The sequence below is a fragment of the Chrysochloris asiatica genome, unplaced genomic scaffold, assembly GCF_000296735.1.
Source record: "Chrysochloris asiatica unplaced genomic scaffold, ChrAsi1.0 scaffold00246, whole genome shotgun sequence".
In the NCBI taxonomy this organism is placed as follows: Eukaryota; Metazoa; Chordata; class Mammalia; order Afrosoricida; family Chrysochloridae; genus Chrysochloris; species Chrysochloris asiatica.
Genome location: NW_006408764.1, coordinates 1,333,786 through 1,393,713, shown reverse-complemented (window position 1 = coordinate 1,393,713; position 59,928 = coordinate 1,333,786). Strand labels below are relative to the sequence as shown.

The 59,928-nt window shown below is 47.4% G+C and overlaps 2 protein-coding genes and 1 pseudogene across 2 annotated transcripts in view; 2 read left to right on the top strand and 1 right to left on the bottom strand.

The window, feature by feature from the left end:
* The first annotated feature begins 5,972 nt into the window (after positions 1–5,972).
* On the top strand, positions 5,973–6,474 carry LOC102837028 (annotated as a pseudogene).
* Positions 6,475–25,641: 19,167 nt separating this feature from the next.
* CISH (cytokine inducible SH2-containing protein) lies at positions 25,642–29,868 on the bottom strand. Its single transcript, XM_006873560.1, has 3 exons — positions 29,849–29,868; positions 26,434–26,657; positions 25,642–26,174 (listed from the first exon to the last, which is right to left on the bottom strand). Exons 1-3 carry the CDS (start codon positions 29,866–29,868, stop codon positions 25,642–25,644), a joined length of 777 nt encoding a protein of 258 aa, XP_006873622.1.
* A 15,697-nt stretch (positions 29,869–45,565) lies between these two features.
* Positions 45,566–59,928, top strand: part of MAPKAPK3 (mitogen-activated protein kinase-activated protein kinase 3) — a 37,223-nt gene continuing 22,860 nt past the window's right edge. The window contains exon 1 of the mRNA XM_006873559.1: positions 45,566–45,847. Within this exon, the coding sequence (XP_006873621.1) occupies positions 45,623–45,847 (225 nt within the window). The 5' untranslated portion in view covers positions 45,566–45,622. The remainder of the gene's footprint in view (positions 45,848–59,928) is intronic.

The following is a 59,928-nucleotide window of genomic DNA, read 5'->3' as shown; positions in this document are numbered from 1 at the left end:
CGGGTATTCTGTGTTGTTGTTGGCGGAGCTCTCTGCTATATGTCCACCCGATCCGCCATCTTGTTTGTTCCCTTCCATAGGGTTTTTGAGGTTGTAAATCTCCACAGAAGCAAACAGCCTCATCTTTCTCCCTTGGAACAACTGGTGAGTTTGAACTGCCAACCTTGTGGTTAGCAGCCTAACACTTAACCCACTATGCCACCAGAGCTCCTCTTGCCCACCACAGCCAATCCAAAAAGTTCTTCAGGTTCCAGCCATACACTATCTTCTCTGAAATGAGTGTCCTCACTTCTGTGTCCTCCATGTCTGCGTTCAACCTATGCTTCTGCCACCAGTAAGGTTCTGTCCCCTGCATTTGGAAAACATTCTGTTTCCCTCATCTCTCTGAGACCCCGTACAGTTCTGGAATAACCTAGACTCAGTAAATATCTACCAATAAAGCAGCATAGTATTTTCTAGACTGGAGCTAGAACTTGTCACATGGCGTATGTCTGACATGGCATCTGTCATATATCCTAGCCAGCAGGGAGGGAAGCCACGAGGCTCTGGCCTCCAGCCTGAGTCAGGCAGCTGTTTGAGTTGAGCCAACTTCAAGGACTCAAATGCACCTGATTTTTGCATGATGGCCACACCGGGAGAACAGGTTGTCCTTGGCAGTGGCTGGGGCAGACCATGTTTCCTGGAGCTCAGGGCCCCAGACAAGGTATTGGTCAGGACAGCAGTCTGATCCACTCTGTGACCCTTCGGCCCTGACCCAACCCCCGAGCTGAGCTTGGGACTGGCACTCATCCCTCCTTTCCAGTGGTAAGAAAAATAATAATGACTGCCAAAGATGTCCACATCCTTATTCTCAAAATCTGTAAGTATGCTGTGTTATATGAGGGGGCTTCAAAAAGTCTGAGAAATGGAAAGATACTGGATTTTTTCCACAAACTTTTTGAATTGCCTGTGTTTGGTAACAGACTGCAGATATATTTAAAGTGAGGTTCTTGAGATATCCTAGATTATCAGGCAGGCCAAGGACAATTACAAGAGGGAGACAAGAACGTCAGAGTGAGAGAGGAAGTGATGGAAGCAGAGGTTGAAGTGATGCAATTGCTGAAGGAAGAGGCCATGAGCCAAGAAATGTGGGCAGCCTCTAGAAGCTGAAAAAGGCAAGGAGACCCAGTTTTCTCCTAGGGCCTCCAGAGGGAATGCAGTCCTATACCAAGACTTTGATTTTAGTCCAATGAAACTGGTTTTGGATTTCTGGCCTCTAAAATCATAAAGTGATAAATTTGTATTGATTTATGTCATTCAATTTATGGTAATTTGTTACAGCAGCAATAGGATTTTGGTAGCCAAATTGGAGTGCTAATGTAACAAATACTAAATGTGGAAGCAGCTTTGAAATTAGAATTTGGAAATAGGCAGAGTCTGGAAGAATTTGTAGGATCCTGATAGAAAAATTTTAGATTGCCTTGATCATCTCTCCTCTAGGAGGCAATGTGGCCTAGGGGTGGAGGTCGGAAGACCCCTCAGCATGGAGCTCTGCACTGCCCAGTTTCCTGATCCACATAGCTCACTGTTTTTGGAGAGTGTTATGTCTCTTGAAAGGACCAGCAGACTGCCCAGTGTGGGTTCCAGACAAATTGACCCAGGCACTGGAGACTGGTGGAGAATGAGACTTGGATTTTAGAAGAGGAGAAGCAAGACTGGTCTCTATGGCCTATTTTCAGTGCATTGGGGCCACCCAAGCCTTTAGAAAGACTGGGTCCTCCATGGGGTCATGTTGCTCATTCAACTCCCAGCAGGCAGCCCCCAACTCCTGCCGCAGGCTCACTGGGCTGTGTCATGGCTCTGTTCCTACCGTGGAATCAGTTCACTCTTGGGACCCTCAGCCTTAAACTACCCAAAGCTGAAGTCACCGTCTGGCTTGTATCTAAGTCTGGTGCCCTCAACCCTGTCTCTGTGTAGGTTAGGACAAGGACTCCAGTCTGCATGAGGATTACCTAGGGACTCTGGAGGCTCCATCCACTTGGCCAGGGCCTGGAGCTTCTGAAGTCACTTCCCTAATTCAGGGACCACATTGAGAGCTGCTGGGAGGCCTGACATGGACTGATGTGCCTCATGCTAAGTCGGAGAGCTTAGCATGAACAGTTTGAGCAAGTGAGCTTGGTCCTGAACCCCCTGGATATGTTTTGGATGAAGCCAAGAGAGCCAGTTTATGCAGGAATGGGTAGATTGTAGTGAGACCTATGTCCACTTCCTTGTCTTCACTAAACAGGGAAGAGGTTTTAGTTGAGGTCGTACAGCCTCATCTCCTGACTCCTGGTCCAGTACTCTTCTTAGTCCCTATGGTTTCCAGGGGCTTATGCTCAGTTCATTGGTTGGTGTTCATATGGGTCTCCATGTAACCCATAAACTCAAGGTATTCTGGCCCATAAAGGCCTCCAAGCCAGGTTTCCAAGCTGACCTCAGCCCCTATGGCTGTGGATAGCAGTGTCCCTGCTGCAGAGTTTTATACCTTGCAGAATATGTGAGCACCTTCCCATTTGAGGGAACTGACTATATGCCCCTAGTCCCTGTTCCTAGGGGCCTCCTGAGGTATCTGGAAGGACCTTAGGGTATCTTTGGTCCCATAATCAAAAGTTCCAATTTATAGTAGCCCTCCCCTCTGACAAACACCCTCAGGAAAGTGGTGGGGGAAAGGCTAGTTTTACAGCTTCCTGTATGGAAGAGGCAAAGGAAGCCTACCTGTCAGTCTTGCAGGGAGCCCTAATGGGGCTTCATCTGGCCCCAGACTTAACAGGGCAGAGGGTGGACTGTAGTTCTGGGTTCATTTCCAGAAATCCAACCTTTCTCTTCAGAGTAGAGGATTACATCTCATCTCTCCCTACAGAGGCATGTGTCTAGGTAGACCCTTCTGAGTCCAGGGAGCAGATTGTTGGGCCTGGAAGCAGCCATAAATATCCCTGTGCTCAGATGAGTGCACTGAGGCTCAGCAGGGTGGAGTAGGGCAGGACTTAAATTAGGTCTCTGACTCCCCTGGCTGTAGACCCCACCCTGTTTTGTTTTCCAAGAACAGTCCTACCTACCTACCAGATAAGGCAGTCAAGTCTGTGCCATTTTCTGGAAGGCAATGCAAAGCTGAGCTACATGAGCAAACAGAGTGAACCATAAGTTGGTGGTGCCAGGGGCCTTCCTTTTTCTCCACATCTTCTCAACGCTGCCATTTCTTGAGTTCCTGCTGTGTGCTTAGCCCCAAGCAGCTGTTCTGCATCTATTAATACCCAGCTTTATACCAAAGTCCACAGCCGTTGCATTGATTCTGACTCAGCGATCCTATGGACAGAGTAGAACTTAGAACTGCCCTATGGATTTTCCAAAACTATAAATTTGTACTGAAACATACAGCATATCTTTCTTCCACAGAGTGGCTAGTGAATTAGACCTGCCCACCAACTTTTCTGTTTGCTTAGTTCCAGGTCTCCTCACAGCGCTGTAGAGGAAGATTTAAATCATGACTACTGAGGTTGAGGAGAAACCCAAGATTTGGTGGTGTGCAGTTTTGGGTCAGATTACACAGCTGGGCTGGAGGGGAAAGTGACGCTGCAGTTGTGCCTATTTTACTGTCAGACACAGGCCAGAGTAGTTGGGTCCTGGGCCATCTGCAGAGCTCCGGTAGAGGTTTACATAAGCCTATAGACCCTCAGAAGGAGCTCTGGTAGCATAGTGTTGATGAATTGGGCTGTGAGCCGCAAGGTCAGCAGTTCGAAACTACTAGCAGTTCCGCGGGAGAAAGATGAGGCAGTCTGCTCCCGTAAAGATTTACAGCCTCAGAAACCTTGTGTAGGGTCGCTATGAGTCGGAACCGACTCCACGGCACACAACAACAACAACATAGACCCTCAGGGAGTCCTGGTGTGGCACTGTGGGCTATTGCGTCAGACTGCAAAGTCATTTGAACTGCAAGGTCAGTGGTTCAAGCTCACCAGCTGCTCCTTGGAAACCCTATATAGGGTCACTGTGAGTCGGAATCGACTCGACAGCCTTTAACAACAACAACAACATAGACCTTCAGAGCTTAAGAGTAAGGAGTCATCAGGATTGCTCCAGAGGTCTTTCTGGAAGCCCAGCTATGCCCTGCTGACCCCATCCAGAGGTGTGTACAGCACAGAGCCAGGGGCTCAGTCTCCTAAGCCTGATGTGTCAGGCTGTGGGGAGACAATTTCAGGCAGAGGGATCTTTAAAATATGGAACTTGAATGGTACATGCTAAGCCAAGTACTTCTGGAATTATTTCACTCAAACCTCATGATGCCCCTTAAGGCAGAGACTGGGAATTTTAAAGACAAAGAAACAGAAATGCTAAGGAATTTCCTCAAATGCTTGCTGAGCTAGGACCCCAGGGCTGAGGCACACTCTTGGTTACCACACTAGGCTAGAGAAGAGTAGAGCGCAGGACAGGTATATTAGCAGAGGCAATCTAGGCAAAAGCCTGGAGGTCTGAAAGACACATGAGCAGGGATATGTGAGGCAGAGTGGTGGGTGGGACAATACCCACAACTAATCTCTGAATGCATTTCTGGAAACCAGGGGACTAATAAAACAGGATTTTAAGAAAAATTATAGGGTCAGGTGGACACTGAGGCTGTTCTCCCAGGCTGTCAAGAGGTTGGGCCTAGAGTGGTATGGGGCTCAGGGTCTGGAAGTGGTTGGGAACCAGAGTGGTAGTATTAGGTATCGTGGAATAGAACTGACTCATAACCATTGCTGAGGGGTTGGATGTAGGACGGGGAGGGGTGGGGGGGCAGGATCACAGTGGGGCCCAGGACTCTGACTGGAGAGGGACACCAGTCAGTGAACTTGAGAATGTGGGATGCCCTCAGTACACCTCAGAGGCAGTGCCAGGGGCAACGGGCAGAGAGGTTTCTCATATTTGACCATGTGGGGACACAGCCCAGAAGGAGCACTTGAGGTGGAGTTGGGAAGGTCACCCTCCCATGCCTAAGCATGGGCAACAACAGTAATCAGCATGCCGTGTGTAAGGCGGTACTGTAAGCCCCTCACTCCACCCCTGCTTTATCATTCATCCTCTTAGCACTGCAGGAGTGCCTTCCTTAGCTCACTGTACAGATGGGAAGACTGATGCTTAACTTGCCCAAGGTCACACAGCCAGCAATGACAGTACTGGTGTCTGATCTTAGCCCCCTAACATGTCAATGAGAGCATAGGATCTTGACTCCCACAAGGGCCCCCGATAGCCAGGTGGGTACTCACAGGAATGACAGGAAGAAGAGCTAAGGGTCAATTTAAACAAAACACCACAGGCCGAGCTAGTTAGTTTCCCTCTGGCCACTGCTGGGTATGTAATTTTCACAACCCACAGCAGGGAAGCCAGGCAGAGGTGGGTGTGGGGAATGGAACAGTGAAAGTGGCTGCTATTGAAATGAAACTCTGGTGTCCTCCGGATGTGGGTGGAACCTACAGACACCCAAGCTCCGATCCTGTGTCAGCTGACAAGTAGTTGAAGGGAGGGAGTCCCTATCTCCAAATGGAAGAAGTATACAGCCTTCCATGTGGGTTTCCAGACTTGGGAGGCTGTTGTGCCTAAAACCCTTTGTGAGAGCATTCCACAGCTCAAGAGCTGACCCTCTCTTTGCCCACATAGAAATCCACTCTCTTCTTCATTCTAACCAGACTGCCTGCCCCAGCTCCATTCCCCCAGAGCTGTGGGGCTCCTTTCAAAGAAGTTTGAGAGGTTTGCGCTGCGCTCCCCTGGATCTGTGTCTTGCTTCAACAGTGTTTGGACAGAACAGATCAGGGACTCCCCCACCTCCAGTCTCGGACCACCTCTAACAAATTCTTTAGGCTCAATCTCTTCTCTGGGACCATCTTCTTGAGTATTTCCTGTTATGGGGACCAGCTAAACACCATTTGTGTGTGTGTGTGTGTGTGTGTGTGTGGTTAGCTCCAAATCTTCGACCAATCATGAGCTCTCAGATCCGTCAGAATTATTCCACTGAAGGTTAATCTGCATCTGCGGGCCTCTTACACCTTACATCTGGGCTTCTGTTTCGATCCAGAAGATGTGGCTTTGGAAGGTATGGGACACTTCTTCCGTGAGTTGGCAAAGGAGAAGTGCAAGGGTGCTGAGCGTCTCTTGAAATTGCAAAACCAGTGTGGTGGTCATGTACTCTTCCAGGACGTGCAGAAGCCCTCCCAGGATGAGTGGGGAAGAACCTTGGACTCCATGGAAGCCACCCTGTTCCTGGAGAAGAACCTGAACCAGCCTCTTCTAGATCTGCACACTGTGGGTGCTACTCACACAGACCCCCACCTCTGTGACTTTCTGGAGAACAATTTTCTCGATGAAGAGGTGAAAATTATCAAGAAGATGGACGACCACTTGACTAACCTCCGTAGGATGGCCGGTCCCCAGGCAGGGCTGGGCGAATATCTCTTCGAGAGGCTCATTCTCAAGCATGACTAGGAAGAGCCTGTGGAGCCCCGTAACCTGTGAAGGGCCTTTCAGCCTTCCCCTGCTCTCTGCAGACCTTCTGCCTGAACCTTGCTCTCCAGTCAGAGGCAGCAGAGTCAACGCCCTGGAGCCCCTCTTCACCCAAGCCGTGGACCAAATGAAAACACTAAAGCTTCCTTTGACAGCAAAAAAAACCACAAACCAAGTTTGAAATATTAAAATCTAAATATGTATTTCTAAGAAAAGATTAAAGCAGGATCTTACTAGTACTTTATACTTTCAAATCCTCCATACTTAGCATCGAGTCCATCAGGACTAATAGCAAAACTTCCAATGAACAGAAACATTTGAACTGGGATGTGGGATGGAAGTTGCAGTTTTACATCAACTTTAGCATTCAATTCTTTCAGTGTTTGGTTTTGATGGCACAGGATCAAGTGACACCTAATTCTTACAGTAGTTACAAAGGGAAACCAGCTGGCAGTCTCAAACCCTGTTCTGTGGGCATACAGGGAGGGTTCTAATGTGTCATCATTTGGTGATGTACCCATTTGAGTCTTTGTATGAGTGTTTATTGGTTTCTTTTTTTAATAGTTAAGGAAGGGAAAAAATTGGAGGAACCCTGAGACTGTGACCTTTGTCACCCTTCCGGCCTGGAACTGAATTCATCCTCCCTCATGGCTCAGCTTTCAGTTGTGCAGTAGACAGGTATAAAGCAGGGTAGGGTATGCACATTAGTGAAGTATGCACACCTTGGGATTCAAAATCAAAAGGGCAGTGATTACCTAAGGACAAAATTCAGAAGTGTGTGGAAAAAAGGACAAATAAAACAATTTCAGCGAGCAAGTGGGATAAGGGGTTGTTACATTGAGGGAATTGCAGTCATTGAGATGAAATGAAGTGTATGATTTGTTGAATGTAAAACTAATGATCTGCTCAGTAAGCCTTCACTTAATTCACAATAAAAAGTTTAAAAAAAAAAAAAAAAAGGAAAGGAAGGAGAAAGAGAAGGATTTCATGTGGGGCTGCGCCTACAGAACCATTTGCTCTTGGGTTTTGGTAGAGGCAACCATTGCTCTCCCTGGGAAGCCCACACTGAATATACAGCATTGCCATGGCCTGGATGCGACCAGTGCTTCCTCTCATCCAGCACTCATCACACGTGACTCTGAGCCACTTGCTCCTGAAAGAGCCCTATAAGCCTGACTCAGGTGTGGAGACTCCAGGTACTGAAGACATGGTCTGGGGCAGGGAAGAATGCCCCAGGCAGAGGGGATGGACTATGGGCTTTCCCCAGCCCTTGGTGGTGCCTCCTAGGGTAAGGACTGGGAAACCTGGGGCCCCTGAAAACTCAGAGTTTCCTCCGGTTCTGGGTACCTACATTTCTGGGAACTGCCTGTGCTTTGGAAAGAGAGAAATGAGAAGCAAAACCCTAAGGCCCCAGCATCAACCCCTCCCCTCTCCTCTTCCTTCCGCTGAGTCACAGCCAAGAACCCAGCATCTCAGCCTTCCCTTGGGGCCTCCTGAGTGGGGTGGAATTCAGGGTCAGGTAAGGACACAGAATCTGGGTCAAGTCCTTTTTTCCTGCCAGCAGCTCCCATGAGGGGGTGCAATTTAGGGGTTGCTGAGGGCTGAGGCCACCTCCCCAAGCTTCCTATCCTCAGGTTCATCATTCATCCACAATCATTATTGAGCACTAACTATATGACAGGGCCAGGCAGGTGGGATGGATCAGATAGTGTCAAACCTGAGAAACTCATGAACATACAGACAGACACCTCTTGACAGGCTTTGAGTGAGCACCTGGGCCCTCAGATTTGCTCTGATCAGTGTTGGGAAGCCATGGGAGACTTAAGGCTCTAAGAAGTTCAGATCACATTACATATGCACATCACAGTGACCCACATACCCCTACACAGCAGAGGCATGTATGTACATGTGAATGGTTCATGATCACAGTAGCCACTTGGGTCCATGATCATAGTAACCACACAGGGCCTCCCTTACATGGGTGGCAGGGACCCTTCAGACTCTGGGGATTGGGTCATAGAGGGAAAGTCACTTGTCTAAAAGGCTCAAACATTGCCTCTGAATCACGAGCATCCATAGGAGCTTGAGCACCGTGTCCCCATTTCATGGAAAAGAAGGCTGTAGCCCTGAGAAGGCCAGTGACTTGCCCAGGGTCACACAGCAAGTTAGGGAAGGGCTGGGAGGACAATGATCCATGCCTGTGCACTTGGTCCACACCCTTGCCCTTTCTGGCCTGGTGCTTGGCCTGAGGCCTGAGCCTTCCTGAGCATCACACTCTGCCCACCTCTAGGAGGTAAAGCTGGAGATTCTCCCAGCAAGCCCACCTCAGGATCAACCACAGGATCTTCCCAAGCTTTACGACCATTCCTGAAGCTTCTTTCCTATACACCACACTTTGACAAGAGTTATCCTGGCCATTTTAGATGACTAGAGTTACCCTGGCCAGTTAGAATGCTCACTCTTTGATTTTTTAAAGAAAATTGCCTTCCAAATTCTGCTCAAATGCTTCCACTTTCTCTGCTCCCTGGAATTTTCTCCCATCTTTAGTCTCCTTGAAGCCTCTGTCCCCACACTCCCACCCCCTGCTCACCTACCTACTAAGGCTTAAAGTAACTCTTGAATTCTATGCTGGGGATGGAGGGTTCTGGGGCAACTGGAACCATATCCAGGCCAGGCCAGTCGTTCAGACTCTGGCAGTCACACTAGGATGAGCCCTGAAGTTGGGAGAGGAAGCAGAACTTCTGCTGGAGTTATCAACTGTCCCCAGTCCTGCTCCTATATTTAGTGCTATGCTCCCGCCAAGGGCAAAGGGGAGCCTGCTGGGCTGGCACGGAAGGCTTGAAGCACTGCACTCTAGGCAAATGTGATGCCATGGAGTTTGCCATTCCCCGTTTGTTTATCCTTGTACATCCTGAGCACCTCTCAGCTTGTGCCAGGCCTGTGACTATGCTTGGCAGATGGGGGCTGGACAGGGTCTAGAGAACTCCTGAGTTTATTGGCTGTTGTTCTGCATGGAATGCCCACAGATCAAGTTCTCTACTGGTTTGCAGAGTTCTCCTCTTCCACCGGGTTTCAGGGAGAGAGGTGGAAAGGTTGTCTTTGACCCATGAGGCTTTGAGCCCTGTAATTACTCCCTACCCACAACCCTCACTCTCCATCCCTACCTATTGGGGGGTGAAGGCTGAGCCTAGGAATTCTGTCCAGGCTACAGCTACTGCTGCCACCTTTGCTTTTGCTATGTATCTGGTCAGGGAATGGACACAGCCAATCCACACTCTGGGATAGCCAGTTGGTATCCAGTCGAGCCCCCTGCTCCTAGTGCAGAGCGGCCATCTCAGGGAAGGGCACTGGGACCTTACCTGGACACCAGGCTCCAAGGCCCCAGAGGTTTGGTGAATTAAGGGGTAGAGCAGGAGGATAAAGCTCAGCAAGATGAAGGTGCCTTTCAATATTTCACATGTTATTTCTTCATGGCTACACTAGGTCCTGCCCCTATTGAAAAGTTAGCTTTACTGCTTCTCTGTTAGCACATTTTCCATAGTTTTTACTATTTATTATAAGAGAGATGGCCTAATTTGTTCTTACTGGTACATGGAAAAGCTGTTCATTTATGTGGTCTTATAACTGACCACTTTCTTGGTTTATTTTACAAGATTTACTGATCATTGCTCCTCTTAGATTTTCTACTTTGACATTTTATTACTGAAAATACTGATGCATTTATCTCACCTTTATAATATTTACAGTTATTTTCTTCTTTTTTTACCTTACAGCTTGGCCAAGACTATCAATACAATATTGGGAAAAAACCAGAGCAATGGCTAAAAACATTTGTACTTTGTTTCTGACTTAAATAGGGATGTATCTAACACCTCCCCATCAAGCACACTTTCTATTGATTTAGGATAGATAGCCTTCCTCTAGTTAAAAATGGCTGTTTAGTCCTGGCCAACTCAGAGTTTTGTTTGTTAGAAGCTTATTTATTAAATGTCATTCACACAACGAATCATCAGTGAGCATGTGCTGATGGTCAGGCCTCTACTTGGTACTGAGGTATGAAGAAAATCTAAATGGTCCATGCTCACAAGGAACTCATGGAGGATATAGGCAAGTAAACAGGCTCTATAGGAGTGCGTTAAATCACTGTCTGCCGGGCACTGTGCTAAGCACCGGGAATGGCAATATTCAGCCATGGCCTTGCTCACATGGAGCTATGTCTGAACAGCTCACATACCCTCTCACTCAAGGGTCCACCATTGCAGTGCTTACACTGAGACTTTCTCTGTTATAGCGACCAGCTCCATTAGTGATGAAAAACACCAGGAAGCTTACCCCCTGGAGCAATCCTAAACCAATGAGGGGTGGAAGTTGGTAGATTTATGCTTCAACTTCCTTACCTCCTGGATGGAACAACCCTGAGGTGTGTTTTACACTGTTTCACAGAGCTCCTCAGTAGGTTCAAGTCTCAGCTACTCACAGAGAAGAAAAACATTAACATTTCGTGTTCCTTCTCTTCCCTAACTCACTTTCTCTCTCATATCAAGAACATTGAAGAGTCTGAGATTTTACATGCTATATCCTCAGGGATGCTGGCAGAAGACACAAGACACAAGCTCAGAGACAAAGGACAATTTATTAACTCACAGTAATAGAAGTAGACAGTATCAGCAGTTTCTGCTGCCAGTTCCCTGAACCTCAATTTCCACCCACCAGGTGATGCAGTGGGGGCCAGGTGATGCCTGCGTGTGCAATGGGTTGCATTATAGGAGTTTAATTTGGTTCTCTAAACCCTGAGTTTAGGGAGCCAAATCTTTTTAACAAACTGGAAGCAAACCTGCTCTACCTTTGCCCCAGAGAGAGATATTATCTTTATTAAACTAAAGAAGCCAGAACTTTGCCCTAGAGGGAGACATTGTTTCTATCATCTAAGGCTGTGTATTGTAAAAATCATCCTTGAAAAGTTAGTTGGAAATAGAGAGCAATCAGTCTTCTACTGACAAGTGTGAAGAAATGTGAGATAAAGTGGAACACTGTCTCCCCACACTTTACTGGTACTTTGTGACAACACCTCCCAACTAAGCTTTTTGCTCTTAATTCCATGTCCCAGAGTCTGCTTTTAGGGGAAACCTCCCCGAGGTGGGAAGCATCACTAAGCGGGATTTCTGATATGGCTCACCACTCCTTTCTCCAGAAACTGGTCTGCTAATCATTCAAGAGAGTCATGTGAGGACAGCTAATTTCCTTACTCAGAAGCAATCCTGTTAATGACCGTTGGAGAGGTGCTCTGAAGAACTGTTGTTGTGTTGTGTGCCCTTGATTGTATTCTGACTCATGGTGACCCTATGTGACGAGTAGAACTGCCCATAGATTTTCTTGGTTGTAATCTTTACACAGAAGCAGATCACCAGGTCTCTCTCCAGTGGAAAGACTGGGAGAGTTCAACCAACGTCTTTTGGTTAGTAGTTCTTTGCTTAACACTTGTGTCACCAGGGTTCCTTTTAAAGGACTCTTTGTTGTTGTTGTTAAGTGCCGTGGAGTCGGTTCCGACTCATAGCGACCCTGTACAGGGTTTCCGAGGCTGTAAATCTTTATGGGAGCAGAAAGCCTCATCTTTCTCCTGCGGAACAGCTGGTAGTTTTGAACTGCTGACCTTTCGGTTTGCAGCCCGATTCATAACCACTACTTCATTATCAGCATGTAAATATTTCATCCATATAGAATTTAGTGTGGTAGCCTATGTGAGGTACACATCATTGAACTTTATTTTTTCCCCAAAACTGTTCCAATATAATTGATTGGAAATTGTCCTGGGTGCTAAACCTGTTGCTGTTGTCCTTGAGTTGATTCTGATTCACACAGTGACTCTACCAGGGTAGAATCACTCCATAGGATTTCCGAGGCTATAGAATCTTTATGGAAGGAGCTCTGGTAGCATAGTGGTTATGAATCGGGCTGTGAACCGCAAGGTCAGCAGTTCGAAACTACCAGCTGCTCCATGGGAGAAAGATGAGGCTTTCTACTCCCGTAAAGATTTACAGCCTCGGAAACCCTGTTCAGGGTCGCTATGGGTCGGAACCAACTTGATGGCACTTAACAACAACAACACAATCTTTATGGATGTAGACTGCCACTTCTCCCACAGAGCAGCTGGTTCAAATTGCCCAGCTTTCAGCTAGTAGCTGAGGGCTTTAACCACTGCACCACCAGAGCTCCTTCCTTACCACCTTCTTTTACTCTGCCTGGGACCATTTATTTATTTATCTTTATTTGACTTCAGCTTGAAGAAGTTTTTTTTTCTTTTTCCTTTCTACCTTCTCTCATTCTCTCTCTTTAAAAAATCATGATTTAGGTTAAAGTTTACAAAGCAAATTGGTGTTCCTTCCAACCATTCATACACATTTTGTTTTGTGCCATTGGTTGCAATCCCTGTCATGTAATAGCACTTCCTCCCTGTGTTGACCATTTTCCTTCCTGTTTCTCCCTGCCTTCTGTGCTTTGTCCCTGAGCAGTTGCTCTCCTTTACATCTCAAGTGTTTGATTGTTCTAATGAGTGCACACCTCCCTGGTGTTATTGTCTACCTTGTGACCTATCATTTGATTGAAAGTTGAGCCGGAGAAGGACGTCATGCTAAGTAAAGTAGAGGGTCAGCAAAAGAGAGGAAGATCCCTGAGGAGATGAAGGGGCACATGGCTGCAACTATGGCTCAAACAGAGCAACAGTTGTGAGGCTAGTGAAAGACTAGGAAGTGTTTCATTCTGTTGTACATGGGGTCAGTATGAGTCGAAACCTACTGGATGGCACCTAAAAATAATAACAACTGCCTACAAGGTATTTTTAGTTGTTTGAATAGAACAGTAATTATGTGAAAATTTTGAGTACAACAATATAATCAGTGCTTGATGTTATACATCAAGAACATATGTTAGAATGTATATTATGATACATTTGCATGTTACATATAATTTATCTAAAACTAATTCAAAAATTTAAGGAGCTCTGGTAGCATAGTGGTTACAAATAGGGCTGCTAAAAACCACAAGGTCGGCAGTTGTAAACTACCAGCTGTTCCACAAGAGAAAGATGAGACTTTCTGCTCCTGTAAAGATTTGCAGCCTCAGAAACCCTGTGCAGGGTCACTAGGAGTCGAAACCCACTCCATGGTACTTGACAATAAACAACAATTCAATAATTAATAAATGCTATGGAATATTTGATAGTTTATGAAGTAGAAGTAAATACTGTTAACTGATGGTACATGGAAGGGACTGCCATCATTGTAATGAAAGAAAGTGTATGATTTGTTGAACGTAACACTGGTGATCTGTTCTATAAGCCTTCACTCAATTCATAATAAAAAGTTAAAAAAACATAGTTTATGAATTGTTAAACGCTGTTGAGCCGGTTCCAACTCATAATAAAACCTGTATAAGGTTTCCATGTCTGTCAATCTTTACAGAAGCCTCATCTTTCTGTCTCAGAGCTGTTGGTGGGCTCAAACCACCAACCTTGTGGTTAGAAATCCAGTGCTTATCCTACAGAGCCATGGCTGGTGGTGGCAGTGTGCTATGGAGTTGGTTCCGACTCATAGCAACCCTGTACAGGGTTTCCAAGGCTGTAAATCTTTATGGGAGCATAACGCCTCATCTTTCTCCAGCGGAACAGCTGGTAGTTTCGAACTGCTGATCTTGCAGTTCGCAGCCCGATTCGTAACCGCTACGCTACCAGAGCTCCTTTCATTCCATTTTCTAAATTGTTTTTGTTAAGTACTATGGAGTTGTTGTTGTTGTTGTTAAGTGCCGTTGAGTTGATTCCAACCCGTAACAACCTTGTATAGGGTTTCCAAAGAGCAGTTAGTGAGCTTGAACCACTGACATTGCAGTTCAAATGACTTTGTAGTCTGATGCATGCAATAGCCCACAGTGCCACACCTAAACTTCGTGTCTACATGGCTTCGTGGTGAAGTAGAACTAGAGGCATCAGGGTACCGACAGTGAGAAACATTTCTCCCATTCATTCCTTGGAATGACTCCATTGTTTTACAGAGGGAGAAACAGGCTCCAAGATGGTATGTGACTTGCTCAAGTCATGTGGGTTGTTACCTTGTTCTAGAACCACTAGCAGCAGGGCACCCGGATCTCTTGCAGACAGACCTGGTAGGTGTAGTCCAGCAGCAATTTCTGTTCAGGGTTGGTGGGCCCAGGTCTGGTTCTCCCATGGCAGGCTCTTTCCAGCCAAGGCCTACCTGATCTCGACACAGGCACCAGGACGTCTGGGTGACAAATACAATACTCCCACCCATTGCTCATTGCCCCAGGTAGTCCCAGATAACCAGTCATCCCAAAACACAAAGCCAACAATGGGCCTTGTCTCAAACCTGCCCCCGCCAGCCCTCTTACAAGGGCCGGAGAACTCTTTCATAGTCCCACTTCATAGCCCCCATCCAGGTGCTGAGTCCCAGCTCTTCTTTACCTGAAGCCTGGGCTGGGTGGCTGGTAAATAGGCTTGGACCTATGTTCAGCTAGGGCCAAGGAATTACCTGGGAATAGGGGGAGGGGATGTCCCTGTCCATACCTCTGTCCTGCTCTGGCCAAGGTGTGTTCTCCATTCTTTTGAAAGCAAACAGGACCCAAGACCATTCAAACAGAGATGGAGGGCCTGGGCAGACTTCCCTGTTTATTCGAACCCTGTGTCACTGTGGGCTAATGCACTAGACTGAAAAGTCGGTTTGAATTTTGTGTTCAGTGGCTCAAGTTCACCAGCCACTTCTTGGAAACCCTATACAGAGTTGCTATGGGTTGGAACCGACTTGATGACACTTAAAACCAACAACAACAAACCTGCTCCATAGTCCCTCTTAGCCATAATTTAAGGCCCCCACTGTGAGGATATTTACCCTGGGACCTTGTGATGATAACGCTCTCTTGAAATGTGGCAGCTCTCACTCAAGCCCCAGACCAGGGCACACTTTCAGTGATAATCCTAGGTGTCTTAAAGAGGCAGTCCTGGGCCCAATGTCCACCTACCTGTAGCCTCTCCACCACCCTCTTCCCCATCCTGGCTAGTCTCCCATTCCCAGGGAGGGGGAAACTGGGCTCCAACTGGTCACACATGTGCTTAAGGATGTACAGCTGGGTCACGGTGGTAGCCCAGCACTGAGTGACCTGACTCTGCAACTGGGGACTGTCCCCCAAAGATCTGGGGAAGGGCCCAGTGGGGACAAGGTGGGCCCAAGGGAGTAACAGGAGTTCTGGCTAGAGGCTCCTGTGCCCCAGCAAGAGGGGTTCCATGAGCAAGGGCAGTAATGCCCGCCCCACCTTACCCTCCCTCCAGTTCTCCATTTGCCCCTCAGCCTGGATAACACTTAACCTAATAGCCCATTTTCACATGTGTTCCTACGCTGCACACTCCACATCCCTGGCTCATAAATGCCTCTCCTTTTATCCCTACCACCACTCCTTTCTGTTGTCCACTCTGTGCCAAGCTTCAGAGTGAGCCAGGGGCACAACAGAGGCAGCCTGCCTGGCAGAGCCTTTGTCCAGCCGACACCATACCAGGATTTAGAGTCTGAAGAAGCCACCAGCAATCAGGTAGGCTCCAAGCTGCAGACTCAATCTAAGACCCATTCACCCACACACAGGTCACTACTGCCTGTCCTCTGAGCCTCTCTCCCTGGAATGGCCACCAGTTTCCAGGAAGCGGGTCCCTCGCCCTGCAGTGCCAGTTCTAAGAATTGCAGCTCCTGGCAGTGCTTGCTGGGATCCTTTCCTAGAAGTAGGCCTCGCCTAGTCTGGGCTGCTGGGGTCTCAAGGGCCTCCAGAGGACGTAGTGGGGGAGGGGAGTCCTAGGAGGGGGCCTCTGTATAGAGTTTGCTCCAAGGACCAGACTGTTGGAGGTAGACCATGCTGTTTGTTAGCTACACTCAGGTGGGGGGAAGTCAATATATGTGAAGGTACTTTGATGCTCATCAGCCCTGGGGGCAGCCCTTGTGGGTTCAGCTCAGAGTGCCCCTCCATGCACAAGAGGCTCCCTTCCTGGCCCACAACTCTGGCCAGCTGTCTGCTCTCTTCTCCATGTCTCCCCATCTCCTGGTTCTGTAGGATAAGCACTGGACTGTGAAGCACAAGGTTGGCGGTTCAAGTCACTCCTTAGGAGAAAGATGAAGCTTTCTACTTTCGCAAAGATTGATAGCCTCAGAAACCCTAAACACAGTCGCTGAGTTGGAACCGAATCAATGGTGCTAACCACAACCTGCTAGCCTGGGCCCACCAAGGTCCTATCCCTTAGGGAGAGGGCACAGACTTTACCCCTGTTGAAAGCAGTTAGACTCTGGCTTCAGAGCAGGCTGTTCCTTCATCAGATAAGCTTGGGAGGGACAGGCCAGGGAATAGAAGCTGCAGGGTCTGAACAGGGTGGAGGTGGGGGGGACAGTCAATCTTGAGGTCCTTGAAACGATGTGACACCTGTATTATTATTGCCCGTTATGATTAAATAAGAACACCTCACCTAGGTTAGAATAAAGGAAATCACTCTATCACACCCTCTCCCCCCCTCCAGCAAGTCAGGTGGGGTAGGTGGGGGTTGGGAGTGACAGATCCTGATAAGTGGGCAAGGACAAGACCCAAATGGCCTCAAGGTCACCAGTCCTCCTCCCCCCAGGCGTATCCTCCACCCTTCTACCTCTGAGCTGGCGCCAGGCCTGCCCACCCGCCTGGGACCTGCCAGATCACATTGAGCAACCGGTTCCTGAGAAGCGTTGAAGGCTGTTTGGTTTAAAATTAACTCCCTCGCTCCCCCTCCCCCGCCGAAGGCCTCCTCTGAGTTCTTGGAAGAGGTGCTCTGCTCTTCCTGGGAAGAGGCCTCTAGCCGCTGCTGCTGCGCTTCTGGCGAAAACACCTCGCCCTGGGTGGGGGTGGGGGTGCCTACACCAGCCTTCTCTGACCTCGGCAGGCCCAGGAATCCTCCTGGAGTTTAGCATCCATGCCCCAGTTCACCTTCTGGGACCCAGAGTAACAAGGGGGTGACTGTCAGGGTGTTGGAAGGTTGGGCTTCCTAAAGTCCCCATCCCCCATCCAGGCACTGAAGCTGAGTGACGAGGGAAAGGGCTAGAGATCCAGCTTGGGTAACTCTGGGGCAGGTGAGAAAATGGACTGATCCTACTGACATCAAACCCACAACCTTGGCCTACTTTGAACCATCTGGGATTCAGACGGATACAGCAACCTGTCACCTGGATTTGTCTGCCTAAACCCAGCCTGCGCACTGGATTCCAGGCTGAGGATCCTGGCCTGGCAAGGATGCCAAGGGGCAGCTTCCTGTTAGAAGGTCCCATCTCTCACCCACACCCCTAGAACTGCCCTTGAATCACATCTCTTTCTGGATAAGCCTTCATTTTCCAGTGTCTCCTTGGGTTCCATGTCTCTAGGGCTTTAGGGGAAAATTTCCTGAGAACCTGCTCTTCCAGAAGCTCCTCCCACCCAGGCTGTCCACCCCAAGGAGCTGTGGAAAAACAAAGGAATGTTGGCCAAGTGGGAAGGTCACCACACACACACATACACACACACATACAGGCATGTTGTCCAGAGGTGGGGCTCCAGGCGAGGGTGGGGGTGGGGGAGTGGAGAATGGTGAAGTGATTTCTGGGAGGAGGCTGAGTCTGGGAAGCACTTTTTTTTTTTGAGAACAAACTTTTCAAAACTTTTGTCCAACCCAGATTGTGAATGAAATCTTGACTTCTGGTGGAGAGAGAAGGATCTTTGGTGGTACAGTGGGTTAAGCATTGGGCTGCTAATCAAAAGGTTGTTGGAACTGACCAGTTACTATGAGGGAGAAAGATGAGGCACTCTGCTTCTGTAAAGATTTACAGTCTTGGAAAACCTATGTAACAGTTCTGTCCTATAGGGTCCCTATAAGTTGGAATCAACTGGACACCAGTGGGTTTGGTTTGGGTTGGTTGGTGGAGGAAGAGTTCAGCTCTGGTGACAGTCAAGGCCCACTTTGACTCAGTGGTTCTGGTAGCAGGGAGAGGCCATGGAGAAGCCCCTAGGGTAGGGCCCTGCCCTTGGTACATTTGTTTGTTGTTGTTGTTGTTGTTAAGTGCCATTGAGTCGGTTCCAACCCATAGTGACCCTATATAGGGTTTCCAAGGAGCAACTAGTGAGCTTGAACCGCCAACCTTGTAGTTCAAACGGCTTTTCAGTCTGGCGCATTAACCCACAGCGCCACTTGTTACATTTGCTGGGTACTAATTCCCTGCTCCCTGTCACATTCTCAGGCACTGTTAACACCTGGGTAAGCATCTCAGGAGTGTGGCTATGTGAGTGGATCAGCCCTGGAGGACTGCCTGAAGAAGCTATGACATTCCCAAGCTCTGTCAGCCCTCAGAGGTCACCTCCTGCACTCCAGGCCCCTGCTGGCTTCATCTCCACCTGGGGTAAGGGACTTCAGCAGAACATTTTGCCCACACCAAAAATGATCCCCTGTGCAGGCCTGTCACATCTCCTCCTGCTCGTAGGTGAGTACCAGTTTCTACTCACTCGGCATTCCCCCAAAGCCAGGCCCAGCTACTCCCCAACCACCTAATGTATGGTATGGGACACTAAGGCTTTCAGCAGTTAAAGTATTTGCCTGAGGCTACAGTGTGATTTTGGAGGCTTGAACCTTGACTGTGTTCTTTCCTCTTAGTTGACTCATCTCTTCAAAGACATTCCCAATAAACTTACATGGGAAGCAAGCCATATGTGTGTGTGATTTCTCAAAGACAAAGTAAAAAAAATGACTTTTTAAAATTTGTTATGGAAAATGTATGTCCTGGTGTGATACTGTAGAGTCAGCACTAGACTACTAGCCACAAGGTTGGTGGTTCAAATCCACTAGCTGCTCCTTAGGAACCCTATACAGGGTCGCTAGGATTCAGAATCAACTCGATGGCACTTAACAAGAAGATTAGAGAGACCTGAAAAACATGGACTCTAAGGAGATTCTCCCAGGAGCCTAGAGCAAGCATGGGGTAGTTAGGGAAGGGGAGTTTGAGTAGGAGTTTTTCCTGGCAGAACCCAGGAAGAAGGACATTCCAAACTGAACAACCAAGTGTTGTGGCCTATTTGGAGGGAAGCAGAATGGAATGGGTTGGCTGTTTAGGGAACCATATCTTGGAGCCTGGGTGGAGACACAGGCAGAACATGGGCGGAGCCCAAGAATATCATTAAGCCAGAAGGTAGGGCAGGGCTGGGTTTGCAGGCATCTCACTCTGGTGATGGTGGCACCTGAGAGGGGCAAATGAGGTCATATGAGTGGTCCTGATAGGTGATTAAATCAGGATAAAGCTAGATCTGGGCAAGGCAGACATGACAATGTGAGGAGTGTAGCTTGGAGGGATAAAGGACAAGGTGGATAGACTTGGAAATCAACAGACTGGGGTGAAGTCTGAAGTAGAAGAAGCATGGGCTACATCTGGGGGCAGTGAAGAGTCGAGGTCTAGACACAGAAGTCTGGGAGATCATGGACCAGGCTATTCAGGGAGCAAGTCAACAGGGAGTAGTATCCCATTCAAGAGTTTTAGGATGTGGGGGACAAAGCCCTGGGCTCCACTCCATCTGCCAACTTTCTTCCTGTGTGACCATGGACAAGTGACTTTGCGTCTTTGGTTCTCAGGCAGGCTTCATCTTTGAAATGAGGCAGACCCAGAGGCATCTGTTCAACTCTGCCTCCTCACTTGTGATTTGCTGCCGTGGACAGATAGACCACTGAAGGCTGGGAGGGAAGTATGCCTGAGAGAGAACCACACCTGGGTCTGGGGCAAAGGTGAGGTGGTGTTGGTTATGTGCCGTGGAGTCGGTTCCGACTCACAGCAACCCTGCACAGGCTTTCTGAGGCTGTAAATCTTTTGGGGGGCAGAAAGTCTTATCTTTCTCACGTGGAACAGCTGGTAGTTTCGAACTGTTGACCTTGCGGTTTGCAGCCCAATTCGTAACTACTATGCTACTAAGGGTGAGAGATGGCCCAATTTCTACTGTAACTGGAGAAGTTGCTAGAAAATTGGAATGGTGTTGCCTTGCCCTAGTCCATGTAGAGATTAAACTACAGGTTCACCAAGACTAGAACCCAAGACCTTGGATGACAGATGATGCCTGAGGTTGAAGGTTGGGCTTGGAGGTAGCTCATAGCTCCAGGCAGACCCAGCCCAGCTCTCCTGTACCTCCCATGAGGGCCTCAGGGAATATCAGTACTGTCCTGCTCTCCTCTTAAATGGGATCAAAGCAATAGGCAGGGAATCACAATAATGCCAGTACAGCAGCTGCTAAGGTAAACACTATCAAACTTTCCTCAGCATCACCTCATAAACCCCTGAGGGGTTCTGTCACTGTCCCCATTTCACAGCGTAGGAATCTCAGGCTCTGTAAGGTACTGAGTGTACTGTACAAAATCTAGATTAGGGGTAGAATGGAGGTTAGAGCCGGGGCAGGGATGGGGAAAGCTCATGGGCTGGAATTCAGCTTTCAGGACTCTCCTGTCATGAGTCTCAGATGTGGGAGCTCCAGCCTGCTGCTCCAGAGTGACACCCCGCGCAGCCAGTGTGGGACCCTCCTAAGTTGGGGAAAGGGAATGAGGAGTGAGGAGAACACATTCTCCAGGAAAGGCTGTTGACTTTCTGGTGCAACTAACACTTGCTCTATATTAAAACTAGTCTGACAGGTTGATCTGAAAAGACTGCCCAGACCTGCACAGGTCCCATTTCTCCTTCACCCCAGAGGGCCAGGATTCCTTATATGCAGACCATGAGTGTGTGTGTACACACACACACACACACACACACACACACACACGGCTGCTGTGCAGGGCCAGAGGGTTCCTGCCTGAAAGATGGAGCTGACTCGGCCATGGCCTATCCCTATTCAGACCCAGGTCCAGCCTTGCTTGACTTGGCAAGATTTGCTTGGTGGTGGATTAAAAGCCTTGTCCAGGTTCAGTTCAATAACCCCTGGGAGATATTGGTACACTCAGTGATCATAATAAAGCATCTCAGCAAGATACTGAGCAGTGAAATCTCTCACCACTAAGGGAAACCTGGGTAGCCTAGCAGCATTTCTGTGCCAAAATCTTGCCAGAGGGGGATTTTTGAGTCCAGGGAAGGACACTGGGAAGGATCAGTTTCCAAACCTACCTCCCATCCCCTAGGCTCCTTCTCCAGTAGCCCTCCTGGATATCCCCCCTCTTTCTGCCTGCCCTCCTCTTTCCACTTTGTGGATGTGGAGGCTTTAGCAGGCCAGCCCCTAGGAGTCTGAGGGATGCCGTGTGGTTACACAAATACAGTCTGCTGTCTGGGTTTGAACTCCGGCTGTGCCCTTTGTAAGCTGTTACCTTGAGCAAGCCACTTGCCCTTTTTAAGAGTCTAATCTCTGCTGTTGTAAAAGGGACAATGCCTGCTGATGTACAGGGCTGCAGTGAGAACTCAGTGGACATGGATCACGACTGAGGTCGTCAAATTGCTGCTCCTGCCTCCTTCTGTCCTTCTGTCCCCCAGATCATTATGGGGTCATCCTCATCTAGCTAGCTGGCAGGTGCTTTGGATCCTGGCGTTTCCCAGTTAAACTCTGAAGAGACACTCCACTATACTGTGATCAAGTCCATTTGCCCAGGCCCCTCTGCTCTTCACCCCTCTTCTGCCTCCCAGACCCTCTTGTTTCTGCTCCTGATCACACCAGGTTTGTTTCCACCTTGAGATCATCGCCATGGCAATTCTTGTCACCTGGGACATTTCCCTCCCAAGTTGTCTCCATGGTCAGTTCTTGCTGCTCTGTGTTTAGGTCTTTAGGCTCAGTTTCAGACTGTATTTGTGTAACCACTCCAGCTGAAACAGTGCCCCTCCACCCACACCCAAAGCCATTAAGTGTCTCTCGGTCCCTCCTTATTCTCTCTACACTCTCTGAATGTGCTGTGTGACCATTTGACTGTCTCTCCCACCAGGCCATGAGTCCCACTAGGATGCAACTGCATTCATCTTATTCCCTGCTATGTCCCCAGGGCCTGAATGGAGTCTGTCTCTGTTGGTATCAAAGGAGCATTTGTACTGGTGAAGGGGTTAATTGGTAAAGGGTTACTGTCACTTATTGTCTATGTATTGTACCGGGTTCTGTGTCCCCAACACATGATGCACTTCTTTCTTCCAGACTGTGAAAGGCAGGCAGTGCTCCTTTCACAAGCATCATACCACCCAGGGTTGACCATATCTGCCAGACTGGGTCTCTGGCAAGGATCTGATGCCCACTGATATACCTCTACTGTCCTTGCTCCTGACAGTCACCCTTTACTCTCCGGTAGGGACACCTGTAAAGATTGCACCAGGAAAACATTGGGGTGCAGCCTGGGGTAGCTGGCAGTCCCCTTCTGGGCAAAAACTGTCCCCTGGTTGAAGTGGAGGCAAAGGTGAGAAGCAGGCCCATTGGCCAAGCAAATGGCTTATGACACTCAGTAGTCAGGGAGCCAAGGGTATAGAATTCAGTATCCAAAAGCAACTTGTCTGAGAGCCGCTGCCCTCAATATCTGTCCTGTCCCTCTCCTGTAGCAAGCTGGGAAGACCAGATGTCAGCTCTGTACTGCACTTCCCTTGCTGGGTGGTTTCAGCCAGTCCCTCGCCTTCTCTGAGTCTTGGGTTTCTTGCCTATGGAGAAATGTTTGGACCTACTTCCAAGGTGTGGTGAGCATGACATAAGGTGATGCCTGCCTGCAAAGCCTTCCCCCAATGTGTGGCACTTTGCAGGCACCTGGGGACAGTGAAGTGTTTTCTGTGCTTCCTTCAGCAGCTGTCTGTCCAGGCTGTAGCCCCAGATTGGAAACAGCCTGCCTCTGGCCCCTCCCTGTCCCACCACACACCCACTGGGTGACTCAGATCTGGGAGTTGAGTAGATGGAGGAGTCATCTCAGGTATTTTTGGGAGCAGTAAAGGAGCTGAGATCCAGGCTAAAGGAACAAGGAACCACAGATATCTCTGGCAGGGCCACGGTGACCTGGAGGAGCCATGCCATCAGGCTCCACAGCCAGCCAAGAGCTCAGGGTACCACCAGTAACAGGGTAGACGCCAGCTGGATACCAGGGTTTGGGCACCATTCCCAGGAAAGACAGCCCTCACTCGTCCACCTCTCTCTCACTCTCAACCAATGTCAGCCCAGTTCTTTGCCCTATCATCTCCATGTCCCCAGGGGCTTGGGCCCTCATAGATCTTGCTTTTTAATCCTTTTCCTGCCGCTTCATTGTCATCAACACATTCCTCCTCACCCTTTCCTGCTTTTAATCCACCACCCTTTGATTCTTATAATCAGCAATGTCTAATCTGAGAGCTGAGAAAACAGGATGGTGGTTAGAACTCTTTCTAAAGTAAGGGTAAGGAAGCTATGAATAAGAGTCAGAGGAACTTTCTGAGACCCTGGAGCAAATGTGAAGAAAATCTCAACATGGGGCAGGGGTGGAGGTGGGGGCCAGGGCTCAGCAGCTGGAGTAATCCGTCAGACCTTCTGATAAAGTTGCTCTTCCACTCATTACTGGTTGCAGAACCTTGAGTGAAAAGAGAGGATTCCCCACCCAGCCAGCCTGAAACTCAATCCTGAGATTCCTCACCCCTGACTCAGTCACCCTGCCCCACTGTATAGAACAAGCCTTCCCCAGGAACTCCAAGGGCAGGAACATGACCCTCTTCATGCCCTGGTGACTGGGCACTCACAGTCCCTACTTGAAATGACTGGCCCCAACTTCTCTGTTGACCTCCTACTCTTGGAAAATGCACTACCACCTAGGAGTGGTCCACAACACCCTCCCCACCCCAGTATTCTTCTCTACTTTCAGTCTGAAGTGGCACCTTCTATGTATACATCTCTCAGGTATGGGTGTCCTCTTGGCACTGGCCTGGGCAGTGACCAGTAGGCAGTCCCCTTGGCCTACATCTCCTGCCTCCCATCCCCCACGGGGTGTGTGGGTAGATAAGAGGAGAAGTCTGCTTCCTGTCCCACTCTTTAATAACTCCCCCTTTCCCCGCAGGGCTGGCTGCTCACTCATACAAATATAAGATCTCTGAGCCTCGGCTGGCCTATCTGTAAAATGGAGGATAACAATAAGATAGGTCCCACCGAAGGCTTGGTAAATAAAAGGTACAATTTTATTGTGAGTACAGAAAAGTCAGTGGGAGAAAAAAAGGCTACCAAACTGGATTTTTGTTATAACAATTTCTTTTTATATAAAGTCTTAACAGATAAGAATTTCTTCTTCACATGCTGGTACCTTCATGGGGTCCTGGGAAGGTGTAGGATGTAGACCCAGTAGAGCTCATAAGAATGGCAGCCTTTGAATCTGTGCCCTCCCACCCCACCTTCCCAGCACAGGCCTTCAGGCAGGGCTGCAGCAGGGCGAGACCAGCTCTTTGACCAGCTCTTTGCTCTGCTGGAGGTGGGGGAGCCACAGGCTCTGCTGGGGACTGCAGCTTTGGCTCTGTTTTCTTGTCCCTAGGTGGGCAGGTGAAGGTTGAGGTTCGCAGGTAGGTCAGTACTAGGACATCCAAGACTGGCTTGGATCCAGTAACATCTCAGAGCATGGTTCTCCATGAGAAGGGACCAAAGAAGCCAGGGCAGAGCTGAGGACTCCAGTCCACCGAGGGCCTGGGCAGAGAGGTGGGGTCAGCTTATCCCTGAGACCAACCTCAAGGAGAATAAATAAATAAATACTGTATAACTGTGTAGCCCCCAGCCTGGCCTACTCCCTGACAAGGGGACTGTCATTGTTCACTTCAGTTCCTCTGGTCACCATCCTCCCTGAGGTGGAGTCCAACTGGAGGAAAGGGGTCTGCTCCACGCTGCAGAATTAGGGTGGGGAAGTCAAGACAGTGCAGGTGGCTGGGTGGGCAACTGAGGGGAGGCCTGAGCCCTGCCTGCAGGGTGAGAGGGGGTCCTGCCTGTCTCCCTTTCCTCTGAAACCTGGTTCACCACATGAGCCCCATGGGGGAAGAGGGAAGCCAAAGTCCAAGTTGTGAGGCACCACCTCTCCCCATCTGTTGGCTCTTCTGGTCCAGCTGCTGGATGCATGCAGGCACCAGGCTAATGGAAGGATGGATAATGGAGCCCAAGTCCAGCTGGGGCCAGTGTTCCCCCCTGCAGAGTATGGCTGGGTCAGAGCTGGAAGGGGTACTGTCGAAGGTAGTTAGCCATGCGCCGGGGTAGTGGCAGGCAGTCCACGTCAGCCACAAGTCGGTTGATGACAAGGCGGCACAGGTGCTGCAGACTGCGGGCACTGCTTCTGCGCACAAAGGGCTGTACCAGCTTTAGGTGCACAGCAGTGGTCATGGGGACGGGCAACACTGGGGTGCTGGCCGCATCCTCCTTGGGAGCAGGCAGGGGTGGTACAGGGATGGGGTCAGGGCTGTCACTTCGGGTGTCAGAAGCACAGGAGGCCACATAGTGCTGTACAAGGCTGACCACATCTGGGAAGGCCAGGATGCGTGGCCTGGACAGGCAGTTGGAGTCCAAGCGGAAGCTGGAGTCGGTGTACTCAATGCGCACATTGGTGGGGCCTCGGGTGGTCTTGACAGACAGTGTGAACAGGTAGCTGGGGTGGGTGCTATCTCGTACTAGGAAGGTACCTTCTGGCATCTTCTGCAGGTGTTGCCGAGCCTCACTGGCTGTAATAGAACCCCAATACCAGCCTAGGCAAATGGAGAGAGGAACCAAGGAACTGGTCAGAGAAAATGAGCTGGAAGTATCAACCCAGGGCAGGGCAGGGTAGGGCAGGGTAGGGCAGGGCAGGGCTATGCCTCCCCCTCACATTGTCACAGGGAGGGCTATACCTTTCCCATCAGACATTGCTGGGCAGGTTCATACCTCCCAGTCAGACTTATCAGTGCAGAACCAAGCTTTCCCCATCAGACTCCCTAGGTCCAGGACTGCCTCCCTCCCCAGGCTCACCAGATTCCCGAAGATAGGAGAAGGTCTTGGCAATACACAGCAGATCCTCCTCAGGGTCCAGCACCTTGGGCTGGTCACTTTCTGGCTGGGCTGAGGTCTCGTCTACTACCTCCTCCAGGAAGACCCCAGCAGGCAAGGGCTGCATAGTTGACTCGGGCAGCTTCAGGGAACGAGCCCTTAGGGACTGCTGCCCAATCCGCTCCTCAGGCCGCAAAGGACGAGGTCTGAAAAGGGGTAAATGGTCAGTGAGTAGAAGCCCCATGCTTCTCCCATTTCCAGAAATCCCTCAGGTCCTAGATTGGCTATAGAACTTTGGGCTAACCCTTTTCTCTGTGAGCCTCAGTTTCCTTCTATCTACCTATGGGCTCAATGAGTCTAGCACAGCTGCCCCCTTTCCTTCCCTTTGTTATTACAAAAGCCCCCTTGATCAATTCACCTATATTTGAACTCCTTTGAAAGATTTTTCCATCTGCTGTGTTTATTAAACAATCGTAATCTCTCTATTTTGTATCAATCAAAACCACAAATCCTGTCCTAGAGGTATTTCTAGCTCACGGTGACTAGTCAGCGTCCCTGCTGCATTGGTGGTATTCAGTGCAAAGAAACCACACATTTGTGTCCTTCTGAATGAGGAGGATTAAGTGGCCCTGGCCCTACTTGATGTATGGGATAGGCCAGTCTGAGGTCTTTCAGAGAGGCTTCAAGATTATGGTAGGAGTTGTGAGGTCACAACAAACCATCCCTATGGACAGGTGTGTCTGATAGAGAGACCTGTACTCACACTGATCTGGGATTGCAACTGGAACTATCTACTACCCCTACAGATCTGACTCTAATTCCCATCCTGGCCCCTGCTCTTCACAGCTGAGAGGTCTGGGGTGTGCCCAGCCTTTGAAAACAGTAGCCAGTTTGACCTCCCCATAAATATACGCTCCCACTAAAAACCCATATTCCAAATCTCACCCTCGCAAATGTAAAAGGCTTTATGTAAAAACCCTGCTTCTCCCACCAACCCAGACAGCAAGGAGTCTGACATCATACCCTTGGATGGTCAGGGTTGGGGAGTTGAGTCTGAGTAGTAATTGCCCTCCAGGGGAAGCCCTCCCAACAAAGCCATCCTTGAGCTTCCTTTCTAAAGTTGGGGCAAAGACTGGTGGGTCCTGTTTCCCAGCGAAGCAACTGCTGTTCCTCTCTTATTTCTTACAAAATCCTTGAGCCTCAGTACTAGACATGGTCTTCTGCTGAGCCTCAGATAATAAAACCATGGGCCCTGCCCCTCACAGAGAACTGACTGGCTGGGAAGGCTGGTACTGAGGGTAACTATAATCAATTCCAAAAAAAGCACAGATGTCATGGGAGTATCAGGTTCTGTCAAGCCAAAGAAAGGACAGGTCACTCTAGGTAGAGATGACAGAATGGGCAAAGCCCTAGAAGCAGGAAAAGATGCCAGGTATGCCCTGTGAGGCAAGAAGAGGTAGGCAGCAGCCTTAAATGCCAGGCCTCACAGTGTAGGTTACAGGTGACCCTTAGAAGATTCTAACAAAGCAGGCTTCATCACCACTCACAGGGAGAAGGGGACACATAACACCACAGCCTGCCCAGTACTTTTCCACACCCACCCTGGCTACCCTGTGGGAGCTCTGGAATCCCGCTCAGGGAGCTGGAGGCCAGGTTCCAAGGAAGTGGCTGGTGGCTTGCCCACTGGGGCCCAGAGCTCGGCCCAGGCCCAGGCGCCTTCCAGGAGCATGGTAGGCGTCTGGCTGGCTAGGGTAGAGTCTGTGGGCGTGGCCATGTCCAGACAGTTTAGCAGGGTCTCTGTACAGGTCCTGTATGTTGACATGGGCACCTCTAGGGCCAAAGTGTATGAGTGTGTAAATGGCTGTGTTGGTTCTCCTAAGATCCTGAATGACTTTGGGCAGGGGTGTGTCCACAGCTGTGTCATCTTCATGATAGGGTGGTGGTTGATGTGTTCCAGGCGTGGGTGGCCTTTGCGTGCGTGTGCCTGCTGTGGGGCCTAGCTTGTAAATCCTGTCTAGACATACAGACTTGGGGGGAGAATGCAGTCCTGGGGGAGATCCCCCAGCAAAACTGGCAGCTCAAACCTACAGTTGAGTATCCCTAGCCCCCATTCCAAAAGAACACCAGCTAGACTATGGCTATGTGTGTAGGTAAGGGGTCTGTTAAAAGCCTTGCTCTTCTACATTTAACATTGGTCCTAAAATTCCCAGGAGGTCCTCAGTTGGGCCAAAGTGAGAGCTATAGGCCCTCAGGGTGAGGGAAAGGAGGATTCTGCTGAGGAAGGTGGCAGTGGTAGTGAGGTGTCCAGGAGAGCCAAACACTAGAGACGAGGAAGGAGAACACTGAAGATAATCAGGGAGAAGTGTAGTCTTCTAAGCCTCTAGGAGACACAAACAGTTTGTATTCAATTGCTAACCTAAGGATTGGCAATTTGAATCCACCCAGCAGTGCCGCAGAAGAAATGACCTGGCAATCTGCTTCTATTAAAATTACAGCCAAAAAACTCCATGGAACAATTCTACTCTGTAACACATAGGATGGCCATTAGTAGGAATGGATTCGATGGCAACTAGTAACAAGTCTTTTAAGCACCTTCAAGTACTCCCTCCCTGGACTGAGAGCTGTTTAGAGCAAGGGGTACATCAACCTCACACCACTCCCACTCTCTTGGCATCATGCCATTCTGATAACAGCAGCCATCCGCTTTCCCTGGCAGTGTAGCACCCATTCACACACTCCTCCTCTCCCCAGCCTCCAGAGCTCGGCCAGATTAGTCCTAGTCCTGAAAGCATGAGTCTGCTTAGTTAAGGGAATGCTGAGGCTCAAGGCTGAGGCTATAACTCTTGTCTTATCAGTGCCCTCCCCCTAGGCTTTTGGAAAACTTGTAAAAGGGGGCAGGACCCAAGGTCCTTCTCCCCTGGGATCCCAGATCCAGGCAGTGATCAAGCTAACTCCAGGCTCTCCTAAGAGACACTTGTCAGCAGTTGCCAGGCTAGGGGAGAGGCAAGGATCTCAGGCTGGCTTCCCAAGAAACGCCTAATCGCTAGCCTACGACTGACAGAGAGGGGGCGGGGGCTGGCCCAACGTTACCAGTAGACAGGGTGGTCCACAGTCTGGGGTACGGAGGGACATTGCTCCAAAAGGGAATTTGGGCTCGTGAGCCACCTTTTGGTATTCCTCTCATTGCCAGCCAAACTTTTTTCCCCACCGAAGGTCAGGTCGGTAGAGCGGTGGTATCACAGTCTCATATGGCCCCGCACTCCCGAGGTCCTTCCCGCTCATTCAGCTCAGCTCAGACCCGGCAAGCCCCCCCAATGCCCCGCAGAGAGAGTACCAATCCCTTGCTCCCTGGGGTCTCCAGTGCAGAGGCTGAGTGGGGGCGGCGAGCCGCGTTTACCCCTGAACGCAGAGGACCATGTCCCGGAGGCGGCGGTAGCAGTTCTGGAGCGGGGTCTGCGCGGGAGGCGGTAGCAGTAGAGAGCCGGTAGGCGTGAAAGACACGCGGAGGACTGTCTCCCAAAGAGCAAGTACTGACTGAGAGGCAGTGATGCGGAGCAGCCCGGAGGGACTAGGGATGGGGGGCGGGCCCAATGGGTGGGGCGGGGCGAGCCTCCGCCTAATCTTTTGTCCACTGCGTCCCAACTCTTCCCGGAAGCGCGTCTTCTTAGAACCTCAGGCTGCGCAGTGGCGCGGGCCGGACGTGGGGACTAGCGTCAGGGGCCTTAGACTGCAGAAGAAAATACCTTTGATATATTTCCAAGAACTTTCCAGGAAAACGAGGCGGTGTCCCGTACTCCAGCCAATCACAGGGCAGGGGGTGGAGCGAAGTGGGCTACTGTAGGCCAATTGCAATGCACCGACCCAGGGTTAAATGTGACGCAGTGGGGCGGGACTGGAAGACCTTCAGAGAAAGACTAGGACTGGGGTACCTAGAGGCTAGGGCAGGAATGGGGAAGTGGGTGGGAGCTGTGGATGAGGGTAGGGACTGAGGTTCTGCCGACCCGAGCCAGCACTCCGCTCTTTAGAGATGGTTCCCTTAACTCACCTACGAATTGGGCCGGCATCCCACTAAGCTGCTCCTCCAAGACAGCTTGTGGGGGTATGCAAGCGTCGCTTTGGGGCCGCACCTAATCCTGGGGACCTCTCTGTGAAATGGGAGTTGGGTACAGTGGAGTAGAGTTTGGAGAGGGGCGTGAATTGGGGCGCGGTTAGACCAAGTGCAGAGGAAGTTCCAGACTTTAGCAAGCTGACTCGGGTGTTAAACTGTAGCCAACATTGCCAAAATAATCAGACAAGAATATTTTCTTTTAAAGAAAACATTTTGCACGAGAAACTCTTGGCCCTTGGACTGTGGAAGCCAATCAACCAGTTGCCATCGCTGACACATGTTGAGCCCATGTGTGTCAGAATAGAACTGTGCTTCTACAATGACTGATTTTTCAAAAGTAGATTGTTAGACCTTTCTTTCGAGGTGCCTCTGGGTGGACTCAAACCACCAACCTTTTGTTAGCAACTGAGACTTAATTGTTTTATCACCCAGGGACTCCAGACAGAGCCATTCAAGCTTGGCTATCACTACCAGGGGAGAAATTACTACTGTCTTGGGAGGCTGGATGGTCAGCTCTGAGATAGTTCTGAATCTAAGTTTATGGATCCTCCAAAAAATGCAGAAAGAAACACCTGGGGCTCTAAATGTTATTGTTAGGCAACATCAAGTTGGTTCCAACTTATAGCAACCCTATGCTGTGAATGAAACACTGCCCAGTCCTGTTTCACATTGTTTTGTTTGAACCCATTGTTACTGCCACTGTGTCAACCTATCTCATTGTGGGTTGCAAAAAATGGTACCATTGAGTTTTCCTCTTGTCCAGATGGATCTGGTGATGATGGGGAAATGATTTTATGATTCACTCATAAATGATTTTATTCACTCATAAAATTATGAGTAATTGTTACCAAGACTAATGGTGATTATCACAATTATAAATGTAGAAGAAATGTAATTAAAAGTGGGGAGCAGCTAATCTGTCATTTCAGGAACAGAGGACCCTAGGACCATCAAGAGGGAAGAGCATGAGAGGAATAAGGGATCCTAACCTAAAAAGCTGTGACAGCAGAGATGGGGCAGAGGTGATGGCATAGAGAGACAGAGCAGCAGAGGGACTGAAAAAGGCAGTGTGCCTGAGGACAGGAAGCTGGTTTGCAAAATGTGCCTTTTGGACATTTAAACAAATATATTTTTTCAACGTGGTATGTGTACATTAAAAAAAAAAAAAAAAGGTAATAGGGGCAAATACTGTTAGCTGATGGTGTATGGAGGGGATTGTAATCATTACAAAGATTTGTTGAACGTAAAACTGATGATCTGCCCTGTAAACCTTCATTCAATTCACAATAAAAGCTATGTATATATATTTTAAATGGTATCAAACCACTCCTCCCATAGCACTCTATTCAGTTGAGTTCAGTAATTCACATCATGGCCATACAGAACTCAGACACCATACTCACAGTTATGGGATTTATTAGGGAAGTTAACAGGCTACACTGCAGGATCAGAAAATGTTCAGAGCACAATTCTTCCAGAAAAACAGGCTATCCCCTCAGCCATGCCCACAGGCAAGCCTTTCTCTGATTGGACAATGTTTACAAAGCTCTTTTAGGGCTACTAATAAATGCTCACAGGGTACACCACTCCACTATAAGCCTCAGTCTGAAGGTACTTAGCTCTAACTCTGTTGGTCAGCAAACCTAGCTTCCCCAATTAAGTGCCTGGAGGCACTTATACCTAAAGTCACAAAAGCTTTACTTGCTCCATAGACTGGAAAGCCAACCACTCTGTCTCATGCTCTAGTTCTCAGTTGTGCTCCTCTGCCACTCCTCTGGTGTCACAACTTTCTGTCCCTGGGTCAAAGAGGGTTGTAACCCAGCCACTTCATGCCTTTTCTCTTCTCCCATTTTAGATATCTCATTTCTATATTGCCCATCCCTAACATTTGAGTACTCTGAGGAGATTAGCATGTTTCTTGATCTTCAGAGTCTTCTCTGGGTGGAACTTTAAGCATCTGTATCCACAAGCAAGTAGTTCTGGTGTGGTGCTCTGAGTTAATGTGCTGGACTGAAAAGTTGATTTGAACCACAGGGTTGGCAGTTCAGGCTCACCTGTTGCTCCTCAGAAACCCTATACAGGGTCACTATGGGTCAGAACTGACTCAACAGCACTTAACATCAACAACAACATCCACAAGCAAAATCCAGTCCTGAACAAGCCATCAAAATTGTAGCAATTTACACTAGCTCACAGTGTTGCACGTCTTTCTCTTCATTTAGATAGGTTCTGGTCAATTCAGTACTAGCCACTGAAGCTAGGTCAAATGGGTACCAGCTGCAAACTTGGGAGTCCACAACACTTCCCTGTATTTCAGACCTGCCGGCCCTTTCACTCTCTCAGCCCTAGCCCCTAAGGGCTAGGTTGGTACCCAAAGGCCCTTCCTCTCCTCTCTTAACCTATTTCTTCAGTGTTGCATTCTTCTCCACATCTCCTCATCAAGAGAACCAGCGAGCATACTAGGCTGTCTACTTACCAGCTCCATTTAACTTTCAGTCCTAGAATGGGGTTTTCTGTGATGGGCACAGACTTTTCCTGTCTTGATGAATTCAATGGTAAACTGCTTGTTTAAAATTCAGAAAAGCCAAACAGTAATTTTTTTTTTTTCCCCTGCAGGTTTTTCCCTTACAGGTAAATTTCCTACTCTCTTAGCAGTTCCAGGTGGGGCTCAGGTTTCTACCTAAGACCCCATACTCTACTAAGACGTAAAACAAAAAGCTTTTTTCTCCCTGGCAATTTCTAACTCCCCATTTAGCTTTTCCAATCAAGTGTAGGATGAAGGTAGGCTTAGCTACTCTCTGTGATCATGAAACCCAATAACCATTTCCATCACATATTTTCATATGGCCTTGGGCCTCTGGCTAGTAGAGTGGATCGAGTAGGTGCAGTCCCCCATCAGTGTGGCTTTTATCTCAGGTGACTCTAGTAGCTTTTCTCCCCTTGGCGGCAGCAGCATAGCTCTTACACTCCTTTCTCTTACAGATAACAATAACCAAAATTATCATCTAAATCGTGTCTCTTTGTTCTTTCTCTTACAAGATCCCATGCTCTCATGAGTCTGGATCCATTGCAACAAATCTCATTCCTGATGCTAAACTGCAAAAAAATGGCACCAAACCAATCCTTCCATAGCATTCTCTACTCAGCTAGGTTCAATAATTTATTTCAGTGGTCACACAGAACTCAGACACCATACTCACAGTTATGAGATTTATTAGGGAAGTTAACAGGTTACACTGCAGGATCCGAAAATGTTCAGAGCACAGTTATTGCAGTCAGGACAGTTTCTCCTCAGCCATGCCCACAGACAAGCCTCTCTTTTAGGGCTACTAATAAATACTCACAGGGCACACCACTCCATTATAAGCCTTGCCTGAAGCCACTTAGCTCTAACTCTGTTGGACAGCATACCTAGCTCCCCCAATTAAGTGCTTGAAGGCACTCTACAAGCAAGCCTCCTGCAAAACATCACAAAATGTTACTTGCTCCATGGACTAGGAAGCCAACCACTCTGTTTCATGCTCTGGCTCTTGGTTTTGTCATTTTCTGCACCTCTGCCACTCCTCTAGTGTCACAACTTTCTGACCCTGGGTCAAGGAGGCTCAGTGCCCAGGAATCTTGGGGTCCAAAAGATGCACTCCACTCCTGGCTTATCTTCTTTGATGGTAGTGAGATTCCCCTCTCCTGCTTCTGAGATGGCTTATTTTAGACCCATGTTAGAGTTCCAAGTTTTTATAACTACAATTAACTCTATCAACAATCACAATTGAATCATATCTTCTTATCAGCATCATCTTCTACTTTTTCTTACACAGACCCATCAGAAAGAAGTTGTTTGGTAGTAGTTATAAGGATTATGGGTAGAAGAGCCAGATGAAGTAATCCGTTGCACTGTAAGGGTCTTCTTCTGTTTCACTGACCCTCCACTTTACTAAGCATGATGCACTTCTCTAGGGGCTGGTCCTTCATAACAACATGTCCAAAGTATGAGAAGTGAGGGAGGTCTCACCATCCTTACTTCTAAGGAACATTCTGATTGTACTCGTTCCATGCAGATTTTATTGTTCTTCTGACAGTCCATGGTACTTTCAATATTCTTCAAAATTCAAATGCATTGATTATTTTATGGTCTTCCTTATTCATTATCCAGCTTTCACATGCATATGAGGCTATTGAAAATACCATGACTTGGTGAGAGGACTTCAAAGTGACAGCTTTGCTCTTTTGCATCAGATTTGCTAATGCAATACATCATTTGATTTCTCAACTGCTGCTTCCATGAGTGTTGATTATGGATCTAAACAAAATGAATTTCTTGATTCATTTTGTTTAGATCCATAATCAACCTTTTTCCATTTATCATGATATTATTTATTGGCTCAGTTGTAAAGATTTTCTTTTCTTTACATTGAGGTGTAATCCATGCTACTCATTACAGAAAGAAAAATAGAAAAGTGTAGGATAGATCTTACAGAAATCAAAATTTGCAGGTTTTGTGAAAAAGGAATGCTATTGCTTATAGTCAAACTAAATAAGATTTGGTAGAATTTTTTAAGCAGTTTTTAGTATCAAATAGTATGTAAAGGGAGAAATTGATTTTCTGCTTATTAAAAATAACAAAATTATATTTAATCTCTTGGCTGTTCCTAATTAATGTTGTTAAGTACTGTTGAGTCAGTTTGGACTCATAGCGACCCTGCATAGGGTTTCTGAGGAGCGGCTGGTGAGCTTGAACTACTGACATTGCCATTCAAAATGACCTTGCAGGCCAGCACATTAACCTGCAGCACCATACCAATGTGTCTCTAATTTAGAGGGTATAAAAACTTATTTTTATCTTCTACATAATCTTTCTACTAGGCAAAATTTCTAAGTTTTATGAGAATTCATTCTTGATCTTACGCTGACCTTATGAAATAGCTAAGATATCTTTTAAATAGACACGTTACCTCTTATATTTACTTTAAAGTCTTTTAGTGGCTGATTTTTTAAAAGTAGATCACCAGGTCTTTCCTTCAAGGCACTTAGAGGTGGACTTAAACTGCTAACTGAGCATATTAACCATTTTCATCACTCAGGAACTCCAGGAAATGTCTATGGCGCCATTATTAGGAAGATAATGAGGCTCCTATAGCCTCCATCTAGATGAGACCCGGATTTGATCTGGGGCCCTATGTCATTAAAGTTTCAGCCTCTATCCCAGACTCTACTCCTTCCCTCTAACTTTAGGAACTTACTGTGTGCCAGGTTCTTTCCGTGATTTCTATGTTTTGATTCCTTTCATTGTCACAACTACCAGGTATTATCCTTCTTTATAGGTGAGGAAACTGAGGTACAGAGGTTACCCAGGACACAGTGTATCCCAGATCTCAAATTGGCAAGTGGTGGGTTGGGGTTGTAGAACCAGAGCCCCATCCCTCCTCGACTCCTCTCCAAGCACCTATGACCTGTCAACTCCTAGACATTTTCATCCAGTTTGAATGTCCTCAGTGAAACTTCACTGTCCCCAGGCCAGTTATCATTAGAGCACCACAGGTTCTACTTGAAAGTGTCCCCTAGGGATCAGTGATTGGACAGTTCTGTATGTAAATCAAAGGGTCCCAAAGATCTTGGCTGTATCGGCCACTTTGTAAATTTGACAGCACTGTGCATGTCATCTGCATAAGTGGACATTGGTATGCCCTTCTTGTGCCTGCCCACCCCAGGCGTTGAGGGTTTCTTAGGCCATCTCAGGAGTTGAAGGTTCCTCTCTATTGCCCTGGATGCTCCCTGTTCTGACTGATGGGCCCACACTGCCACCTAGTGGCCTCACTCCCCACCTCTCCACAGATGCTCCCTTCATAAGAACCCTTGCCTAGCATTTCAGGAATTGGCTTTACTTCAGGATCCTTCTATTCCTTTCCACTCAGAACAGTCACAATATGGACCCAAAGAATCCACAGCAGTGCCCTCCCCAAAGGCTGTCTCCAGACACTCTTAAGTACAATGCCTCTCTTTCGTCTTTAAACCCACCCCCACTACAGTCCAGGTGGGCGGTTAGCCTGGCTCTATGGCATAATGCTGTGGACCGCAAGGTTGGTTTGAACGGCAAGGTCAGCGGTTCAAATTCTCCAGCCACTCCTCGGAAACCGTATACAGGGTGGCTAGGAGTGGAAAACGACCAGATGGCACTTAACAACAATAATTACCCAGGCCCTTACTGGGCCTCTTGACTACTTTAAACTGTTTCTAAGGCTTCCTTAGACACACAGCTATTACAGAGGACCTATGGCAGAGTTAGCCACCATGATGCTGTCCCTACCAGGGCCAGCTATCCCACATCACTGTAAAGGTAGATGTAGCACACAGTTACTGGGTTAATGAATGATGGCCCTTCTGGACTGTGGAACACAGGCAGTGAGGGTAAACCATATATGTTGTTGTTGTTGTGTGCCGTGAAGTGGGTTCCGACTCATAGCAACCCTGTACAGGGTTTCCGAGGCTGTAAATCTTTTCAGGAGCAGAAAGCCTCATCTTTCTCCCGCAGAACAGCTGGTAGTTTTGAACTGCTGACTTTGTGGTTCACAGCCCGATTCGTAACCACTACGCTACCAGGGCTCCTTAAACCATATATAACTGCCTTGAATTAAATGACCAGTTGTAGAACATCTGTCCCTGCTGGACCCATGTAGGGCATGTGTGTGCCTTTTCAGTTATAGAGACTGAGAGAGGAGAGGCATCACCATTGCTTACTTTTTGCATTTCAGCATGGTTTGAATTTGTGACAACAAGCAGGTTGTACTTACTCAGTTAAAATTTTTAATAAGAAACAGACCAACTTAAAAATTTTAATATAAAAATTTAGAGACAAGACTTCCAGCAAGATGGCAAACTAGGCAGGTGCACAATATGGACCCGCTACAACAAAAATATGAAAGACCAAATGAAACAGATGCACCTGAACTTCAGAGGAAAGGTTAGAGAAGTGGATTGAGTGCTTGCTGGAAGGAGAAACTGAGTGGGGACAGTGAAGAGGGAGACTGACTAGTGAATGGCAGCCAGTCGTAGAGTGAGCAGCTTTCAGAACAGAAGGTATCCTGGCAGAGCAGATTCACACAATCAATGGGCAAGGTGTGATTTCTTCTTTTTCCCTATGCTTCTCTGACGACCACAGGTGTGGCCAGTTCCCACCCTCATACCCATAGTGCAGGCCCTACATGCCTCCCCACATGGTTTGGAACCACACAAATGTGAGGTGGGGACTACCTGCCCTGCTTTGGTGCCTGGATTCAGGCAGGATAGGCTTGGAGCCACCAGACCAGCATTTAATCAGTTACCCTGCCCCCAGCTGCTCTGTGGTCCTAACAAGTAACGAAACCAGCTCCATCAAGGGTCTCCACAAACTACTTCCCAATTAAGTGGCCTAAACATAGGTAATACCAAGGCCAATGGGCACTCCATCTAGAGCTAGGAGTTCTGCTGTCATATCTCTCCCATACCCACCTTATGAACTCCTTGGCTTGTAGGATCCCCCCAGAATTTTCTCTTCTCCAGGTCCAACAGCTGTACTGTTGTTTTGTTTTATCCTTTTGTTGCTTCATTGTTTTTGTTTGTTTATTCAGTCTCCTTTTTTTTCTCTTTCCATTCCCTTGAATTTTATCTTTTCTATCTCTGCTTTGTGTTTCCTTCTTTTCATCTGTTTCTCATTTGTGTTCTTAATCTCTTTTTTTCCCTTTTGATTTTTCTTTACTACTCTCTACTCACATTTCCTTTCATCTTCCCTCTTCCTGTTTTTCTAAATTTTTTTCCTTTCTAATTTTTTCCTTTTGTTTCTTCTATTATTTTTCTCTTTAATAGGTACATTTCCTATCTCTCTTTTCTCTCATATTTTGCTCTTCTATAGCTCCATTTCCCTGTTCCTCTTTTGTCTTTGTAGTCATTATATTCTTTTCACACACACATACACACACACACACACACACACACATACATGTTGCTGCCTGTTTTTATTGATGTTGTTGTTTTTCTCTTAATGATTTGCTATTTTCATTGTTGGTTCCTTGTTTTATTCTGTTTTGTTTTCTTTGTGTGTGACTGTGGGAAAGGTGTTTTCTCTCTCACCCAACAGGAGATAGCAACCATACTCATACAGCTCATTCACAACTATACCCTTAGGAGCTTCAGCTACTGGGCAAGAGCCAATACTGGCTACAATACTATCTGATCAATGATATACAGCAGCCAACATCAGTCAAACCCACCCTAAACTGAGGTGACCAAATAGTGAATGAGAACAGGGTACACATTTCCATTCTCTAGTTATACCCACAGGAGACAGTTGGTGAGAGTCTAAGTCTAAGAATATGTCAACATACAATCATCAATTAAATACAAATATGACAACCCCACAATGCCCCAGGGACAACAGAAATTTTAATTCACAAGAAGAAACAAGAGAGAATGGCTCAAACAAATAACCGAGATACAGAACCAGAAAACATTTCTGAGAAAGAAAAGATAAGGGAATGGACTGAAAAAGAATTCAAAAGAATGATATTTGGGTATTTTCTAAGAAAGAACATAGAAAAGCTTTAGAAGAATTCAGGAAAGCACTACAAGAACAAACTAACAAATGTGAATTTTGAAACAATACAAAACCTGCAATTAGAAATCTAGAAGATTAACACTAAGAATTAAGAAGTGGCCAATACATTGAAAGGGTATAGGAGTAGGTTAGAAACAATGGAAGCCCAAATTAGTGACCTTGAAGATAAATTTCCTAATACTAGTATAATAGAAAGGAGCTCTGGTAGCGTAGTGGTTACGAATCGGGCTGTGAACCTTAAGGTCAGTGGTTCGAAACTACCAGCAGCTCCGCGGGAGAAAGATGAGGCTTTCTACTCCCGTAAAGATTTACACCCTCGGAAACCCTGTACAGGGTCGCTATGGGTCGGAACCGACTCTAAGGCACTTAACAACAACAACAAAGTATAATAGAAGAACAATCAGAAAAAAAGAAAAAAAAACAAAAAGTCCAAAGAAAGCCTAAGAGTCATGTGAGGTACCATGAAGAATAGTAATTTATGGATAATGGGAATTCCAGAATAGGAATTGTTGGAAGAAAACTTCCATAACATGAAAGACGAGAAGATAAGCATACAAGAAGCTGAACCAACCCCAAACAGGATTGATCCCAAAAGAAAATCACCAAGACATATCATAATCAAATTTTCCAAAAGATTCTTGAAAGCAATTGGGAAAAATGAAAAATTACCTATAAAGTGGAACCAATAAGATTAAACTCTGATTTCTCAGCAGAAACCATACAGGCAAGAAGGCAATGGGATGACATATACAAAACTCTGAAGGAAAAAAATTGCCAACCAAGAATCATATACCCAGCAAAGCTGTCCCTCAAATATGACAGCGAAATTAGGATGTTTCCTGATTAACAGAAATTAAAGGACTCTGTAATGATCAAACCAACTTTACAAAAAATGCTAAAAGGTGCTCTTTGGAATGAGAATAGCAGACAACAACCTGAGATTAACATACGTAACACCAGCACCCAGAACTCAATCTTGAGATAAAAGTATATGAAGTCAAACAAACCTTCAAGACTGAATATAACAATTTATAATGATGTCAACTACCAAAAAAAGAGAGGGAATAATGTAGATACAGAATTTCCAAATAGCAAAAGTAGATTTCAAGATAAAACAGACTGTTTTAACTAGGGGGAAAAGTTAATAAATTACAGGGTAACCTCAAAGAAAATTTAAAAAGAGGGAAATCAGGAAGATTTGATAAACATTAACACAACAGAAATGGCAATGTAAAGAAAACCCACAAACAAAATGATACCAGCACAGAAAATGATGTAGAACAAAGAAACCAGCAGCAGCACACACACACAAACACACATAATAAAATTACAGCAATCAATTCATACCTATTGATAATTACACTGACTGTAAATAATTTAAATGTTTATTTACAGTCAAGAGACAGAGAGCAAAATGGATCTTTCAAAATGCTGTCTACAAGAGACACACTTCACACATAAAGACAAAAATATACTAAAAATCAAAGGATGGAAAAAGTATATCGAGCTAACAGCAATCAAAAATGAGCAGGTATGACAATTCTGATCTCTGATACAAAAAACTTTAAGGCAAAAATCTGCATAAGAGACAAAGAAGGACAGTATGATTAAAGGGTCATTTGAACACGAGAACATGACCATAATGAGTATCTATGCTCCCAATGAAAGAGCCTCAAATACGTAAGTCCAAGCTTAATAGAACTGATAAGGCTTTCTGCTCCCAAGAAGATTTAAAACCTTGGAAACCTTATACAAGGTTGCTATGCCTAAGAACCGACTCAGCAGCACTTACCAAGAACAACAATACAACTGAAGAAAGAAATAGACAACTCTACAATAGTAGTTGTTGTTGTTAAGTGGTGTTGAGTCAGTTCTGACCCATAGCAACCCTGCATAGGATTTTCAAGAAGTGGCTGGTGAGCTTGAACTGCTGACCTTGCAGTTCAAATTGACTTTGCAGTAATAATAGCAGATTTTTTTTTTTTTTTTGCAACTTGAGAATTAAGTTTTTTTATTGTCTCATTTCTTGCATTTGAAATATTTGCCTGAGATTCTTTGCTGTAGTCCTTAACAACAACAAAACTGCAACCAACCACTTTGTAAGGCTTTCCCTCTCTGTCAATTTTGCAGAGGCCTACCCATTCCCCTAAGGAGCTCTGGTAGAGTAGTGGTTACAAATTGGGCTGCGAACCGCAAGGTCAGCAGTTCAAAACTACCAGCTGTTCCGCAGGAGAAAGATGAGGCTTTCTGTTCCCGTAAAGACTTCCAGCCTCAGAAACCCTGTACAGGGTCACTATGGGTCGGAACCGACTCCACGGCACACCACCACCATCAGCCTTAATCAAGTTGGTGTTCAGCACATAAGGTCTCTACTAACTTGACATGCATAGGCTCATAACATTTGGATTGTTGTTAAGTGCCATCAAATCGGTTCCCAGCCATAGCGACCCTCTATAGGGTTTCTGAGAAACAGCTGGTGAGCTTGAACTGGTGAACTTGCAGTTCAAATGCTTTGCAATTTGGCACATTAACCTGCAGTGCCACACCAGGACTTCTCACAGTTGGATGCAAGCACACAAACATGAGCTTGGCACTTATCTAAGGCTTTGGCAGCTTTGTGAATTTTACGTGCTAGGCAATCATGGATAAGGGTGGTCTTCAGCACGTCTCCTAAAGCAGTGTTAATGTCCATTACACCTTCAGCAGCAGTACTTTCCTTGGTCATGGCGGTGGTTTACTGGTAGAGCCGAATCTTGACTGTATCCAGAACTCCATCTCCACGGGGAAACAGAATAGTAGATTTTAATACACCAATTTCGATGAAGGACAGAACAACTAGAAAGAAACTCAATAAAGACACAGAAGAACTAAATAACACAATCAGTTATAGACATATGACCTCATAGACATATATAGAACACTCACTCCAGCAATAACACAATATACATTCGTTTCCAGTGCACACAGAACATTCTCCAGAATAGATCATATGTTAGGCCATAAAGAAAACCTTAATGAACTTTAAACATCAAAATAGTAAAAAGCATTGTCTCAGATCAATGCTATAAAATTAGAAATCAACAATACAAAGATCAAGGGAAAAACATAAAATACAATGAAATTGAATAACACCATGCTTATAAGTTATGGGTTGCTATGAGTGGGAACTGACTCTATGGTGCTGAACAACAACACTATTGTAAAAAGTTAAGAAAAGCTTGATAAAAGAAACATTCTATGATGGTTACCAGGGGTGGGAGAGAAGGGAAAAATTTTCACAGGCTAGGGGGTAGACACATGTTAACATGGTTGACAGGGAAGGCAATATACAATAAGAGGGAGGTTGGCAGAGGAAAGATGAAGGTAGCAGAAGACACAGGGAGGAATGCAAAAGTGAATAGAGGTACAAACTGTTAACTGATGGTACATGGAGGGGATTGTAATCAATGTAATAAAATGTTGTTGTTGTTCAGTGCCGTCGAGTCGGTTGCAACCCATAGCGACCCTGAACAGGGTTTCCGAGGCTATAAATCTTTACGGGAGCAGAAAGCCTCCTCTTTCTCCCACAGAGCAGCTGGTAGTTTCGAACTGCTGACCTTGCAATTCGCAGCCCGATTCGTAACCACTACACTACCAGAGCTCCTTATGTATAGTACATGATTTTTTAAAATGTAAAACTGATGATCTGCTCTTAATTCACAATAAAAAGTTTTTTTTTTTGTACGTTCAGTGCAATTGTAATATCACTCCATTAAAAAATTTTTTTTTAAATAAAGGTATCTTCATGGAGACTACACCATGCACCATATATTCTGGGCTGGAGCAAGGAGTCGGTCTCCACTCTTTGCTGTCTAGCCCTCTGTTTACCCAGAACCCTGCCTCCCCAGAATGAGACCTGGCTTAGCAATTTGACTTTGCCCAGCCAAAGCAAACTACCTCCAAAGGGGAGTTCCTTCTCCAGCCTCTAAACAGCAGAAGCTACCAAATTCCAGGGCTTTCTCCCAGGCTTGGAGATCCTGAGTCAGATTCTCAGGTGGGGCTCAGGAACAGAAGTTCTGAATCCAGCTGGCATAAATATGTGTGAGTGTGTGTGTGTATGTGTGCATGTATGCATGTGTGTGTGTGTGAGCGCACATGTGTACATGTATATTGGAAGTGTGTATGCCCTTTGCAAACATGTGTGTATATATGTCTTTGTATACATGCACATTTGTAAACATACACAAGCATGTGTTTGCACTTGTGGGTGTGTCTGGGAGGATGAGGAAACAACTAAGAGGAGAGCACAGTTCTAGAACAAGAGCTGGACTCTGGAACTATGCTTTAGGGTTGGGATGGGGGCACGACCATGACAGCTGCTGACCTCAGGCAGGTCTCTTGACCTCTCTGGGATAGTTTGTGATGCCAGGGAATGGGTACAACTCTAGAAGATCATGCAACTCCCTGGGGAAAGCACCTATCGAGTTCAGCAAGTCTAGTTGAGATTGTCCTTGGAGATACGTGCTAAGCTTGAAGGTTGCCTCTAAGAGACAGAGTCAGAGTCCCGGCATCCTCATACTCACTCAGCGTCTGTAGAGTGCAGGTATTCACCAAAAGTTGTAGCACTGCTTTTCTAGCCCACCCACTTACCCACCTACCAAATGATCATCAAAGGCTGACAGAGGTAACTAACTGTTCAAGAAGGGCACAAGTGCCTGCTTTTAGAAGATGGACCTGTTCCTACAGTCCCGGTGTCCACATGCGTGGACACCACGCGCACGGAATTGGGGGAGGGAAGGTTGCCAGATCCCTATTCGGAAGTCCAGAAGATGACTTGAGATGCCTTTGGGTGGGAACGAGGTTGGTGCCTGCAGTTATACCGACAGTCTGTAGATGGCAACAGAGGCCCACACAGCGCAGCACCATCCTTGCACCAAGTGAACGAGGAAGATTTGTTTGCTGTAGTGAAGATGTGTCTATCCCAGGAGACAACTACCATTCTATGGCTCCAAGTAAATTTGCTTTCTGGGTGACTCCGTTTCCCCACCTGTAAAATTAAGATTATTTAGTGGTCTGTACTGGAGTCCTCGTGTGGCACTGTAGGCTAAGCACTGGACTGCTAACCCCAAGGTCAGAATTCCAAACACACCAGCCTCTCCTTGGAAACTCCATACAGGTTCGCTATGGAGTCCTGGTGTGGCACTTTAGAATAAGAACTGGACCGCAAAGTCGGTTTGAGCCGCAGGGTCGGGGGTTCAAACTCACCAGCCGGTCCTCGGATACGCTATACTGGGTCGCTATGAGTGGAAACTGACTCGAAGGCACTTAACACCACCACCAACTTAAGTCGGAACCGATGCGACAACACTCAACAAAAACAATTGGGAGAATTGGCTCACAATATGTAAGCGGTTACCTTAGTAAGCACAGACTGAGAGACCAAAATGAGGAAGGGAAAACTACAAAGCGAACAGAGAATATTTGTCACTGGGCGAGGACGATGGATCTGACCAAATGGAAGTTCCAGATTTCTGGTCCAAGAACGCTGTATCTCAAATGGCTAAAATGAGCTAAGGATATGACCAGGAGATCAACAAAAGACAGGCTTCCAGGGCGGCAGAGACGCCCAGAGCTACCGGGGAGAGACATTCGTGAATCAAGCACCCATGTGATGCCACTTTGCCCAGCATGTTAGCAAACCATTCAGAAGTTGTCTATGCTGGAGGTTGGCTACCACTAGGGAAGTCGGAAGCTACAGTTTTGCAACCCAGACTGAAGAACCCCCTGGCAGCGTGTGGAGAAAACAGTCTCCCAGAGAAACAAGATATCCTGCCCCGTGACCTCCCAGGTCACCTGTAAAATTCGGGGCTTGTAGAGATCACTCGGGACTGGGGTGTGTTGGCTCTAGGTTCTCGCGCGACCTCCACAGACCCGGGAGGTTACCGCCCCTCCGAATGCCCCGCCCGCCCTTATTTCTGCCTGGACTCCTTCCTTCCATGCCCTGCTGGGGCCCGCCTGGCCCTTTAAGGCTCTAGGAACGGGGCCCCAAGTCGGGATGACGCGCTGGGGGCGGTCACGTGGGCCGCGGGCCGCCGAACTCTCGGCCCTGGGCGCTCTGCTGTCCTCCCGCGTCCGCCACCGCTGTCCCTGTCTCTCGTTCCAGCTGCCGCCAGGTACGCCTCGCTAGGTTCCCTCTCGGCCCACTCTCGGGATCTAGTGGCCACTAGATGCCTGGTCCCTTCCCCTCCTGACACGTGCCGGGGCAGGACTCCAGAACTCGCTAGTGTCTGGTTATGTGACCACCGCCTCTTGTCACGCGGAGAACTCAGGTGGTTCGCCCCACATTCCTAGTCTTGTCCCTGCCCTCAACTAAGCCCTGCTTAGGGGTTCCAGAACTTGGGTATGGTGGGAGAGTCTGGACGGAACTCACTCTTCCACTCTCCCTCAGGTGGTCCTGGACGCGCCAGGCTGGGGCCGCCTCTAAATGCCCCGCAGGGGCCATGGATGGTGAGACAGCAGCGGAGCAGGGGCCCCCTGCGCCCCCGCCCGGTGCACCTGTTGGACTTGGCTTGGGAGACAGTCCCTCTCTAGGGGTGCGGCGCGAACCCAAGAAGTATGCGGTGACGGACGACTACCAGTTGTCCAAGCAGGTGCTGGGCCTGGGTGTGAACGGCAAGGTGCTCGAGTGCTTCCACAGACAGACGGGCCAGAAGTGTGCCCTGAAGGTCAGTGACCCCTCACCACGGCTTTGGGTGACCCGGAGGGCCTAACAGCAGAGACTTGTGGGTCCAGGCTATAGCCAGGGTCCATGCTAAGTCTCCTATGTTCAGCATCACATCTCATTTTTATCATTTCTGTGCCATCAGGCCTGCAGTTCTCCCTGTTTTACAGATGAGAAAACTGAGGCTTAGAGTGGCTCAGCTCTGAGTGTTCCAGTGAGCAAGGGGTGGAGTCATTAAGGGTAGGCCCTCTGTACCCGGAAGCAGGGAAGGAGTGGTTTCTCTCTCTGGGGTTTTGTCTCAGCCCTCACTCAGCTTGGCTGTCCTTTTTGTGCTTAGCAACTCTGGCTGTGGCTGAGCCCTTGGCTGGGCTTGAGGTGGGACTGCTCGGTTCCTGGGGTTCTTCACCTGCTGGGCAGAGGTCTAGGCCCATCTCATCTGTGGGTAAGAGGCTGATGATGGGCCTCCTATTGAAGTCACCAGACAGACCTCTGTTGAAAGGAGCAAGCCTGATGCCAGCATGACCCACCCTGGCTCTTGGGCAGGCCAGCCATCTAGTCAGAACACAGCAAAGGTTTACTGAAGCCTGGTACAGGCCTTGCTCATTCAGGGGGACCTGATGGTGGCTGTTCTAGCCATGTAATTCTGATTTAAGTCACAGTTTTGTGCCCAGGACCTTACCCCATACCCAGAATCCTTCATATCTGTCATTAGCTAAGAACTTTGCTCATCTGCAGCTGTGCTGGTGGCCACCTGGATGGGTGGAAGTTGGTTACAAGTATAGCAAAAGTTGTGATTATAAGCCTGAGCACAGAGTTCTACAGATATGACTCTAATCTCTGCCCTGCATTTGCCAAGGCGATATTCTGGATTCTTGAAACCAGTTTCCTCCTTTATTCAGGAAGAAACATGAAGTCATATAACATAAGCTTAAAATGAGATGAGGATTACAGAGTACTTGATATTGGGCTTAGCACAGACTGTAGGACTTGTTTAGGGCACGTGGTCTTGCAAGTATCTCATATTGGACCTTAGCCCAACACATGGTAACTTTGCCAGGGGCACTAAGACCTATGAATGGCTTGTTTCTCCAGAGTAGTCTTGGAGGGGATCTGAGAATGGGTTCAGGACTGAGTTGTGGGGTTAGGCCCCAGGCACAACTTCTCTGTCCACTAACCTAGCAATGGAACAGGGTGTTTGGAGTCCCAGGCAGGGGATTCTCTGAATCCTTCAGGGAAAAAAAAAGATGTTTCTTCTGAGGGGATATGGAGACAGATATATTTATGTAAAATAGCACCTGTAGCAATTAGTTTTAGATTGCTGAATGATCTCTCACAGCTGGTGATGGGAACTTTGATAGTGAATAGAAACTGCTCATTGCGCCCCCTTCCCCCAAGTTGCACCCAGGGCACCTGACATACCTGTCATACCCCAGATATAACCTCTGTATGGAGATAAGGGAATGGGGAGTGGGAGTTTACACCTTGCTATTTTTTAAAATAACTTAAACATAATATTTTATTTATTCAGTTTTGATAAAAGTATGCACAGCAAGTTAGGTTCCCATTTGACAATCTCCACAAATTGTTCAGTGACATTAGTTACATTTTACACAATGCATCAACATTCTCTTTAATTGTGTTCAGTTTGTTCCCTTTCTAGTCCTTTAGTTTCTATGTCTTCTTATCTTTACTGTTGAGTAATTGTTGACCTTTTGGTCTCATACAGATGATTTTTACGTAGGTTGCCAACTTTATGGGTAATATCCGCTATGTTGTGTGCCACTCTGCTATTTTACTAAAAGGTGATCTCAGGGGATAGGCTCTGTTTTAGGTGTAAAGAGTGTCTCAGGGCAATAGTCTTAGGGAATCCTCTGTTATGTACTATTATAGTTCGTCTGGTTTTATTGTTTTGTTTTGTTTTAATAAGAATTTGAGTTCTGTTCCATATTTTTCTCCCAATCATCCGAGACCAACTTCTCAAAAGTAAAAATGAGACGATAGGGGGCAGAGAAACTAGAATACTGGAAAAGGCAGAATGGTCAGTGGTGATAACCAGACACCATCTAGTTCTTCTTGTCTCAGGGGAGCTGAGGTTGTAGCTCATATAGATTTGTTTTTTCTTTGCTCTTTTGGTTACTTTCTTACAGTTTTGCTCTTGGCAAGTTGAAACGTGTACTTGTTTTTAGATGGTACCAGAAAACCAATTTTGGGAATACACTTCTCACTTGGCACCATTCTAGCCCCTTTCCTGTGCTAGGGTTAGGGAGATGCTTGGGTAGGCAATGGACCAGCTAAGGACAGAAAACTGCTTCTCAATATTAAGGTTTTGGCTTTGTGGGCCGCAGGAGAGTTCTGACCAGTCTCTGTGCTGCCCCAGATGCCATGAGTCAGGTGGTGAAAGAGTAGGAGGCTAGCGTTCCTATACAGGCAATACCAACTTTAATGGGGCTGAGTCTAGCCCCTTCTCCATAGATGTGTGCCCGTCTCATCATCTGTTTTCTGACCATAGCAACTTCCAAAGCACCTCCTCTTGAATTTAGGGCCTCAGTATTTCCCCTGTTTTGGGCTGGGAACTGCGATCAGCCTAGAGCAGGTTCCTCTCTCTCCTCCTCCTTTAGGTTTTAGAAGTAATTGTGACTGGAGGTACTAGCCCTTAGTTTATTCTCAAAGGGAACATGGATCAGATGTGACCCCAGTTCCTTCCTATTTTCTCCCCTCTGCTCCTTCACTGACCAAGCCTGGAAGCCCTCATGCAAACCTCTTAGTTGCTGAGAGACTCGACCTGGATTGGGGACCAGCCTGCCATAGTCATTATAATTTACCATGAGTGACTATGGCCCTGAGGAGGGATCTCTGTGCTTCATAGCTTCTGCTTTTCACCTAGTGCTGCCAACATGTCCCTGGCGATGAGTAGGTCTGGGCCCAGGGAGTTCAGTTAGCCCACAAATAGGTGTCAGCCTTCTCCTCAGCTGTTCTAGTTCAGTCTGAGTAGATACCAAGCACTCTACTTGGTGTCCTTCTGCCTCCATAGGGCTATACCCCAGGGCCTCAGATTGGCTTGCCCTCATTTTGTAGCCTGTCTAGTTTCCAGTCCAGGGTGAGCTGCCCTTCCTGGTGGTCTAACTTGGTGCCCTGACCTGTCTCCATGACCATCTTCTCAGCCCTGTTGCTCAAGATGGAAGTTAGTGTTTAACGTATGATCTGGAATGCAGCAGGCACTCATAATAACAGGAAGCGTTGTGGTCACTGTCCCTGTAGCTGTCATTGTTCACTGTGAGCCCTGGAAGATCAGGCCACTCCCTCCCAGGGTCCTGGGCCTCTTCCCCTTTTACTTAACTTGGTCCATTCAAGCCTCACTCACACTCAGCTGCTCTCTGCTGGCAGTAACTGGAGTACTGAGCAGTGCTAGAACTGCTGAAAGAGAAGGATTATGGGGGCAGGGGACTGACTTCTACTGACCTCTTGCTTGTGCCTCCTTCCAGGCCTAACTGGTTAGTTGGCACCACTCAGCTTCACCCCTCACAGCCCTGCAGATCTTTGTTCCCCATCACATCCAAGACCTCAAATCTTGTCATGTATGTGGAAGTAAATGGTCAGAAGTCACATGGCTTGTTTGGGAGGAGGGTTCTCAGCAAAGACCAGAATCCCCTCCCCTCCTGATTTCCTGCCCAGACCACTGTGGTTCTCTACTTCCTGGCAGGCAAAAATGGCAAAGGCTCTCAATAAAAATAATAAAAGGCCCAAGGAGATACAGGGTCTACATGTGGAGGAGAGACTTTTCATTCTTGCCTCTTCCCTCTGGGCCCTGAGGCTAAGGTTCCTTCCCTTTCAGTCCTCTGGGATCTTCTGTTGCTTCTTCCACCAAGGAGCCTGGAGTGGTGGGGCCGTGAAGTGTTATTCCCTGGGAGATCTCTGGGCTGAGTCTCTGCAGAGAGCATCCTACAGAGAGTTGTCCCAGAATCTGGGGAAGCTGCTGGGGCTGTATTGCTTAGGACACTTTCCCTTCCCTTGGTGACAGTACTGGTGTCATATATCTGCTGGGAGCCAGGCACTGCTCTGTATGCCCAAGAGCACAATGCCGAAGAGGGTACATTTATCGTAGCAGATGGGACACTAAGTTCTGGAAACAGATTTCACTTATTGTCACACAGGGAGTTGAAGAGGGACTCAAGAACTTGACTTGATATACTTCAAGCTTCTAAATTTGGCATTTGTGGCCTTAGCAATTCAACCCACCTGCCTTTTGTATCCTGGGTGACATCTTTCCTTCTCTTGCACTAGAGAATCCCTTTTTACTCATCAAGGCCCAGCCCCACTGCCCTCTTTCCCAGGAAGCTGTCCAGAGCCCCTGGCTTTGTGGGCAATGGAACCTTTTGCCCCATAGCAGTAATATTCCCCGTTGGTTCACCTGTGGCACTGGGGCCATCTGGGCTGTGGAAGGCTCATACCTGGAAACAGACAAGGCTCACCACTCTGTCGCACTTCCAGCCAGGACCTGGTGTACAGTGATGTTGTTGTTATTAGTTGCCATCAAAGCAGTTCTAGCTAGTGAAGACCCCACATGTGCAGAGAAGAGCTGTACTGCATAGGGTTTTCAAGTCTGTGACCTTTCGGAAGAAGATCACCAGGCCTCTGGTACACCTTCCAAGTCATATCTGGGTGGGTTCAAACTGCCAACGTTATTGTTAGTAGGCAAGCACTTAAATATTTGTGCCACTCAGGGACACCAATAGGGGTTCATAAACCTATGCTGGCCCCTCTGAGCTTTGGAAGGAAGACTGGGAGCTAGACTTTTCCTTTGTTTCTTCCCCACAGAAAAGGAAGTCTTTGACTACTTCTTAGAGATAATGTGTCACAAATGTTCTCTATTTCACCTGTGCTGAAATTCACAAATAGATCCAACAGGGGAGGCCTGGGCTACAAGGAAATGCCTATTGATACGGCCATTTCTTTACCCAGCCTGGTGTGTTAGCCCTATCTCTGAGAAGTAGGCAGAGAGGCTCTCTTTAACCAAAATGCCAGGAGGAAGGTAAAATGTGACTTGGATGCAGATACTAGGGGCCAGTAGCCCCAGAGTCCAGTATCCCAGATGCCTCACCCTGCCTAGGCAGACAGTGCCCATTACTCCATGGGTGGGGCTGACCTGTTGGGGCTGGTGCTGCTAAGCTGGATTTGAGGCTGGGTGGGGCAGCCAGGTGGGTTGGGTACTTTCTCATTTGGCAGCTGCCACCCCCTCACCTGCCATCTCTAGACCAATCAGATCAGCCCCAGCCACTTGTTAGTCAACAATTCAGGAGCCGCATTGTAGGGGGCCTTCAAAATCAATTTCACTGCACTTGAGCTTCTCTTTAGATTGCTGAGGAGTTCATGTACCACTGTGCTGCTGGAACCATCTAAAAAACTAGCCAGCCTATGGCTATTGAGTTGATTCTGACTCCTAGTGACCCTAGATGACAGAGTAACACTAGCGCTAAAGGTCTCCAAGATTGTAATCTTCCATAGTGGACGTAGAATGCCATATTTGTCTCCCATGGAGCTGCTAGTGGGTTTGAACTGCTTACCTTGAAGTTAGTAGTTGGGCTTCTTTCTGAACTGCCAGGGATATGCAGTTTCCTTTTTAAATGAAGAACCTGGAAAGGGTATCAAACCTTAAGAAAATTAACTCCAATGGTGGAGTTTTAGGCAGGGGTTAATTATTTTAAGATGCTTCACACCACATGACCAGCTTGCCTTGTTCATGGATTCTCAGAATAAGGTTCCCATAATATTGGCAGAATCCGCTCTGTTGGGACTTCTTGGGTCTTTTTCTTGCCATGTTCAGGAACTGATGCCATTTCCCTGGACTCCAGGCCTGGTGGTGTGGATTCTAACAGTCCTATAAATGGTTAACAGTTTTCCAGCCCCTCTGTCTGGCAGGCCACGTGCCCAATCTATGACAAGTGTTATTTTACCTGTCATTCCCATTTTATGGATGAGGATACTAGATTCAGAGGGACAAATAACTTACCTGAGTTATATTGCTGGTGAATGGCAGGTCTGGTATGTGTGTGAACCTCAGCAGTCTGACACCAGTCTCAACTTCCAACTCACTCTAACCGTATGCATATTCATGTGGACATGGGAGGGTCTCTGAGACTTGGCTCCTGGAAGGATGCTGGCATTTTTCTCCATGGGTTACAGTATCTGGGGCCCCAGCAGCCCCAGCTGGGCCCCAAATAATGCTGCTGGTAGTGTTTGCCCAGTCTTCCTCACTCTACAAGGTCCGGTGCCTGTGAATGGACAGGTGACTAGCCACAAAATAGGATGCCACCAAATGCCAGGACCTTGATGGCTACTGGGCTACCTCAGCAAAGTTATGTGGCTTGTCCTAGGTTTCACAAGTCTCAAGAAAGCCTGGTCCAGCAGAGCCCAGAACACTACAGACAGGAAATCAGGCTCGCAGGTGGGTGAGAGGAAACCATGTGTGGGCTGAATCAGCCCAGGGAGGCTGCCTGGAAGAGGATGCCAGCTTTAATTCAGTCCTAGTCTGAGAGGGATGCAGATTGTAAAGGAAGACGCTGGGTTCATGTGACAACATGTCTGGTTTGGACAGCTCAGCTCTTGTTGTTGGGTATTTCTTCCCCACTCAGGGTGGTGTGTCCTGGTAGCATGTTGCTGTGTGTAGTGGGGCTGGTGCCATGGGGACTATGGAGGCACTGGAGGGCTTTGTGGATGAGACATTTCTGTGGAGCTTTAAGAGATGAGAAAAAAAGAATAATGGTGACTCTCCAGTTTCCCTAGCTCTCAACCCTCATACCACCAGAAGCCTCTGTCTTTGGTGCCTTCCCTTACTATGTGAGACAAAAACTCTCCTTCCTTCCTCACTGCTTTCTCTCCTATGTCACTAGGACCCTTGTGGAGCAATATAAGCAGGGGGGCTGCAAGGGCTCCTGGGTCATCTGGCCTGTTGGTCAGACTTTGTGGGAAGGGCTCAGTCTCCATAACAACAGAGGTCTCTATATGTCTGCTGAGGTCTGCACTTTAATTAAGAAAGTGGTTTTCCTACTTGGACCCAATCTTCCTCTCCCACAGTCTCCTTGGGACATCATCATGGAGGATCCCTGGGTGGGGCAGCAGTTATAATATCTGGCTCTGTAGTCCCCTGCCTCCCCCCACCACAGCCACAGTAAGAGCTGAGGACAGTGGTCATCCTCAGGTGAGAGGACATTCTGAGCACACCTGTGTCAGAGAACAAACCATGAACTGCCTGGATAGGGTGTTCTCTTGCTCTCTGGTTGGCCAGACCAGGCTCCTGTGGGTTTTCCCAGGAAAAAAGCAGTTCTGCTGCCCTTGCTCCCTCTGTTGGAGACATTGTATAGTCCCATATGAGGAAGGAGCAGAGCATGGACCTGAATTCCATCATGCTACTTTATTTCTCTCCAAGTGACCTTGGATAAGGGGCAGTTTTAGAATCTTTTGTCAAATCATCTTTATGTGGGGCAGTTGAATACATGTTGGGGAGCAAGATTAGGCCTTGGTGGCTGTAACTACTCCTTTTATTTATGCACAGGCTAGCAGACATTCAAAGTCAATGGAAGGAGGGATTATTATTTGGAATAGCCTGTGTGCATTTTTTTGCGGCACATTATTGGCCTCTAAGAGTATTTACTTGGGCTGGTGGGATGTTAGGCACCAGATTGGGGCCTATCTGACAATATAGCCACCACCATCATTGGCAGCCACCACCACCATTGTCAGGCACCACAATAGGAGGGCAGGATAGAGAACACATTTCAGACAACATTTTCCTACTTCTCAGGCCCAAGGTGGTTTGTTACTTCCATGCTGGCTTGTCTGGGCCAGAGGAGACCAGGGTGGATTTCAAAATGGTTTGGTTGCCAGAACCCCAAGGGGGCTTCAAGCCCAGGACCCTGCACCTGGGGGAGCAGAGTGGTGTGAAGGGAGTTCTGTTCCTGGGCCCTTCTATACACACACATATACACACTCATACCCACCCGACTTGGAACTAAGTTGATTAGACTGTGTGTGATTGTGATGAAAATGGGTTGTGTGGGAACTGTGGGAGTTAACACTTTCAGCAGGAATACAAAGCTACTGTCTCAGGGAACAAGGTGCTTGGAGATCTTTTATGCAGTGGACAGGCCAGAGATGCTGAAAATATCAATTGTTTTTTCTTCAGATTTGGTGTTTTCTTTAGACTAGAGCTTTGTCCTTGCTGTGTTCTCATCATGGCATTCTTTCTTTCTCGTCTTCCTTGTCCCTCTCATTTCCTCCTTCCTGAGACTGTTTCTCTCCTTTCATTCAGGCCCTCCTCTTTTGGGCCTAACCACTCTCTGTGTCATGTGATCCAGGTTCTTTGGGGCCCCTTCTCTGTAGCCAGGCAGGCTGAGGGCAGGCAGAGGACAGCCAAAGGCTAGACCAGCTGCTGGGGATTCACCCTCTCCAGCCTGCAAGCTTCTCCCTAGAGGGTGGGATGGGGGTGGAACAGGAGTGAGGAGTGCCTGACCATGCCCATGCCACTTACGGTACCCCTTCCTGCTACCAGCTCAACAGGGCCCAGGTGGCCTTGGCAGCCAGAACAAGTGGAGTCAGGTGTATGTGGGTCCAAGTGCAACCTGAGGTGTCCCCTTGTGGAGGGTGGGAAATCAGCTTGGGCTGTAGACTCTGCTGTTGTGGCTCCTTTTATGGCCCAATGGTCTGTTAAGCCATAGGTGTGGTATCTCCCAGAAATCTCATAGGCTGTGGTCAGTGTGAGGAAGGGGCTTGGGTGTTAACTGTGCTGGAACCTCAGAACCAGCTGGAGTTGTCTGTGGAGGGCCTAGAAGGGCTCTAGATATGAGGTACAAACTGTGCTCATTTTGTGTGAGTTGTCCTGAGAACTAGCTGGGAAGAGCATCTGAGAGCGGCCAACTCTAGCGTGCCCCCACATATCCTGGACTTGCACTAGACTCCTCACCTGACCTCCTCACCTTAATACAGCTTAGAGACAGTTTTCAGGAGTATGAGGAGCCAAGGCTTAGTCCTGTCATCCCATTCCTAAGCTTCAGCCTCCGGATTGGGTGCCTAGTTTGCTCCGCCAACATAAACAAGCCCCTTTTCAAGACTCAACAGAGAGACTGGCAGGAGCTCGTCACACTCTCCTGCAGGCAGAGGCTGACTGGGGAGGGAGAGGTGTACCTGCTAGCTGAGTGCTTTTAGGACTTCTAGAATCAGGCTTCTTCTGGCCCACCTTCCTAGCAGGTATATGCCTCTTAGTTTCAGGTTGAGTCCCTATATTTACAATTCCATATTGTAACCAAGACAAGAAACTTTCAAAGCTGAAGCCAGAAGTATGTGTATGCCTGTGGGGGGGAAAGTTGAGTGTCACTTTGGAAAATGGGCCCCCACCTGGGGCACATTCTACACAAACACGCAGAATCTGACAACCGGGTGTTATCACCCCGTGCCATGGGGACAAAGATGGAGGTTCACAAAGGTAGTCACTCATTCAGGGCCACATAGCCAGAATGTGCCCAAGCTGGGCTGGAAACGCAGCCTGTGTGACAGCCAAGTCCTGGCCTGTAGCCACCCTTCCCTGTGTGCCAGGCTCAGCCGTGGATTAGGGGCTAGGCTCCTCTCTCAGGCCATGGTCTGTCCATCTGTAAAATAAGGGGTTGGACGTATTGCATTATAAGGGCCTCCATTCTGGTTGTGGTCAGTGCCAAGTAAGCAGGTAAATGGGGCTCACTGTACCCCCTGCTGGAGCTGGGAAGCAGTCAGCCAACACCACTCCTTGGCTGGTCTGGGCAACTTGGTCTGTGTTCCGCTAGGGACAGGTTTGAGGACCCCTGCCAGCCTGCTCCATGACCCAGTTAAATATCGAGTCAGGCTGAGTTGATAGCAGCTTACATCCTTTCCCTAGAAAGGCCCATCCCCACAGCACTGTGTCACTGAATGCTGTCAGGAGCACCACCCTAGTTCTCCTGCCCCCAGGCTGTTTCTGTGACTGAGTCTTTATGAAGTGATCTGAGACAGGAAAGTCTCCCAGGAACTGGCTGGATGCTGGCGTCCCAGGGGCCCTCTGGCTGAACAGAAACAAGGAGAGAGGGGCCAAGGGCCAAGGGAGGCTGGAAGCCTGGACAGTCAGCGCCCCAGGCAACCCTGGGAGCAGCCAGAGTAGAGTGAGGGCTGCCTGTGCTTGGCTGGCCTGTGTGTGGAGCTGCAGAGCCATGGATGCAGCAGATGGAAGTGGGAGAGGTGGGAGAGCTACTGAGCATGCCTGACATTAGCTCGCTGGCTCATCGGCCTGTAGCTTGAAGGGCAGGTCTGTTGGAGGTAGAGTGCAAGGGGAAGTGTCCCCTAGAGTCTCTGCATAGTGTGCCTTTGTTGTTGGTCCAGCCTATCTTCCAAACTCCCACTTCTTCCACTTTTTATCTCTGTGGCCTGTCTTCAGGGGGACAGAGAAAGATCAGCTCTGTCATTTTTCTGAAAACTGGAGGGTACTGGGTTCTGTCTTTGCTCAGTGGGCTGGAGACAGCCCGCTGGGTGCTGGGGACCTCAGCAAGGGTCACCTGGACTCACTTCACCTGCCCTTTCACATACTTAGAGGGTCCTCCTCATGAATAGATCCCATCTCAGCCATAATGTTTGTACCCACAACTTTCATAGGCCTCACTGTCGCACAGCTGGTAAGTTAGAGGTTCGTATGCTGTAGGATAATGCACTGGACCACAAGGTAGGTTTGAACCACAAAGTTGGCGGTTCAAATTCACCAGTTGCTCCTTGAAAACTCTCTTCAGGGTCACTACGAGTTAGAACCAACTCCACGGCACATAACAACAGTAACAACAATGACTGAGGTGGGGTTTCCATGAGTAGGAATCATTGAAAGGACATTATTACTTAGATTAGAAGAAAACACTTATGTTTCCTAAAATTTTCCAGCCTTATAATGAAAAAATCCTTTTTTTTTTTTTAAAGGTTTTTATTGTGGATTGACTGAAAGTTCACAGGGCAGATCATCAGTTTACATTCAACAAATCATACACCTTGTTTCATTACAATGATTATAATCCCTTCCATGTACCATTAGTTAACAGTGTTTCTCTGTATTCACTTTAGTTTTTTTAAACAACAACAACAAAAAAACCCCACTTAGGCATATATAATAATTTACACCTCCAAAGGGTACATTGTGCAAATCTGCCTCCTGGCCACCAGCTCTTATTCCTTCTGTTTCCATGAATCTAGAGTCCGCAGCTGCTCCCCATCTCCATGATCCCATGTCTGCCTCCACCTCTGGCATCTCTGCTTCTCTGGATAAAGTCCCGCATTCTGCTTGTGCTCTTCTCCCTTGATGGTCCTAGGGTCCTCTGTTTCTAGACTGTAAAATTAACCACTCCCCTGTTTTTGTTATAAAACTTCAACTTTACAATTGTGACAGTCGCAATTAATCATGATAACAATTATTCACTATTGAATCTTACAAATCTTATTCTTATATCTTTTCACCAGACCCATCTAGACAAGATGAAAACTATTCAGTGGGGACACTATTTCCCCCCATACTCTTAAACTGAACTCCCTCTTGAAACATTGTAAGCCAGTCGCTTCGTGCCTTTATTGCTCCCTCATTTTAGGTAGCCAATGTCTAAGTTGCCAGTCCCTATCTACCCTGTGTACAGAGGAGATAGCATTGTACTTGATGTGAAGCCTCCTTCCCTCTGTTGATATTTAGAGCTACTATATCCATAAGTGTGGCACTGTGGGCTAATGCGTCAGGCTACAAAGTCGTTTGAACTGCAAGGTCAGTGGTTCAAGCTCACCAGCTGCTTCTTGGAAACACTATACAGGGTCGCTATGGATCAGAATAGACTCGATGGCACTTAACAACAACAACAACATATCCATAAGTATAGGTCAGGTTCACCAAATTGTAGCAATTTACCCTTGTTTCCTTTATAAAAAAAAAAAAATGTTTTTTTTTTGTAATCTTCCTCTAGTCAAGTTTTGATTATCAAGCCATCGAGGCTAGGTTAAATGGGTTCTGTCTGCAAGTTTGGGTGTTTCTGTGCATATCCCCTCATTTTCATATCAGATGGATGCTTCACTCTCACTCAGCTCTAGCCCTCTGTGGCTATGTCCTAGTCCATGGGCTCAAGTGTCCTCAGGTCTCACCACACTTTGGACCAACCAGCCCTTTCTCTTCTCTCTCTCATCTCCAGGTCAACGGGATTCAATGGACTGTGGTTGAACTCAGCCCATTTCTTCATTGCTACCTTTCCCCCTCTTCCACTCACCAGTAGACCAGTGTGGTTGCCAGCAAGCTTACGTGCCTGTTCATGTGTTCCCTTTGAGTTTTAGTTTTAGAGGGTAATTTATCCTGAAGGAACTTGATTGCTTGCCTTGATGGCTTCCTGGCGAACAGCTTGCTTATTCTTGTAGTAGCCAGTCATGCTGACATTTTTGTTTTGGGTTTTTCCTGATGCTCTTTCTTTGAAGATGTATCTTCTATCACTCTAGCTATTCCAGGCTGGTCTGCTTGTCCTTGCTAATGGGAATATCCCACCTCAGAAGGTTCTGGATGGCACTCAGGATTCTACCTAAAGTCTTATGCTCTGCCAAGGCTTTACAAGAGACCTATTTCACTGGGCAAGTTATAGAACCCCTTTTCAGTATTCCAATCAGTTATAGGCTAAAGATGGGCTTACAAGTTTTCTGTAATCATGTTTTCCAACATTCCTTTCTATCCCATTCAAGTGTCTATTTTGCAGTAGTAGGCAAGGGAAACCAATATTCATAACAGTCAAGCATTTTAGTATTATTTTCCCTCTTCCAACTATGCGTAGATCCCTGTATTCCAGAGCCCTGTTGTTCCAAGTTTGAGCATGCATCCCTATTTACCTCTGCCCCACTTAGGCCATTCAAACCTGTCTTAGTGTTCCCCTATCTATCTTGTTCTTCCACCTCCTCCCCCTTCTTGTATTGCCCTCCCCAACACCTAAACTAAAGCCCCCACCCCAACCCCATTGTGGTTACTGTTGTGGTTTACCTTATATTCCATTAATTCTTCCCTCCATTTAAGACAGTCTATTTTATCCTGTAATCTACCTGACCTTTTCACCACCTGGATCTCTGTTCCTCTGTGTTTACCTTCTTTCACATTGTAATTGTTTTGATCATAGACTGACCTCCCAGATCCTCTGTTCTTATCATTTTATTCTGTTTTTGACTCTTCCATTTGTTGATTGAGTTCAGAGTGATACTGCCTCATACGTCATTCTCTGGTTGTTGTCTGTTCTTGTTGGTTCTCAGTCCACAGAATGTTTTTCTGTGGAAAAATATCCTAATGTCTTTTAGGATATTTGCATAGCAGGGTTAGCTTTGGCAGAATCCCTTAGCATCTGTTTATCCTGGAATGTTTTGATTACAACACCGTATTTGATTGACAGTTTTGCTGGTTAGAGGATTCTTGGGTGGCAATTTTTTTCTCTCAGTGTTTTATATATCTCTCCCCATTGCCTTCTTGCCTGCATGTTTCTGTTGAGAGATCCAAGCCTAATTTATTTGATTTGCTTGCCTTTGTATGTTATAATTCTCTTTTCCCTAGCTGCTTTCAGGATTCTGACCTTATCTTTGATTTTGGAGAGCTTGATTCTTATATGTCTTGGTGATTGTCTTTTATGATCTATCCTTCCTGGAGTTTGTTGACCTTCTTGAATGCTTATTTTTTCGCTTTTCAGGATGTTAGGAAAATTTTCTTCCAGAAGCTCTTCAACTGTCTCCTCTGTGGACTTGTGTGATTCTTCCTGTTCCAGAATGCCAATAATTTTTAAGTTATTCCTCTTCATGTTATCCTACATGAATCTTAGCCCTTCAGATTTTTTTTATCCTTTTTTTTGTTATTGCTCTTCTATCTTAGTAGTGTTGAGAGATTTATCTTCTAGCTCACTAGTTTTGGCTTCTATGTCTTCAGTTCTACACCTTTTCCCTTTCAGTGTATTGTCCATTTCTTATATTCTATTATTAATCATTTGGATCTCTTTCTTTAGGTTTTGAATTGTTTCCAATGCTGTATCTATCTTATTTGATCGTTCTTGTAGCACT

What these genes read in the sequence shown, in the direction of transcription:
- CISH (XM_006873560.1), bottom strand. Translation starts at nt 29,868, where the DNA reads ATGGTCCTCTGCGTTCAGGG. An exon ending in ATGGTCCTCTGCGTTCAGGG is followed by an intron (nt 26,658 to 29,848) that starts GTAAACGCGGCT and finishes ACCCCTTTTCAG; the next exon opens with ACCTCGTCCTTTGCGGCCTG. An exon ending in CTCCTATCTTCGGGAATCTG is followed by an intron (nt 26,175 to 26,433) that starts GTGAGCCTGGGG and finishes CCATTTGCCTAG; the next exon opens with GCTGGTATTGGGGTTCTATT.